Here is a 72,089-nt window from a genome sequence, read left to right as displayed (position 1 = left end):
ATATTGAATCATATTCACTCACAGTCAGTTACAGAAAGACACACAGTCACATCATCAAGGGTATTCAGCGATTCAGCAATACTCTGGAGATTCACTTACATACAACATTATTATCTTCTCCAAAAGATACTGATTCTCACGCCGGAGGGTTACCCCAAAGAGGACCCCTCTGTCCCTTTCTGAGGGGTAAGTAACGGCGCTGTTCATTTTGTAGGTGGAAGAACTCGGATCCAGAAGAACCATCGGTGAAATAGTTTAATCACACCCGAGGAAAGTAGATCTGCTACCAGTGTGTAGATCCACGTTTCTTTAAAGATGTGATGAATAATCTTGATGTTGAGATTGACACTGTGAAGCTAAAAGGCAAGAATCTTGAATTAGTTGTTTGTAAAGAGGATAATGCACCTTGGTGACAGGCTTGTTTAAAGATTTAGTTTTGTGTTTAGGAAGTCAGCATTTATGTGGGAATGGTCCCATTTCTGCATACGCAGTGCGTGGGTATTTTGGCCTGCTTGTTGGTGATGATATGGATCGTTCCATGTACATCATTAGGATGGGAGTATGAATGTTACAAATTGTATGGCTTTGTGCCTGTGTTATATATTTGCAGCTTGCTGTCTCAAAGTGGGATTGCTATTATATGAATTAACTGTCTTCTCGTCTCCCCTCTTAATTTTCCTGATGTATCAAAATAACTTTCTTAATATGACAAATGCTTGCACTAATGTAACATCCTAAAATTTTAATGATGAATAAAGGAAGTTATGTTTAGTGATTTCGCGTAATTAATTAATATCGGTAAGGAGCGGGTCTTGGACTTGGATTAATTGAGATGTGTTAAATGAGAATGGGATTTCAGGGATATAAATACCCCCAAAATCCCAAAATATCTTCATTTTTACCATACTCTCTAACACTTCCAAAACACACACACCACACACCACACTTCGCCGGCCGGACCAAGGGAAGAACCGGGCAGATCCAAGAGAGAGAGAGAGCGATTAGTGTGTTAACAAGTTAAACGAGATCCTAACAAGCTCAAAAAGGTATGATTCTTGATCTTTGAAGTTTAAAGATCCGAGCTTTTAGTGTATAAACGACCGAAAATGGTCGGGAAGCGTAGTGGGTGATGTTGAACCGTAAAAAGGGTGTTAAAATGGCTCGAAATGTTGGACAGAAACCGAAACTGCGGTTATCTGGGCAACTTCGCCTTCATCTGGGCAACTTCGCCTGCAAGCCAAGTTCGCCTGATGAACTTCGCCTGCAAGCTAAGTTCGCCTGATGGCAACTTCGCCTAAAGCTAAGTTCGCCTGATGACAACTTCGCCTAGAGCTAAGTTCGCCTGAGGCTTAACTTCGCCTAAAGCTAAGTTCGCCTGATGACAACTTCGCCTAAAGCTAAGTTCGCCTAAGGTTTAACTTCGCCTAAAGCTGAGTTCGCCTAAGGTTTAACTTCGCCTAAAGCCAAGTTCGATTAGAAAATAAATTAAAAACCTAATGAAAAATGTGTTAAGACAGTTAATGGAAATAAAATTTTTCCAAGCTGACCTGGCAGCTCGACCCCAGCCAGGGGCTCTGCCCCTTGGACCCTGCTAGGGGCTGCCGCCCCTAGACCCCGCTGCCAGGGGCGCTGCCCCCGGACCCCCGTTCGTTGTGGGTCATATAAAGATAGAAATACATTATGAGAAGTGATAGTTAATTGATACGTATACTTGTTATACAGTCAGCCGTGCACAACTGAAGAAAGGGATTACGATTAACGGTGAACGTAACCGTGTTCAGGTGAGTTTCTAGCCCCATTTATGTGTTATGTTTTCGGGGCTGTGTGCATACTCAATATGTTTGTTAATACGCTTATCCTAAGAGATAAGTGTATGCCTTATGTGGATAACGTGAAATGTATGAATGATTGCTTGATGGTACGTGAACGATCTTCGGATATTGCACGTACTGTCAGGTTGTAACGCTATGTATAAGATAAGTATGATATGTATGCTTATGTGTATGAAAATGTTAAAGTTAATAAAAGAAAGAAATGACGGTTTCATGGTTGTATGGTTACGAAAAGGGTACCGAGCCCTAATAATACTCGAGGTATGATGTATGGTTGTATGGTAACGAAGAGGGAATCGAACCCTACTAATATTCGAGAACTAGGGAACCGAACCCTACTAATATTCGAGGAAAGAGGGAAACCGAGCCCTAATAATACTCGTGGAAAGAGGGAAACCGAGCCCTAATAATACTCGTGGAAAGAGGGTACCGAGCCCTAATAATACTCGAGAAAGGAGGGTACCGAGCCCTAATAATACTCAAGGAAGGAGGGTACCGAGCCCTAATAATACTCGAGGAATGTAGGGCGTGATGCTCTTTATAACGTAAGATATGAAGATAAGTTAATACAAAAGAAAGAATGAAAGTATGAAACTATGAATGAAAGAATATAAGTTTATGTGTATTGTATAGTGTATGATTAACTAGAACTCACTCAGCGTAGCTGACTTTTAGTATGCACGCAGGTGAGTAGGATGAGGCAGCTCGCTTGAGGAGACACGTGGCATTGAACAAGAGTCTGGCATCTGAAGACTTATGATGTTTTAATTTTAATGTTTTAATGTGAAAGACAAAGGATGTTTTGAGACAAGTTATGAAATATTGTAATGTTTTATGAAAGTTTTATATTCCGCGTAAATGTTTTAAATTAACTCTGATATTTAGAACTGTGTTTATGAGTAAATCCAACACGAAAGTAGGGCTACTGGTAACGGGGCCTTACAACTAATTTGGTATCTATTATGTTCTAAACTGTGAAACCAAACCGGAACCATACCGTAATCAACAGTTTGGTTTCAATTTTCAATGACTGAGTTTTAGTTTTGGACGACAAAAGGCGATACTAACGTTAGGCTCACAAGTTTAACTTAAAACCAATCAGAATCGGCATTGAACGCCCCTACGTAGCATATTAATTTGTTTAAAATTTAAAAATTATAACAATATCATATTCAAATTAAAGAGAATAAAATGTTCGTTTTTATGGTATAATTTTTCTACAAAAATACTAGCGCATGAAAAGGTTAATGTCGTTTAAAAATCATGGGTGAGAAGTTAGTTTAAACTTGAAATTAAAAACATAATATGGTTAAAGATGATGGGATAAACTTGTAAGTTGGATAAATTATGGTTATGTTTAAAAGACAAGTTTACCCCCATTAACACATATACTTTATGCATTAGAATTTGTAAAACTCTTAAAATCAAGTGTCTTAATTTACCCTTGTCTCATGTATTATATATTGTATAGATGATTATTTGATTATTAAACAGTTGAACCTAATTTTTTTGGTCTATACCATTTATTATATTATCTTAAGTTCCTTAAAACGGTTTTCTTCATTATCGTTTGATAGCAAAACTAAAAACTAACTGAACAATTGGGTTTTGAGCGAATATATTTTTATTCGGTTCAATTATTTCGATATGGTTATTTCGGTTATGGTTCAGTTATTTTGGTTTCGTGCACACCTTAATACAAACTGTTTTAGCTGATACTTTTTGGCAAAATTTTTCGAAATTTTATTATTCGAACTTTTCAGATGATGTAGACGGCTTTATGAACTAAAAATGCACTATGGGTACATATGTCACACCCCGTTTAGCGATTTGCGGAAGCGTAAAACGTAAATATAACATATACAACTGGTATCAAATACATTGTTTATAAAGAAACATTACTAACTAATTTACAATATATTACATTGTTCTAACATCTTTTATAGACTAGGTGATACAATCCAAACTAGCTCTTCAACTACTTTACTTCTAACTCAAATACTCACAGCATCGTTCACAATCCGAACAAGAAACACATAAGCAATCTATTCCACTTTTCTGATTGCCTGAAAAGCATGTTTAAAAACGGTCAACTACGAATAGTTTGTGAGTTTCATAAATTTTAACGAAATCAGTTCTGCGTACCACACGGTCATAATTGCATGTACGCGCGTAGATATAAATGTATTTACATTTGTATATGTGTACAACTGTGTCTTTGTGTGTACATATGCAGGTATGTAAGTTTATAACATAAATTTGAAATTATAATAAAATCATGACTGTTTGTTCGTACTACGTGTTTCCAAATTTGGTGTTTAATCAACCACTGTGGCCCCCCTTCCGCCCACAACGGTTCCACATAAAATCAACCACAGTGGCCTCCCTTCTGCCCACAACGGTTACTCGTATCATTAACCACTATGGCCCCCCTTTCACCCACAATGATTCTACGTAAACTCAAACATTACACAGTGTACACACAATAATTAGTGTTTTCTACACATAGTATTTCCTACGCCTATTTACATAGCATGTATATACACACACATACATATATAGTATTTATCACGTATCACCAAACACTGTGGCTCCCCATCCGCCCACAATGCACATAATCACATTATTTTCTTAATATTCATTTCATAATCAAGTTAGTTTGTTTAATTGCAGCAAAACTTGGCTCATAGGCCATACTCAACTTTAGTTTATTAAGTTGCAGCAGAACTTGGCTCATAGGCCATACTCAACTTTAGTTTGTTACTATTGTGGCCCCCCTTCCGCCCACAATAGCCCCATGGTCATCATAGACCACGTTATTCACCCATGGCCATCTCAGACCACGTTATTCACCCATGGCCATCACATACCACGTTATTCACCCATGGCCGTTATAGACCACGTTATTCACCCATGGTCGTTACAGGCCACGTTATTCACCCATGGCCGTTACAGACCACGTTATTTTTAACAGTACACAACATATTTGTATAAACGTGTTGTCACATGTAATTTCATTATGTTTTGGTATTTGTACCATATTCACTTAATTTGTCATTCAAGAATACTATTCACCATTCATTCGCACCTAATCAATCATTATGTTCGTAGGGACTTTTTGTATGTAAACGTTCAGACAATTCATATCCTGAACCGTTTCCAGGTAGATAACATATATAAATATGCTTTTCACCCCAAAAAGTTCGTAAACAGTTTGAAAAGAAGGGTCATGAAACTCACGGTTTTGTAGGCACTCAGTGCTAGGTCAGCTCGGGGTTCGTTTCCCTTGCTATCACTTAGTCCGTATATTCAATATTATAATAGTAGTAATATTTTAATATTATTATAATCTTTATACTAAGCCGGGCTGTATATCTAGTCTGGGTGTGGCTGTAACACCCAGAAAGTGTCAATAGGCTTAGATTGTGATGTTGTTCAATGTCTAATGTTTAAAATCGAACTTGGCTCAGTTACCCCGTTTCACCAGCTGAGCCTAGTTGCTCGTTTACGCGTTTGGAAAACAGTTATGGGAATGTAAGCTTGGGTAAATGTGTTGGTTGATAAAATGATTAAGTTATAAAGAAAGATCACAATTTAGGGGTCCGGATTCGCTACGCGACTCGTTTACGTTTATTCAGTTTGATTTGGAGAAAAACGCGCAAAATCTATCCGAATTTTCCGGATTTCTCACAAAAAGTTCTTTTTTACATAATTAATCCGAAAATATTCTTATTGATCGTTTTTTATGTTGTGATATTCCAACAGGTTCGTTAATCACGAACTTGTCGGTTTTCGTCAGAATTGAATTTGTTTAATATTCAAATTAGCATAATTAATTATCCGTTAATCGTTAGATTATGAAAATTTATATACTTATCAAGAAAAATATGTAAATTTTAATAAAAATATTTCTGAAGTTGTTTACTGATTTATTAATTTATAAAAATTCATTTTATATGCTCTATTTAGCTCGAAAATTGTCCGTTTATACCAAACGATTTTTGAAAAATCCGCCAAAATTCCTGAGTGATCAAAATACTTCCCAATACCACCTGTAAAAATTTAAGAATCTAAAAATCATGCCAAATACCATTTTCGAGCCAAAAACGACCATGAAAATTCAAATAAGCGCGAGTGCACAAAACATATTTAGGCTTTTACAAATGACCCCAAATTTTGATATGTGATCATAATATGCGAAATCTGAGATCCCCAGAAAAGTTCATAATTTTTCAAGCATTTTAACTATTTTTCCCAAATAAACACCCCAAATCAGTAATAAATTCGTCAAATATTATCGGATGGTCGAAAAATTACCAAATTTGGACAGGGACTCAATGATATGGTTCCTGATGTGCCTGCAAAATTTCATGATCTAAAAATATGCACATAACAACCTTAACCTAAACAGACCGTAATCGAATGTTTCGGCATTACCTTTGAGGTTTTCGCCCGTTTTCGCTCTCTTAATCAAATTTCTGAGTTTTCGTGCTTCTATACAAGCTAAGTACAGGTCCTGTATCACAAACCAAGCATGTATTATCAAGATACCAGCCATGAAAGTTAAGGTTTCGGTTAGGGTTCTAAACCGAGCTTTTGAACCGTGAAAACATCGTTTCAACCCTTTAATCCGTGTTTATGGCCAAAAAAAACTATCAAACCAGGTTCCTAAGTATGTGTATGATCAAAACATGTTTTTGATTCACTTTTAAGGTTTTTGCATGGTTAGAAGTGATTTTTGGTAATCAAACTATGTTTATATGCAATTAAACATGTTTAAAGTTAAAATTTGATCAAAATAGCGAGTTTACCTTGGATTTTTGTTGAACCATATGAAGAAGCAAGAAACCAGCTACCTAAATCCAAATTTTTGTGTACAAACTTATGAACTAAGTTTGTTAAAATAAAAAATATATATATAAACGGTAGTTTTCAACTTTGGCGGGCCGGGAGCTATATTGGGCCTCCTTGGCCCAAATTTTTGGCCCACTTCCTCGTTTTATGTGGCCGAACGTTAAATCTCGAGTCCAAATTTATTTTGGTTTCGGGTTTTGGCATGAAAAATATATCGGGTACAAGAAACGGCGTGAAAACGAATGTTTTTCGACCATTTTTGTGTAAATTTAGAAAAACATATCATTTGTTTGTAAAAATCGAAAATATTTTCATGAATCCCTTAAAATATCCACAACAAATGTTTGGTAGATCTTTTTCGTTTTAACGGATGATACAATGCTTGTTTTGGAACTATCTCTCGCGTTTAAATCCAAATCGGGTAGTTAAACGAGTATGTTTTCATTTATCTAGTTTTCTATCGAACTAAGGCCTTAATATCAATATGTTGGCTTATAATAGACGTGTATCACTTATAGATGGCCTCTCAGGATATCTGGGTCATAACCAGACCCGTTCAGTTAATCGTTTGCTCGCTACGCAATAAGCTGTTAATCGCTTATTCGATAAACAAATACTAAGGCATGCTCGATTTTGTCACAAATGTCACAACATATGACCCGTTTGAACAGTTTTAGCATTTTTTTAGCTGCCTCCGGGTAGAACAATTTTTCTTTTTCTTTTTTTTTTTCTTTTTATTTATAATTCTTTATTCTAACGGTTTGACCCATCCAAAGTCAAACCATAACATGAGATGACCCGTTTAAGTTAAATAATTATATGATTTGTGCACAAGATATGAAATTAAACACGCTCCGGTTACGTCTTTGCTGATAATGCAGCGGCTGTTAGACCAGAACTTGATTTGGAACTCTAAACCTAATGATCACAGAGGCATTACTCAGGTTAATTTTATAAAGTTTTTGATGAGTTTGAATTAGGTTGAGTGTAAAGATTAGAGAAAATTTCCAAAATAGCCCATTTCTAGAGAGAGAAACTCAATTTAACCATTCTTTTTCAAAGGTTCCAAAATTAGCCATATCAAACCCGTCGGCGCCGACGGGTACAAAAGTTTTATGAATCGATCCAACAAGATTCAAAATGATTTGAATCTCGTCGGCTCCGTCCATATTTTAAGTAATTCCGCCTTCCTCATCCAAATTTTAAGCAGTCCCGTCTGCTTCTTTCAAAATTTTGGGTAAAATCTTTTGTCTTTTTCTATAACATTTTTTCTCTCTCTTCCAACCTGTTTCTTCCATTTTTCTTCTTCTTCTTCATCTTACTCTATTTCTCTCATCTTCATAATCATCATCTTCATAATAAAAAAAATTATTGAAGTTATTTAAAAATATAATTTTAATCCGCCCATATGATTTACAAGCCCGATTTAAAGTTTAAATTGTTAGCCGTTGAATGATGAATCGGTTCTAGATTTTAAGAGCCGATGATGATTATTATTTATTAAGATGAAGATGAAAGAAATAGAGGAAGAGGAAGAAGAAAAATGAAAAAAAGAGGTTGGAAGAGAGAGAAAAAATGTTATAGAAAAAGACAAAATATTTTACCCAAAAATTTGGATGGAGCATGCAGGATTATTTAAAATATAGCCGGAGAATACGTGATTACTTAAAATTTCGACGGAGCATACGAGATTTAAATCTTTTTGAATCTGGTTGGCTCAATTACCTAGGTGTTGCCCCACACAAGATTTAAAGGGTCATTTTTGGATTTTGAAAATTTTTTGGGTTATTTTAAGTTTCTCTCTCTTTAAATGGGTTATTATAAGAATTTTCCTTAAAGATTATACCTTTATATAAATGAGTTAAGCGAGTCATAAATGGGCTGGGGGCTTGACTATATGAAGTTTTTATTTCCATTAAAAACGGGTCTCTAGGTCGACTTGTTTAGTCATAAACGGGTTGGGGGCATGAACACGACTTTAGTTAGTTAGTTTGTTTGTTTTAGTTACAAATTAGTTCTCTAATTGACCCGTTCAACATCATTAGGTCTGTTGACCTGAATCTTGTAATTGCTATACTTGCTACGTCATTATGCAGTAGCTTTTAAACTCTAGGTTGTACTAGATTTGTGTATCATGATTTACTACGCATAAGTTTTTAGTTTGCAACGAGTGTTGTACTCTAATTTATTTATTCGCTGACAACTTAGTAGCAGAAATTTACCTGAGAGATGAGAAGTACTCGTTATTCCAATCATATATGAATTATACTCATGTCAGTTTATTGTGTTCTTTAATTGTGAAGGCAAAGTTTTGACTAATAGCACTTACGAATATCCTATTTTGCTCATTTCTTTTGGCTTCCAATTTAACGCGTCACATGCATTTTTTACTTACAAATTGATTGTAACGAACTTGGTAATTCATTTTCATTGTAAGTGTTATTGTGAATTGGGTATATTTATTTATTAGTAAACTAGTTTTAGAGCCCAGGTCACACACGTGATTATTCAAATTAAAAAATTACAAATAAAACAAATAATTACATGACGTATTTGAAAAAATATATCACATCTATGTCTGAATCTATAATATTTGTATATAAATTAATTTTATTTATATCACAAAATGATTTTTTTTAAATGAACTTAATAAAAAAAATGCACGTACAAATTCTAACTTTTATCCGTTTGACATTTTTAAGCCAACACTTTGAACCCATAACAAATTTGATGATAAATCTATTTACATTCTCAAATGTTTAATAATACTCATATTTATCATTTTTTACCTGTAACAAATTTTGATCCTAAATATAGTTAACTTGTACCAAACAATTTATTTACCAACTTTTGACCCATAAAAATCAAATTTAAGTTCCACAAAAAACCCGAAACAATCCTAAATAAAAATACTAAGAAATAAAATATGATAAACCTTGTTATGTCTGAAACTGATTGGTATATACTATCTTTACGTTTTAACATATATAGTTTACTAAATTAACCGAAAAATAAATGAATAGATTTAAAGCATAGATTTATAATTTAACAATTTATATAACAATTTATAATAATAATAATAATAATAATAAAAATACTAATAATAGATAAATTGATTGATTTAAAAAAAATGGATCGACTTTTAAGCATATATTTATAATTTAATGATTAAAATTAACTTTGTAAAATGAAGACATATTCGAGTTTTATTTTCTTTACAATCTCCCACAATATACATAGTACAATATATTAATGTTAACATTTAAAATTATATGATTTTTCAATCTTTGACAAACATGGTTTATTGTTGATTTTTGGATTCATCAAGTATTTTGGAATATATAGTAAAAGAATATTTTAATATTTATTTTTATAAAAATATAAATATAAATAGAGTATAAAAGGAAAGTGAATAATTATTGATCTATTAATTAAGTTAGTTTTGGAGAGAAAAGAATGGTGAGAATTAACCAAAAAATAAAAAGTGTTCACAATTATTTTATTTTATTAAAATATATAGGTAGATTAGTTTGAAAATTACATACCTGCGCGAAGCGCGGGTTCCCTCGCTTCATAATAAACTAGGCGCGAGCCCTATTTTATCATATTAACATATGATTTACTGTCTTTCCTGTTTAGACAAGGTTTATGTCAACTTTGATCAATTCACTTTTGTTCGGTATTTCCTACATTTGTCTCATCATATATTGTACAACATTAATACATGGTAAATTGGTTTCATATAATCCCAACTATGCCCGATTGGCAAATATAAATACCAACTATCGAAATCGTAAAAAGTAATCCCTACGCATGTGGGTGCAAAGTTAACGGAAACTTAACCAGCCATTAGTTTTTGGTGACGTGGCCGCTGAGTTGTCTCTTATCCAGCACGAGGACGATGACAGGGCAATATGTATGAAATGTCTATTTTACCCCTTTAAAGACAAAATATGAAAGGGCATTTTGATCATTTTACAAAACACATAAACTTAACATTAAAAAGATATTTTATAATAATAATAATAAGGCAAAATAGCAAAACTAGTACTTTATGTTTGCACGTTTTTTCAACAGTTGTCTTTTCGCAAACTTAATGACAAAAAACAACCTTTATTCATAAAAATCGTTGCATAGTTCGTCCATTCCGCTAACAAACGTTTAATTTGTCAGTTAAGTCACCTCATGTGCAGTGCACATGAGGATATTTTAGTTTTTTTACACATAAAGATTAATAAAATATTAAATAATATTATAGAATCTAATCTATATATATATATATATATATATATATATACCCACACGTTCTCACTCTCTCTTTCTAGACTCTCGGTCACTTTCTCTGCACCGCCACCACTAGATCGTCACACCACCGGAAACCACCACCACCAATCCACCATACCTTAAAAGCCACAAACCACCACCAATCCACTATACCCCTTTGTTTCACCTCGCCGGAACCCTATACATGGTGGGAATCACACACTTTAGACCCAAAACACCTAGAAATGAGGATGAAGGGTTTGCAAGAATTCGACCTGTTTATGCTTTAATTCCAAAAAAAAAATATACAATACTTAGGAAAAGCCCCTAATCCAACAAGAACCCTAATGTTGATTTCCCCAATTGCTCAAGAAGCCACCTCTGTCAATTTAAATTGAAAGAGGGTTTTTGTTTGTTAGATGATTGCGACCCTAAAACACACAATCATTAACCCGGTTGATGGCGAATTGAAGGTGATTGGCTTAACGGAGTTGTGCTGAGTTCCAAATTCCGCCGATTGAGTTCTGCCTTTATAAAACGAGGTCAATCCCACCCCTAACGGGTCGGAATTGAGTCCACCTAAGACTAAGGTGATTATGGTTGCGTTGTGGTGGGGGTTTGTTGAGGAGAAGACTGTGGTGAGTGAGGGAGTTTGGGGGCGCGGTTTTTTCGACGACAGTGTCCTGTGGTGGTGGATTTGAATGATGGTGTTGTGGTGGTGGTGGTGGCCTTGAACTGGAGATGATGATGCTGCAGATGAGATGTAGAAGAGAAAGAGTATAGAGAGAGAGAGAATGGATGGAATAAAGAGAGAGCAGAGAATGATTTATTTTTAATATCATTTAACTTTTTATTTTAAGTAAAAAGACTAAATTACCCTCATGTGTCTTGCACATGACCGGATTTAACGAGAAAAATTAACTGGGTTAAGACTAAAGGACATAACGTGATAGAGTTTTAAAGCATAAATGATGTTTTTGTCATTAAGTTTGCGAAAGGACATCCATTAAAAAAACGTGCAAACATAAAGGACTAGTTTTGCTATTTTGTCTAATGATGATGATATGACGACGAAGACGAAGACGAAGACGAAGATGATGACGAAGACGATGATGATGATGATGATGATTAGATTTAACCCCACCCAAACCCTTTCTTTCCAAAGAGCAAACCCTGCCTAAGATGTCCACAATCGACCACCAATGATGCATTCCGCCGCCGGCAACCTCCACCACTACGCGTCCATTAGGGCTCATGAATCCAATTAATTCCTTCAATCAATTCCGACTCTCCCATTCGTATTCCTTCCCTTCAATTACAATAGAAAATTAAACCTCATTAATCATTATTATATGCAATCAAAAGGTTGAATGGCGGTTTCTCTTCTATGTTATAAATATGATTGATGTTTGCCCTCACAATACCCCATCGCCTCTCACTCCCTGCAATGGAGGTAAGTGTTCCTCGTATTGCTATTAACGGTTTTTTGCTTTGATTGATTTGTTCTGCAATGTATGTTATTACGGATGTTGAACGGCTGCTGGAGATTGGAGCATGATCTGCTTATTATTTCTATTGGTTCTCCATTTATTTTATGTATTGAATATGGTATTTAGGAATCTATACACAATGTAATTACATTTTTTGAAATGATATCTCAATTCAATTCAATTAAACTGTTTTGGTCTATTTTCTTATATTACTATGATCAAGTATTGTACTGTGGTTGTTATGATCAATTTCACCAACGTTTTAAGTTATGACTATATATCAGCCTGCATCTTTGTTTTTACTTGATGTATTTCAAATTTCGGGTCCAAAAACAACGGTTTGAGTAGGCAAAAAATTGAACCCGTTACAATGTTATGTTTGTAAACCTTCATTCGCCTGCGTGAACCTTCAGCCTGCATCTGTATAAATGAGCGAATAGGTTCACGAACAGATGTTACAATGTCTGTTGCTTGATGATCGTGTTAGGGTGGTTTTCGATTTGATATGATAACAACTACAACTATGAGAGCTGTGAAGACAGTGTGTGGTTATTTTAGGTTGTGTTTATGAAGGCATTGGTACTATTTTTGGATTGAGCAGTGGTAATTTCACTTTGAACCTGGATAATGAGCTATGATTCTATGAAGAAGTTAGATATCAGGCTTTAGTTATGATGATCTGTTTTATGAATCCTTATCATTTGAAGTTAAATGTAGTCCAGTTGACCTTGTATTAGGACACTTAGTAACCTACCATCAAACAAAGTTTTTCCAGGTCAACAAAAAATTGGATTGAGGAAAAACATCCAAATCTTGGAGGTCATTGGACCCACTTCATTGCTGCTGCTCTAGGCAAGTTACTATCTAGATTCTTGTTCTACTTTCACATGCTAAGTATGATTATATATTTATATATGTTTCCTTTGGGCTTATAAGTTGAAAATGAATCTAACTTTCTGTGAACCATTTATTGGAAGTTCATTTATGTTCAACGAACGAATATGAACATATGTCCTATTCGCTCATGCAATTTCTTATTTTTATAATTTCTTATGTGTCGGGACCGTGAGTCGCATGAAACCTTAGAAAAAGGTTGACAAGAACACAACGACTCTGTAACCCAAAGGCCTATTTAATATCCCGACGGAATCAGGATATCCAACAAGTGGGAACGAAGGTGTGATATAGTGGACACGAAACGATAATAAATAATCAATAAAAACATAATCAAAGATAAAGATTCACTGCATTTAATATATCATTTAATACAACAGTGAAATGAATGTCTAGGGTTCGTGTATGACGGCGGCGGCGGCTGTACGAGGAAACAAATAGAATATTCTTTTGGAATGTTTCTCGTATTGTGTGCGTCGTTATCCGTGCCCTATATGGAAACCTAGGATCCTATTTATAGACCTTGACATTACTTCTAGAAGTTCCTAATCATTACATAATGAAAGACAAAATAAATACAAGTGTTGAGTCCTCGAGCAAGGTAACAATCCTGCTCGAGTAGACTCACTGTGCTAGATATGCTTGATGAATGTCCTCGAGCATACTTTACCTAGAATATCTTCAGTGAAGATATTCTCCTCGAGCAGGCTTCATTCCTCTTGACCAATCTTTGCTTTGCTCGAACTAGTCCATCGAGCAAGCTCATTCTTCTTGATGTCTTCAGTCTTGTCCTTAAACTTATTCAGCAATCTTTAGCATGCTCGGATGTAAATCTTACTCGTTGAACTGAACTGTGCTCGAAGTCCTTGCTTTGATCACATGACATCTTCTTATTGCATCCATGCTTGTCCCCATGTGCTCGATCATCCTGTGCTCGTAACACTTGGTTAAAACTTGTATGATCAAGTTGTTTGCTCGATTGGCAATCCATGCTTGATAGAAGAATACTCTAGCTCGTTGAAGTGTAGCTTGCTCGAAGCCTTAACACTTAGAAGAATCAACCATTTAAGGTTCTAAATACCTTGCTCAAAGTAGTAAAACCATGCTCAATCGTCTAGGCTTGCTCGAAGTCCATACTTAGCCATTTTCTGAAGAGGTTGAGAAGATTCCAATCTTCCTTATCAAAAATCCGACCCAACAATCTCCCCCTAGATTGGAACAAGCTTAGATGCACCAAAACATACCTGCATAGAGTTACACATGTATCAAACATCAAAGATATATCATTCAAGAACATGTCATTTCATTACATAAATAGGAATTCTACCACTTAGGCATTACACATCAAAATGTTACATCAAAAATACAACTTAAACAAAATTACAAAGATAAACAGAAAACAAATAATAATCATTGAGTGTCTTTTCTGATATCTCCTCATCCTGCTCCTTGTGTCAGCTTTTTCTTTCATTCATTTGACAAGGGCTGCTTTTTGTTTAATCATATCAAGCTCCACGCCTTCAGAGGAGTCAATTGGGAATTCTTCATCAATTATATCTTGGAGATCTTGAGGATGCATAAATTGAAGATCCCCATCATGCTTGATTACTGCAACGGGTATACCGACTCATTTCTCAAGGAGATTGAGTCGTTGTGCTAGTTGTAGGTGATGAAAGTGATTCTTCCATTTTGCTGCACCACCGAATTTGGTTCTCGCGTCTCCTCCCTCATAGCCAAACACTCCTTCAAAGTCTGCTTGCTTGGGATTTTCTTTTCCTATTCTCAAATAGAGAGAGTTCCAGAGTATGTACTTCATTGATTCTCTTGTTTCTTTTATCCCTCTTTTCTTGACTCCATATCTCTCTCCTCCTTTGATTCAGAAATCGGAAGCCCTTTCCTACTTGTTCTTTAATAAATTTGGAGAGATCGTTTCTTTGTTGCCCGGCCAATTATCTTCTGTCTTGATTATCATAAAGGTCCATTTCGACCATTTTCTTCAGCTGCTCTACTGAGAATTTTCTCAAATCATCTCTAAAAATGATTAGAGTTTCTTCGTTGTCTTCCGTAATAACCCTTAAGGTCTTGGATCTTTTATCCTAGAAGAGATGTGTGGGCAAATTTAAATTCCTTGGTTGCTCGGGCCTCACACTCTCAGACCTTAAGGGTGCTTTGCTAGTGCTTCCTTGTTGAGATTTCTTAGACTTATCAAGCCCCTCCTCTTCATACCATCTCTTAATTGTTTCGTCAGTTTGAGCAATCAATCTTCCCATACTAACACCTTTCTTGTGTACTGCACTCAGCATCTCAGCTCTTACTAACTCCTCAATTCTTCTCTTTTCTGCCTCCAATCTTCTTTGTGTTTCAATATATAATCTTTGCTCTCGATTGTATATTTCCAAAAGTTGTTCATGAGGCATGTTGTTGAACTGTTCTTTTGACATACCTTTACCCATCACTATTTCCTTCAAGGTTTGAACTCTCAGAGGATCTTGGAACCATTCTTTAGCCTCAGCTTTCTTCTTTTCAGTCTCCATCCTCTCTTTCTCCGTTTGCTCTTTCAGCTTTTTCTCTCTTTCAACATGAGCAGAGCTCTTTTTACTTTGATGAGAGTCTTTCACATCTTGCACCTTTCTTCTTAATTCATCCAGAGAAAGCTTTATCAGAGTGTTGTATTCAAAACCATGGACTTGCAGAAATTGAATTTCTTTATGTTTAGCCTTCATAGATTCATATTCAGCATCATCACTTGTTCTCTTTATCTTTTTTGCCTTTTCAACAAGATTAGCCATGTCATCTACAAGAGCTTTCTTGTAGAGTTTATCAATAGCATCAAATGATTGTAGGTTTAGAGACGCAGGCTTGTGACCAGCCTTTATCAAGAACTCTCTTCTGGTTTCCCTTTGTCTCCAACCTTCGGCTTCTTCGGCTATAGCTTTCCTTGATAGTCTTTGTAGATACTTCAGGCCATAGTCAAGACTTATCAAGTAATTCTGTCTTCATTTTCTTTCTCCACATATTTTGATCCACCTTCATCCACTTCATCATCTTCATCAGATTGTTTATCAAGGTTGTGAAGTGCTCCAATCATTTGCTCTTCATCATTCATGGATTGAGCCTTTTTCCTTTCTTCAAGTTTAACTTGTCTTCTTTTATACACCACTACTTTCACCGATTTTTGTCTTTTTGATTTTGGTGTTTCAGGCTCAGTTTTATCTTTTCTTTTCGGTGATTCTCTTACTTCATATTCTAGTTTAGATGGTTCAGAGGATTCAGAAGGTTCAGATGGTTCGGATGGGACAGGTGAGGTAGTTTGTGTTACTTGAATTTATACAGGTGAGGTAGGTTGTGTTACTTGAATTTTTGGTTCTTCATTAATGATTTCTTATGTTATTGGCTCATTTTCATGAGTATGTTCATCTTCTTCATTAACTTCATTGACAACAGGTTCAGTGGTCTCAACTGGTTCTTCAACCACTGGTTCTCTTTCTTTGCTCATTTCAATAAAGTGTCTTTGTGCCTTTCTGGCAGCCATTACTATCTCAGGATGATGCCCTCCTGGCTTGTTCAGAATGTCTATCAGATCCTTCATTATAACCAGTTTCACCATTGTGCTGGCAGATACTTTAATAGTCTCATCCTCTTCTTGATTAACTGAACCCAATCCAAGTTCTTGTTCTTTATCAGTCTCCACCCCTGGATTTGTAGGTTCAGTTTCAGTTTCAGTTTCAGTTTCGGTCATCACTGGTTCAGATATGATTGGCTGAGATTGTGTTGGTTCAGGTTCAGTTTGCATAGGCTCTCAGGCTCAGTTACCACTGGCTAATCAGTTTGTGTATGCTCTTGATCATCAACATTCTGTTTTGCTTTAAGAGCTTCCAGTGTAGCCTTTATGGCATCATCTGCCTCCTTCCTCATTCTTTCATTTTCCACTTCTTTTTCCTTCATTTTGATTAGTTCTTCAAGCACTTCTTGAGGAATTTCCTCCTCATTCTCTTGATTCAAAGACTCCAATTCTTCATTCATTAGTCTTATAGCAGTTTTCACTGATTCAACTTCAGCCACGTCAGGATCAATTACATTGTCTTTGAGAAGTATGTCATCACCAGATTGAACTTTGTGTAGGGACTTGGGATGTAAATCATCATCTGTATAAGCAATCCCTTTTCCTTTTTGCTTCCTTTTCAACTTGTGTTCTTCTGTTTCATCTTCACTATCATTCTCCCCCTCAACATCAGAGTCTCCATCCTCATATTCTTGATTTATCATATTTAATGCATTTGATGTTCCAACATCTACAACCTCTTCATCCGAGCTAGCATACAGCTCTTCAATCACTTTTAAACCTTCTGCTTCTTCATGTTTCTCCCCCTGTTTTAGTGCATCTGAGGTCTTCTCAACCTCAGAATGCCCCTCTAGGGTTCGAATTTTCAATAACGCTTCATTCAATGCAGCCTCCAAGGCTTTGTTCCTTGATTCCAAAACAACATTCTTTTCCTTCAGCATAATATTCTCGAATTCAAGCTTGGCATTTTCACAAACAATGTTATAAAGATTTGGGCTTGAAGGTGGGGTTTCTTGAGTTGGCTTTGGGGCAGGGTCAGAAAAGGGTTCAGACTCAGCTGTTTCTGGAGATGATACTCTATATTGCTCAGGTTCTGTGGGAATTGATTGTGTTGGTTGAGAAGTGGTAGTAGCATGTTTTTCTTGTAATGGAGAGGATGGTGGGGTTGGAACATGTATGTCTTGAACGGGTTGAGTTGGTTGGGAAACAGGTGGTGAAGTGATAATAGGTACAGTTAATGGTGATGTTGGTGGTGAAGGGACATGTGTGTCATAAATTGGTTCAGTATCAGATAAGGCTGGTACAGTTGTGGCAGGTGAGGAAGAAATGTTGTCATTTGCATCGTTGATTTCAGCAGAGTCTGTTTCATCATGATATTCTTTAGGAGGTGGTGAATCAGGTGGAGTAATCTTCTATACGGAGTCAGCAACGGTTGATATGGCATTAGCTATAAACACATTATCATCCATAGGCTCTGTAGCTCTGTTGCTCGGACCCTCAACTGGTTCATTTGTTTCTTCATTTATCTCTGATTCTGCATCATCTCCTTCATGAGTAAATTGTTCAATCATAGGCACATCACCAACAACATCTTGAGCTTCATCATTATTACCCATAACCATGGCATTATCACCATCTAGACCATTGTCCCTTCATCGTTCTGATCATTATCATCATCTGGACCATCATCATCTACATCATCGTCCTCTTCATTATCACTGTTACCAGGGGTTCTAGGCACATCAATAGCACCTAGAGCCGGCACAAGCAACCATGAGAGAACATCCCAATCATTATTATCTTCAAACTTGCTCTTAGTATCTTTCATTCGTTTGCAGATATTGGGATCTTGTAATCTCAAAATCTCTCATGTGCGTTGAAGATCTGGTAAAAATCGATTTATCAAAATCTGCAGGAACCTTGGGTACATCAGGACCCTTTGATTTACTTCCTTCTCTGCATTTGACACTAATTCTTGGAGGATGAATCTTGATATATTGAAGGGCTGTTGATATAAAATCGCTACAGTAAGAGTGCCTAATTCCCTGCTTAGGAGTGTCCAAGTCCCTCTCCTTGGGGATAAAGACTAGATGACATGGTGGATCAGGAAACGGTATATCAGTGTAAAACTTCCCTTTTGGAACTGTCCCTCCTTCACACCACCTTGATAACCCATAGTCTCTTGAAAGACTCTCAATAATCTTGGGACTGACTAAGATGGTTGAGCATCGAAATTATCATTCAAGTCCAATGCAGCCCTTATTGATGCCTCTGTAATCTCAATGTCATGATTTAGGATCGATGCCTCAATCCTTTTCCCGTTAACATCATTCACATATGTAGCTAACCCCCAAAAATCCGAGATATGGTTCCTATAAATTGTGGGGCTCTCGGTAAGAGCTACTCTTAAGTTGGAGTTTCTTAGAAAAGCGATCATGTGTTCCAACTCTCCGTTATCATCATCAATCTCTAACTGAGTGCACATATTGTGCCTCTTCTTGAATTTTAAGGCCATCAGTTCTGCAAAATAGGAAAAATATGTGAGTACACAAAGTTGCAAAACTAATATTCGAGGATAGGTAGATGATAATAGCTTCTTCAATAACCTGTTCCGTAGTAATATGCGTACCTGCAAAAACAAGTAAACAATTAGTCCGTAAATCAATTAGAAACCCTAATTTCGAAATCGGTGTGACGATTATCGAACAATGATGTCTTACCGAAGTCGAAACAGAGCTAATGTCTGTATTCGAAGTATAATCGAGCAATTAAAAGAGTATTTGAGCAAGCAGGGAAAAGCACGAGCAAGAGGGGTTTGCGTCTAGGTTTAAGAGAAAGAAGAAGAAATGTGTGAAAAAGTTTCTAAGTCCCCCTTTTATATCTAACGTTTGGGTGGTACAGTACCTCCTTTTGTCGTCTAGTGCACGACAGTTGTCATTTAATTCAAATTTAATGTACCTCCCTTGCTCGAGCATACAGCCAAATGAACAGCTGTCTCCCACTATACTCGAGTACATAGTACAACCCTTGCTCAACGTACTTGGAAAATAATGCTCTTGAGCACTAGTATACTCGAGACAGTGTGCTCGAATAGACTTGTGCTCGATGCCTTAGCCAAATGTTTAATGATCATAAGATTACTTGCTCGAGTATTGAGTCATACTCGAGGTGTAGTGTGCTCGAAAGTACTTGTCAAACTTTACTCAAAATATATATGCCTGAGACACAACTGTAATCTAACTCTACTCTACTAAGCATCATGCTCGAGGCACTTAGAAATCTATCATGACCAAATCTTATGCTCGAGACACATTCTTAGCAGTGTTGTAGCCCTTGCTCGACCCATTTAGATTACTACGGCTCAATGTGCTCAATGTACCCTTATGCTCAAAAGCCTTAGCAGATTGAATCCTTCCTATGCCTGTACTCGAACACACATCCTAAGTGTCTAGCAGACAAGTTTGCTCGAACTACTTAACAAATTGATCCATTAAGTTCTTAAGCTCGAATCCTCATACCTAATGTCTAGCACACTTCTATGCTCGAGACACTTAAAAGGTTTCCTAGCAGTCATTCTTTTGTGCTCGAAGACTTAGGTCTGATAACTTATCATGCAATCATGCTCGAAATACATAACATCAATTTTCATATCACAGCAGGTGCTCGAGAGTAAGATGCATGCTCGAAACTCTTCATAGCAAATGTTCATGTCATCAGAATGCTCGAAGGTAACATACATGCTCGAAATACATAGATGAGCCATACAAGTCACATAGTATACTCGACACAATGTTATCACACAAGCAAGTACAGTTTCTTTGCTCGAAACATATAATTGATTTTCAGTTCCGTTTTTGAAATCACAAATCTTATGCCACAAAGCCCGGACATGATCACTCATGTGTTCTGCTCAAATTGCAATTTTTCATAAAAATAATCATTTCAAAACAGTGAGCTGAACTAAGCAATTTGTTTAAGGTGAAATAAGAGATCAAATTCCAGTTGAGTATTCTATTGAAAACAATTTCATAGAAAGATCTCAACATGGGTTCAGACTATTTAAGGCAAGGTCACACCACTTCATGGTCAGTGTTATTATGACTTAAGTCAGGTTGATAGCAGGTAAACATAGCATAATGGTCATTGTTTTCTGTGATACATTTAAGGTTCAATTAAATCATAAGTTAGGAATGGTTATCACTATATTTTCAGGTTGCTTCTAATCTCTTCTCAAAGCTTATTTAGCTTTCTCCAAATCACCCCGAATTGACTTCAACCCCCTGATACCTTGGTCAAAATTGTTTTTAGTATAGTGAGTAGTTTATTTATTTATATATATATATATATAGTTGTTTAGATAACAGACTATAAGGTTGAACATTGGACTTGCATGCCATCCGGACTTACATGCCTTACATTCAGGGTGTTTAGAACTTATTTGGATGCGCCACCCCTGTAGTTCCCTTAGTGCCCCTTAAGTCATGATATCAGACAACTTATTTCTTTATGCTATTTTTGAGCTTCTTATATTTTTCAATAACTTTGTTTTTCTTTTCTTTTGATAAATTTGCTATATAGAAATAATTTATATCTGCTCAAATACTTCGTAAATATTTTGTTAGACCAGAGACACCAACAGGCTCGTGTATGATTGGATAATAACCTTTCTGCCTATCATTCGGTGAGATATATTAGAGAGCATACCTTATTTCCTAATGTTTCACCACATCAGGCTTAGCAGAATTAGATTTATATCACATATGACAACTACAGATTATGGAAAGCTACCATACAGTTCCAATTACTGTACTCAAAGCCTTTTAAACTTATAATCCATTGGTTAGTTATCTTAAACAGTTTTCTATCACTTCCCAATGGTTGGATACTATTTCTATCTAAAAACTTTTAAGCTTCTATAAAGCTTATAACTGGATGATCTTATCATATCTCATATGAGATCACCAAAAACAATGTTGTTTAGTTAAAAGTATTTCACAGTTTCAAAAATCATTTCTTTTGAAAGATTCATTTTAAGGATTGATTCTAAAAAACAGTGATGTCAATTAAGCATATTTTAACAAGCACACACTTAATCAATGTTAAACACATTCATTTAGACAGCATAGAACATTCAGATAAACACATAAGTCTGTCGAGCATGCTTAGAAATTCATCGAGCATACTCGAAAGTCTATCGAGCAACCTTAAAAACTATCATTTCAGTGCATTGTGCTCGAAAGACTTAACTGCGTGCTCAAGCAGTAGACTTGTGCTTGGAATACTTAGAAAGTTATCCAGAACACATGTCCATGCTCGACCAGTAGTAACACAACATTTGTGCTCGAATTACTTCATAAATCTCAAGTATGGTTTGTTTGTGCTCGAAGAACATCAAACACATCATGAAACACAGAGTCATGCTCGAAATAATAGGAAAGTTTTCAAGACAAGAATCTATGCTCGAGCAACTGAGCTATGACATCTGTGCTCGAAAGACTTAGAAAAGTCTTACAAGTACCACTGCTTGTGCTCGAGGAGCATCAAGCATAGTATCAAGCACAAAGTCATGCTCGAAGTACTTAAACCACAGAAATACATCATGTTGGCACAGATCAAAGTACCGAAAGCTGTAATTAACGGTTTTAACAAAATTTTCACACAAAGACAGTCACATACGTGATTCATGCACTCAAAATAATCAGTTAAGCATAGAAAATCATCATGCAAATATTCAAAGTGAGTAACAAAGATAATCATTAAGCACCTTACTTAAGCACACATCCTAAATCAAACTTCATCAGCATTTATCATTCCTAGGAATTTTAACAGAAAGTGAAACCTGGTTTTATCTAAAGGTTTAATGAATAAATCAGCCAGATTATCAGATGTATCTACCCTTTTCATTTCTATTAAGCCTTTTTCCTGACAGTCCCTGATGAAATGATGTCTAATTTCAATGTGCTTAATCTTAGAATGTTGGACTGGATTCTTAAAAATGAACATAGCAGCAGTATTATCAATTAAAATAGGGGTAAGTAAGAAATTCAGACCATAATCCAGCAGTTGATTCTAAATCCATAGAACCTGTGCACAGTAGGAAGAAGCAGCAATGTACTCAGCTTCAGTAGTAGAGATTGACATTGTAGTTTGCTTCTTGCATTGCCAAGACACTAGCATGTTCCCTAGAAACTGGCATCCTCCTGAGGTTGATTTTCTACTCATGTTGCAACCATCATAGTCACTATCTGTGTAGGCCATCAAGTCAAAGGAAGGGTTCTTTGGATACCAAATCCCCAAATCTGGTTTTCCTTTTGGATATCTGAAGATCCTCTTAACTGCTAGCATATGTGAGACCTTGGGGTTAGCTTGGAATCTAGAACTGACACACACAGCAAACATAATATCTGGCCTAGATTCCGTAAGATACATCAATGATCCTATCTTGGCCCTATATTCATGCTGGCCCACCGGCTCCACCTACTCATCAGATACCATTTTCTCATGTGTGTCATTGGTGTAGACACTGTCTTGAAGTCTTGGCACTTCAACTTGTTAAGAATCTCTTATACATAGTTAGATTGATTAATGAAAATTCCATCAGCTTTTTGTTGTACCTGAAGTGCAAGGAAGAAATTCATTTCCCCCGTTGAGCTCATCTTGTACTTGGATTTCATCACTTGCTCAAACTCCTTGCGCATTTGTTCATTTGTAGAGCCAAAGATAATGTCATCCACATACACTTGAAACCGCAGCAGATCCTTGTTCCATCTTTTATAGAACAGGGTTTTGTCAATAGCTCCTCTACAGAAGCCATTGTCCAATAGATGGTTTAACAACTCATCATACCATGCCCTTGGCGCTTGATGCAGTCCATACAATGTTTTGCTGAGTTTATAGACCTTGTTGGGATGCACTGGATCTTCAAATCCTGGAGGTTAAGTGACATAAACTTCTACATCTATCTTTCCATTTAAAAATGCAGACTTCACATCAAGTTGATAGACTTTAATATTCATTGATGTTGCATATGCCAGAAAGATCTTGATAGCCTCTAGTCTTGCAACTGGAGCAAAAATTTCTTCAAAGTTCACTCCTTCTTCTTGTAAGCATCCTAGAGCCACCAATCTTGATTTGTTCTTGATCACTATGCCCCCTTCATCTTTCTTGTTCCTGAACACCCATTTTGTTCCAATAGCATACTTGCCTCTAGGCTTGTCAGCTAAGTCCCATACATGTAAGTCTCTGAATTGGGCTAGCTCTTCCGGCATAGCTTCTACCCAGCTGTTGTCCTTTAAAGCTTGATTGATGTTCTTTGGTTCAACTTGGGATAGGAAGCAGGCATACAGGCAGATGTTTGCTTTTTCAGAAGAGCTTCTAGTCACTCTCTCATGCAAGTCTCCTATGATATTCTCTGCAGGGTGATTTCTTTCAACAGAGGTAGTCTGTACAAATTGTTGTGTAGACACTTCTGTCTCAAGATTGGTCATATTTAACTCAGCAGTTTCATTTTCAATTCTTTCTTAACTTTCACCAGCTTCTTGAAATTGATTAATTTCAGATGATGATCCCTCATTTGATCCAATTTGTAGAGAGTCAAACAAAGACTGAAACATCTATTCAAATTGATTTGTCCCTTTAGGCTGAGCAGGTTGTTGACTTTGAATTAGTTCACTCTCCACATCACTTGGACCTTCATTAGAGACTTCAACTGCAGCATCTTGTCCATTCATCTCAACTTCAGCAGCTTCATGGTTGCTTCTCTCAAAGTTAAATCCATTTGGACTAGGAGCAACAGATGACCACAGCTTGTCCAGATCAACTTGTTTTTGTTTTCCTTTGTCTTCAAATCTGGTTCTGTACATGCTATCATCCATATCTTCATTATAAATTTTGAAAGACTTGGTCATCTTCTCCAAGTCAAAAAGCCATTTGGGACCTTCAACATTGTTAAAATGGTTTTCATTGAAAATTATGTCTGATGACACAATGACCACCATGTGCTCCTTCACATAGACTCTATAAGCCTTTGAATGAGATGAGTATCCCACAAAGAAACATTCCATAGATTTTGACTGGAATTTGTTCAGATAGTCCTTTGTATTCAATAGTGAGCATCTGCATCTAAAAGGCTTTAAGAACTTCACATAAGGCTTTCTTTTAAAGATAACCTCATATGGAATCTTATTTTGAGTCTTGTTTAGTATAACCTTGTTCTGCACATAACATGCAATGTTGATTGCTTCTGTCCAGAAAGTGACTGGCAGATTTGTATCAGCAATCATGGTCCTTGCAACTTCAATTAATGTTCCGTTTCTTTTTTCTGCAACACCATTTTGCTCAGGAGTTCTAGGTGCACTTTATTGTTGAAATATCCCCTTAGAAGTGCAGAATTCTTCCATTATTCCATTCTTGAATTCTGTCCCATTGTCACTTCTAATGACTTTCACTTTTCTTTCAAGTTGATTTTCCATTTTCAACACATAGGTTCTGATCAATTACGGGGTCTCATCCATGCTGCCCATAAAGTATACCCAAGTAAATCTTGAGTAATCATCTGTGATCACTAGGCAGTATCTCGTCTTTCCAATACTTGGAACACTTACTGGACCAAATAGATCCATGTGTAATATTTCTAAGACCTCATCAATGGTGTTTATCATTTTGCTCTTATGTGAGGATTTATGTTGTTTCCCTTTAAGGCAAGATGTTCATTTTTCTTCAAACTTGAATTCTCTTGTGGGAAGGCCAACAACATGTTCACCTTTCACTAGCTTGTTCATGTTCTTCAAGTTGACATGACACATCTTCCTATGCCATAGTTTGGTCTCATTTTTAGTGGCTTTGGAAACAAAGCATGAACCACCTCTAGACGTAGCAGTATTCATTCTCAGTTCATAGAGATTGCCATTTCTTGGAGCCATCATCATGATCATCTCAGTTGGAATCATAAAGTCAGGCTTCAGAATTAGGCAGTGTTCATCATTGAAGGCCACCTTGTACCCTTTGTTACAAACTTGAGAAATGCTGAGTAGATTGTATTGTAGTCCTTCAACATGTAGCACATTCTCAAAGGATACCTTGCCATTGGTGAGTGTTCCTCTTCCAACAATCTTCCCTCCATTTTCATCACTCCCAAAAGCAACAGGACCTTCATACTTTCTTTCATAATTGATAAGAGCACACTTGTCACAGGTCATGTGCCTGGAACATCCACTGTCCATATACCATAAGTCATTACTGTTCAAGGACTGTTCCTGCACATACACACAAAAGGAATCAGTTAGATTCTGAGTTACAAACTGCATCAGTTTGTAATTAAGTTTCAGGTGAAGATTCATCAGGAGTTGGAAGTGGAAGTGGAAGTGGGTCTTCATAGACAACTTCACATTCTTCTTCTGAGTCTGATTTTGACCCAACTTTCACAACTTGTGACATGGTTATGTTTTCAGTTTGCTCAATCGCATAGTCTTTCTTTTCACTTAACTCCTGCTTAGTCTTCTATTGAAATCCTCTTGGTTCATAACCCTGCTTCATCAAGAATTTTTCATCCCCATTCAGAACACCAGGTCTCATATTTGCTTTTCCTTTATCAGTTGACCTATTATTCTTTGCAGGTTTGCTTGATACCTTTTCATCATCCTTGATCTTCAACCCTTGTTTCAGTCTCTTTTCCAAGACTGATCTATTCTCTTCATCACTTGAACTTTTCTTTTCTTCATTCAGGTATCTTTGATACATCTCCTTGTATCCTTTCATGTTAAATCCACAAACCATATCAAGAACCACAAACTCTTCTTCTTCAAACCAGCAAGAGTCAGTATGATGACCATAGGCATCACACTTCTTTCACCAGACCTTGGCATAGCTCAACATGTCTTCAAGCAATTGCTTTTCTTTAATTCTGTCACTTGGTTTGGGGAAATCAAAGCCTAAGGATGTTTTTGGACATAGAGAGTTGCTGAAGTCCATTTTGATTGGTTTGTTTAGATCAGGCTCCAAATGATATTTTTCTTTAACAAACATTATTGGCTTTAACTTGGATGGGGTTCTTGAACAGCTTCCTCCTTCTGCAACAAATCTTCTCATTGGAACATACTCCACATCTCCAATGTCAAATAATTCATGATTTGAGAACACTGGATAGATTAGAGGATGGGACTGATCATAAGAAGATTTCATTGCCTCTTCATTTCTTCTTTTGATTTCTGGCTATGGTCTTGCACAAATGTCAAAAACCACCTGTTCTTTTCTAATCTTTTCATAGTGCTTCTTCAACTTTGGAGTCATATTTGGCAGAAGAGGAATCTTTTCATTTTTCTTCTTGCTTGATCCCTTTTTCTTCTTGACCTTAGATGATTTTGTGTTGCCACAACTGCGGTTACTTTCCTCACTGGAGTATTCACGCCATTTCTTTTTCTCACTTTCCTTCTTTGCATTCTTCTTCATCTCTAGTTCCTCATTTTGTTTCACTGCAAATTCTCCATTCTCATCCACAATCACATCATCATACTGTTTTACAAAATCAGCTTTGTCATCAAACACATTCTTGAATTGTTTCAGATATTCATTCCTGTTTTCCTTGTCTACTTTCAGTAGATAGATGTCACAGAAAGGTGGTGGCACCTTTTTGTACTTCTCTTCCTCTGTCACTTTATCCATAAATCCCACTATATTTCCTGTAGACACAAGGTTCTTCAAGAATTCCATTTGAATCAACAAATCTGCATTTTTCAACTTCTTTTCAGCATACAATTTTTTCAAACCCTCAATTTCAATTGTCATTTTTGATTGCGTTCTGTATGCTTGCATACAATCTTCCTCAAGCCCCTTGATTTGATTCTCATAGGTTGCCTCACTTGCTTCATACACATTCAAGAATGCTTCCTTTCTTTCACACTCAGTTTTCCATTTTCCAACTTCCTGATTTAGTTCATTAATTGTAGTAAGAAGATCAGAAATTGAAATATCAGAATGTACCTGCGCATTAGAAGATTCTGGCTTGTCCTGCACTTTGGCCATAAAGGCAACATTCGCCTTCTCAATCTCAACTGCGTGGTTACTCCAATAAAACTCCCCATCCTGAGGCACCCTTGTCACTGCAACGTTTCCTTGATCCCTAACATGATTCACATTGTTCTGATTAGCGTGAATCTGCAGTTGGTTGTTTCTTTGGGGTTGAAAGGTTTGTTGCTGAGGTCTGTTTTGATTATGATAGGGGTTTTGGTTGGTGATCTGATTTCTTTGATGCTGGAAGTTCTGATTCTGATTTTGATAAAATTGATTCTGATTCACTTGGTTACCAGCTTGCTTGGGCATGTTGAACTCTCTTGCAAAGTGTCTTGGTTATTGACAGTTGTAGCAGATTGCTTTAGATTTGTCAAAACCTAGTCTCTCATTCGGTCCATTGAAGCTTGATCTTCCAGTTCTGTTGACAATTTCTTGCTTCTTACAGCCAACATGGCTGCCTGTCACTTTATGTCCATATCCTCCAAGTCATCAGCATCTATTTGTTCGAGATCTTCCTGCACAATGCTTGTGTTTATCAGATTCTTGGCTACAAAGGCATTATATGACTCAGTAAACATGGAGAACAAAGCTTGGTAGTCTGTTCCTTGATTTGTGTTGTTCTGCACAAATGTTGACTGACCACTTGCTGTTGAGGCCACATCATCTTCTATTAGCTGAACATTAAATCTTGGCTGACCACCACAAGTTGAATTTGTCTCAGATGGCTCTTCAACAATAGGCTGCTGATTCTTGATTGAGAGATTTCCCATAGGAGCTACTAGAGCATTGTTCACTTGAAAACTGGGTTTATCTTCTCTAATCACGTTGTTTTCGATCATCTCATGTTCTGCAGCCTTGAGAAATGCAATTACATCATCCAACTTAAATTTGGGGAAACTCACCTTTTCCTTGTTGAATTTGCTGGCTGTGTACCACTCACCAGACAAAGATGATAAAAGCTTCTTGTTTAGCTCGAAATCAGAGATCTGCAGATCAGTTGTTCTTATGTCATTAACAATCACCATGAACCTTTGCAGGACTGATTTTAGTCTTTCTCCATCTTTAAACTTGAACCTATCAAGCTGTTGCTTCAGTCTATCTTTCTTGATATCTCTCAGTTCATTATTTCTTTCAAACATATCAACAACTGCATCATACATTTCTTTAGCATTTTTGTGATGGTTGACGGTTGTCAGTATCTCCCAAGACAGACCTAACTTCAGCATAGACAGAGCCTTATCGTCCCGTTTCTTCATTTTTAGCTCAACGGTGGCATTGTTGTTCGGAGCTGTTGAAGGAACATAGTTTCCGTCAGTGATAGAAGTCCAAAGCTCTGGGTCGTTGTAGTTTACAGCGGCTTGAAGAGTACTTTCCATTTGATGAAATTTTCTTGTCCAAGCAATCTAGGAATCTTGTTCGTAGAGACTTCATGGTCTTCCATTTCAGCAGATCTAGGTTTTGCAGCAGAAAAAACAGAGTAAAACTTCCAGATTTTTCACGAACCTTCTGTCCCGTGGCCTTCAGCGAGCTTACAAAGCTTTGATACCACTTGTCAGGACCGTGAGTCGGGTGAAACCTTAGAAAAAGGTTGACAATAACACAACGACTCTGTAACCCAAATGCCTATTGAATATCCCGGCGGAATCAGGATATCCAACAAGTCGGATGAGGAGATACCGGACGGGTAACTGTCAGTCGGAGTTAAACCATATATGTTTCCAGAGTCGGACGAGGAGATGCCGGACGGCGCTAACGGTCAGTCGGAGTTAAACCAGGTTTCGTTTTATCTTTATTTTTTACATGTTTGTACATAGTTGTAGATGTTAGGACAGAGATTTGGTGAATGGTTTACTTTAGAAATTTGTCTAGGCACCGACCGTTTAACGGTAACCCTAGTTCGCCGGGCCTCCTAAACTTAAAATAGATTTCCCGTATTGTTACCGTTAGCGCTAAAATTTTTATTATATTATTACTATTAAAATATTAAAATTATTATTAAGATATTGTTGTTATGAAAATATTATTGTTAGAATACTATTATTGTATTTATTAAAATAGTATTATTATTATTAAAATAATAATATTTAAATTCTATTTAAATATAAATTATTATATTTTTATTATTATTAAAATATTATTAAAATAATTATAGTAAAATACTATTAATATATTAATTATTATATTATTATTATTTTTTATTCTAAACATATAATTATTAGTATTAAAGCATTTAGTTTTCTATTATTATTAGTACTAAAATATATTATTATTAGGTACCTGATGTACGCCATAGAGTCAGATGTCGGGGTTAGGCGGCGACGCAAGACTTTCGGAGGTACGTTTGTATAACGTATTGTATAATATAATATAATACAATATAATATAATAATATTATTATATTATTAATATTATATTATGTTATATTTATGTTAGTGAGTTTTTCTATTATTATATTATATTATATTATATTATATTGTATTATGTTATATTTATGTTAGTGAGTTTTTCTAGAAAAGCCCACCAGTATTGTCTTATTATGATTTTTTTTCCTTATTTTTATTTCTTTTCTTTTCTTTTGTTATTATTAATGTTATTTATGATTATTATTAATATTAATAATATTTAATTATCAAATAACATATTATTATTGGAAATTCGATAAAGGGTGTTTAGTAGCAGGACTTATTTGGGAAAATTGACAGTGCGAAACGAACTTTTAAATTATTGGCTGCTTTCGTTATGGGCATTTTCAATCAGTTACAGTGGCTTACTTGGGAAAACTGGCATTTCCAAACGAACTTTCAATTTCTTGGTTGCTTTCGTTATCGACATCTCAAATCTGGCTCTTCGATTTCTTCGAACTCCAACGGTCTTGACCGCCGGTCACCACTGACAACCGTAATTGTGTTCACTCAAACACATATCAGTCGTCACTAAACTTAAGCTTAGGCTTGTTATTAGTTTTATTTTTAGTTGGGGGTATTCTAAGTTGTTCATGTTGCGTATATTAAAGAATTATCGGCTTTTATATATAAGTGTATATATATATAGTAGATGTGCGGTATACGAATTCATTGCGTCGAGATAACCAGCACCAGATCGAGACGCTAGTTTGATGAGTTTGAATCTCTCGGATCCACGGTATCCGCTAACGGCAGTGAGAACGGGAGCCCGTACTTTGGACAGATAGGTGGAAATTCGGTCATTGCTCCAACATAACGAGCACCAGATTAGGATATTAGTTCGCACTTAGCTGAACCGGTTGACACGTATGCAGACGTGGGTTTAGGTTCGGTGCTGACCCGGATATTAACACGTATGTTTACAGCATTCGTTGACACGTTTGCATAATACACAATGAAAGCACAAACTCAAACAACAATCCATACAATAGCAATTGTCTTCGTTATTCTTCTCTTCTTCTTATTTGACTGGTCGTTGAAGAGAATTGCTATTGTATGGATTGTTGTTTGAGTTTGTGCTTTCATTGTGTATTATGCAAACGTGTTAATATCAGCGCCAGCACGGAGCCTAAATCCACGTCAGCATACGTGTCAACCGGTTCAGGTAGGTCCCGGCTAATATCTCAGTTTGGTGCTCGTTGAGCTGGAGCAATGACCGAATTTCCACTTATCTGTCCAAAATATGGGCTCACGTTCTCGCTGTCGTAACGTATACCGCGGATCCGAGAGATTGAAACTCATCAAACTAGTGTCTCGATCTGGTGCTGGTTATCTCGACGCAATGAATTCTTATAACGCACATCTACTATATATGTATACGTATATATAAAAGCCGATAATTCTTTAATATACTCAACATGACAAACTTAGAATACCCATAACTAAAAATAAAACTAATAACAAGCCTAAGCTTAAGCTTAGTGACGACTGATATGTGTTTGAGTGAACACAACTACGGTTGCCGGTGGTGGCCGAAGGTCAAGAACGTTGGAGTTTGAAGATATCGAAGAGGCGGATTTGAGGTGCCGATACCGAGAGCATCCAAGAAAGGGTTCGTTTGGCACTGTCAGTTTTTCCCAAGGTAATCACCGTAACTGATTCAAGATGTCCATAACGATAACAGCCAATAAATTGAAGGGTCGTTTTGCAATGTCAATTTTCCCATATAAGGCCTGCTACTGAACACGCTTTGCCGAATTGTGAATAATAATATATTATTCATAATTAAAATAATATTAATAATAATTATTATAAATAACAAAAACAAAGAAAAAAGAAAAGAAAAAAAAAGGAAAAAAAAACATAACAAGACAAGTGGGTGGGTTTTTCTAGAAAAGCTCCCCTATCGGCCACGTATAGACCTTTCCGTGCTGTCGTTTTATGACTAAGACGCCGCGTATAGGCCTATACGTGGCGTCTTAGTTGGATTACAACCTGCCCTTCAAAAGCTGGGCTAGGTTGTCAACTCGTACCTTAGCCGCCACGTATAGGTCTATACGTAGCGTCTTGATGTTGCTGAATTATTGGAGGTCGGCTCCCCTCCTTTCCCTCCTTTCCTTTCTTTATTATAAATGTTGTTGTTGGACACTATGTTTCATTGTTCAACGAAAAACAATACAACATTTGTACTATATACACCCAGAATGTCTTGGTTTAACCATTTATTTCCATAGGAGGACCCGGGTTACGTTGCTAACGATCAGCCTGGCACGTCGTGGTTACCCGACTTGAACCAGGTTTCGTTATATATTTATTTATGTAGGTTCCCTGGACGGATCGCACGAGATATCTCGGTCTACTCAGGTGCGGAATCCCTGCGTAGATCGTTACGAGTATAGAACTCGAATCACACGAACACACGAAACGAACACACGTTATATATTATAACTCAAACACGTGATGTAATATCACTGTTACAGACTCTCGTCCTCACGTTACAATGAACTCGAACTACTGACACGAACTTAAACGACGATTACAATCAACCCGTAACCTAGGACTATTTATACACGACAACTTCGCCTGGCATGTTCAGGCGAAGTTGTCCATAACTTCGCTTGACTAACAAGTTCGCCTGTTAAGCGAACTTGTCAGTAACTTCGCTTAAACATACAAAACATAATTAAACATTACAGACTCGATTACAGACACTAGACTATGAACTACTGACATTATGCACCAACAGACTCCCCCTCGGCAGTAGCTTCATATCTTGATCTTTAAGCACTTGTCTTGTAATCTTCAATCTTGTATCTTCACGCATGCACTCCTTCTCTAACACAAACTGACACAACTCTTTGATACTTCCTCGCTTCGTCCTTCCAAGCAGGAATATAAAAGATTTTCTTCTCATTAAGCACCTTCAGATCAGCCTGCGATAAGTTTACCAAATGCATCGGATCGTAAACTCTTAGGAGCTCCTGTTCATCCTCGTCTTCCATTACCGCCTCTGCTGTCTCACAATCCACATACCACCACTTTAGGTCTTTAAGCACATCCTTGGGCATTAGCTTCATCGGTACTTCTTTAAGGCACCGGATCGGTTTATACTTCATGACCATCCAAGGTTTTCCATCAGCTCTCAAACCTCTATCCTTGTCTTCAACAAGTTTTCCCTTCTGCGGTTTCAACAGCTCAAACTTCTTCTCTTTTATACTCTCTCTCCATACAATTTTCTCAATGACTCTAGCCATATTATCGTCATTTTGATTGATTAACCCCAATCTGGCTAAGTCTTTCACTTCACATTCCGGCAGTGTATTCAACGACCTTAACATTCTTTTAAAATACTGAACGCCGTCATACCGTTTAATCACAAAGAGCTTCAACTGCTCATCATAGATCCAACAAATAATCCCTTTCTTCGCTTCAGCATAGCCTTTAATATTGTAACTCTTCTTAAACATTGTAGGGACCGCTGGTTTCTTCGTTTTGATGAACCACTGAGCATAGCCTTCCTTCCACCTAGGCTGCTCTTCCCATTCAGTCTCATCATTTTCCATCTCATTACCCATATCGGCTTTCTCAATATCTGGGATCTCGTGTTCAACATTTTCTTCTACTATTTCACCTTCTTCAACATCTTCTTCAATCACAATCTGTGCGCCAATCTTCTCAATCTCCTCAATAGGCAGCACATCATCATCAAACATCACATCATCATCTAGCATATCATCATCTAATTCTTTCAAAGCATCAATCACATCATCTTCATCATCAACCATCACCACCTCATCACCACCAACTGCACCTGCAGACTCCCCCTGAGCTGTGGAAGTTCCAAGAGCTTGAGTAGTTCTTGGCAACTCACCACCTGCACCTTTCGATGCATTGGGATCATCGTCTCTATCATTTCTCTTCTTTGTCCTTAACTCGTCGCCTCTACAGCCTGTCTCCCCCTGAGATGCCAAGAACTCCTTCATAGCATCTATAATTCTCCCATGTTCAACCAGGAGGGACGACTGTAGTTGATTCTCTGCTACAAGGCGCTGAATAGCCTGGGTCTGGATAAAGTTTATCCTCGATTGCTCTGCCACGACCCGTTCAAGTGCAGCTATTCTCTCCGAGTCTGAGAGGGTTGCATCGAAATCAAACCTCATGTTAGATGTGTCTTGAGTATACTCAGCAGGGATCTCGAATGTAACCGGGACATCAGAAGCAGTTGTGGACGTAACCGCAGGTGGTATCGTGACCGACAACCCTGCAGTTGCAACGACTGTCGACTCTACAAATTGTGCCACCACCTCTGAAGGAGTAAGCGTTGGAGGTGGTAAAGACACAATCTCCGGAGTCGTCAGCTGGATAATAGTGATTGATGGGATGCCGACAGCTGATGTAGCCACTACGGGAACTTCCGCGGCGCTTAAACCAGTGACCTGTACAGATGTAGGAACAATCGACATACCTGACAGTGCGGATGGAGCGAAACGTACAACTCTTGAAGTCTCTCCAGCTCCCATACCTGCACCTGTCCTTTCCCGTCTTGAACGTCTAATCAACTTGTGAATATCCTCTTCTTCTTCTTCTGACTCAGTATCATCAACTGTCCTCTTTCTCTTCCCTAACGTCCTTTCTCGTGTCACCAACATCCTTCTCGCCTCATCCATAACATCATCAAGATCTGAGTCAGCCACCGTCGTAGCTGCTCTAGTAACATTCACTTCCCGAACCTGTGCAGCAGAGACCTGCACCTCTTCTTGCGGATCAAACCGGTCCATGTCGAAGAATCCTTGGCCGCCAAATGCAGCATCAAGGTCTACATCCTCCTCAGCCGACACAACAGGCACAGCAGGTACATCTCGAGGTGCTCCTACCTGTCGTGGTTGAGGGTCTCTGAACTCATCCCCACGAGCTGGCACATACCCCGGGTTTATTAAGTACCCAAAGAGTGGAGTATGCCTTGGACGCAGTTCAGGCTTGCTCCTCGCACTGGATGTGCGGCATTGAGCGAAGATGCGTTTGCTCACATTCTCCACGTATCGTATTGGGCGTCGTTGAGGCAACGTGGGAGCAACATGATTCAAGATCATCTGAATGAATCTTGGATACATGATGAACCTCTCACGAGCCATCGCTCTCCTCTGTCTATCGATCTCATAAAAGACCATCTGACTGAAGCTATAACGTTTGTTATAAGTCAGAGCAGTCATTGCGGACTGCATGGTCGCACCCATCCCGTCAGTGCCCGCCTTCCTCCCTGACATGCAGACAATTATTACGTGCATGAGGAAGCGCCACTGATCGAGTAGGAAACCCTTCCTCCTCTGAGTATCACCTAATGGACCAGAATAGCCCATTCGGAGAAACGCTCCATCACGGAACGGAGCCACAAACTCTGTAGGGTCATCCCTAGTCTCCTCACCGAACCGTAAAGCCAACCGTATTTGTTCAGATGAGAACTGAACCTCTTGATTGTTGACGGTTGCTCGCATAACCGGGGGCTCAACGCGGCAATCGTATTCCACAGTCTGCCAGAAATCCTCGATATTTGGTAAGGATATCGGCAGAGTCGTAGTGATAGCGTAGAATATCCTCGAGCGAATGAGGAATGTGATTATCTCGCGGTAATCCTCAACACCGCTCGCTTCCGGGTCTAAGGTGATGAACATGTTGTGACCTGGGAAGAATTGCCTCTGATTATCTCCATCGTCACCTCCAGCACCTCCAGCACCTGCTACTGCAGCCATATCTGCAACAAACGAACCAAGTTAGATAAACGTTAAGGCGTACCACAAGTTCGCTTGTTACCATGTGCGAAGTTGTGATAAAATCTGTAGAGGCGAAGTTAAAGTTGGGGCGAAGTTGGGAACAACTTCGCTTCATCTTTAAGTTCGTCTAATAATTAATTAAAAAATTAAAAGGTCCGGGCGAAGTTAATGATAACTTCGCCTCACCACAACATCGCCTCAGGCGAAGTTTAGACTCAGGCGAAGTTACGGATAACTTCGCCTAAACCTTAAGTTCGCCTGAATCTGAAACGGCGACAGTAAGCAGAATCTAAGTATGAAAATCTGATGTTTCGGTCAATTTTGACGATTGAGGAGCCTAAAACACATGATATTAAGAGTATCTGGACGATCGTTTTGTTCATGACCACGTAAAACCAGTTTTGACAATCCGGTAACAAAGGTCGATCGACCGAGGTCACGAAACAAGTCGAAACGACCTCAGATTAACATCAATGAACATTGATTATACGATATGATGACCCAACAAACCTATAAATCTGTTTGAAATCGAAGAAAGACAGTAAAGATGAATCGACAGATAACTTCGCGAAGTTATCTAGAAGTTCGCTTAGGGTTTTACTGATAAGTTCGCTGAATTTGAAAATATGAACAGTTTGACCTTTGAAAAACCTTATATAGGGACGATGTTATACAGGCGAAGTTACGGTTAACTTCACCTAGGCGAAGTTATTCACAAGTTCGCCTGTTTAACAACTTCGCCGATATTTACAAAATCAACCCTTATAATTTGAACATTTTTCAATTAACTTTTAAAACTTCTCTTTAAGAATTAAATGACACGATCAAGTCCAAGTAACCAGATACAAAATTATAAAACTACCTAAGTACAAGAAACTTTTAAAAAATAAAGTATAAGGGATCAAATTTCAGTCTCGATAGGGACTACTACGTTTTAGAAAAAGATCCGAACAGAAATCATACTAATTACGTGACTGTCACATAGATCCGTGTTTAGCTGTATTATGACAGAAGGAAACAGGTTGTAGGCAGTTAAATAACTTAAGATGGTTTTCATCGTTTCTGTGATACGAGTTAATTTCAATTAATCTCAAAAATTAAGTGGGCAACAACTCAGAGATTATGATGCCTCCTATCTATTCTCAAATCATATTTGGCTTTCCCCAAGTCACCCCGAATTGACTTCGACCCTTAGTGTCTGATTAAGTATGTAATTACTCTTCATCTGCTTCCCGTTCTCTTTCTTACTCCTTGATATTTTGAACTCTAGAATGTTTCAATAACTCATAAGTTTTTTTTTTTTTTTTTTCAAACATTCATATAGACTTCAGAGTAGTAAACAACTGCAAGTCCCGAATCTGGATCACTGCAGTTTCTTGAAACGCTATCTTCACGGGAATCAGAACACTTACGGGCTCGTGTATGACTGGGTAATCGCTTTTCTGCCTATCATTCGGAAAGATATATATGAAGACATGCAAAACTCGTAAGGAGTTTCCACGTAAAATCAAGTAGATTTAGTTTGTATCACATCTACTTTTACGCACCATAAAAAGCTACCATGACATACAATAACTGTCCTAAAGCCTTTTAAGCCTAATAACTTCACTAGTTAAGCACACAGAATCAGTATATCTATCATTTTCCAAGGTTGGATCAATTTTCTGTTAAACATAGCAAACGAACTTCTTACGAAGTAGCAGACTTGAAAAATAATTTCATTTCCCTTTAAAAATTTTAACATTAATCGCCCCGACCAAAACAAAGTCTTCAGGTAAACGGCTATCCCGAAGATCCAATGGATCAGCTGGACCGACCACATACTAGTATGTGTCCTTCTAACTAATTAATATGATCGACTAATTTTAAGCGAAAGAATGAAAACTCATCATAAACCGCCCCGGTCACTTTCAGTCCTTTGGTTAATGGCTATCCTCAAATTCTACAAGTAGAGAATGAGGACCAAAACATATCCGAAGACAAGCCCTTCAAACTGAGGCAACCGACATATTTTTAAGCGATAGTGACGTTTTTTTTTTTTTTTTTTTTAAATATAATATGAAAAGCATGGTTACTCGGGATTGATCATCCCATTCAGCTCGATAAGGTTTTGAAATCTTGTTTTGTCAAACGCTTTAGTATAAAGATCAGCGAAATTATCAAGCGTATCCACCTTTTCAAGCACAATCAGTTTCTTCTCAGCACAATCCTGTATAAAATGATGACGTATGTCAATATGTTTAGTTTTACTGTGCTTCACGGGATTGTTAGTTACTGAGATAGCAGCTGTGTTATCAATGCAAATAGGTGTAAGTAAGAAATTCAGACCATAGTCGCGCAACTGTTGTTGAATCCAAAGAACCTGGGAGCAGCAGTTGGATGCTGCCATGTATTCTGCTTCACAGGTTGAAATTGCGACTGAAGTCTGCTTCTTGCATTGCCACGACACCAATCTGCCACCAAGAAACTGACATCCTCCAGTTGTTGACTTCCGACTCTGATTGCACCCTCCATAATCAGAATCTGTGTAAGCGACTAGCTCCAAGTCTCCTCCTCTCGGGTACCACAACCCCAACTTCGGTTTGCCCTTGGATACCTCAGTATCCTCTTCACACCCTTCAGATGAGATTCTTTTGGGTTTGCCTGAAAGCGTGCACAAAGACAAACAGCAAACATTATATCAGGCCTAGAAGCAGTTAAGTACATTAAAGAACCTATAATAGCCCGATATTGAGTTGGGTCCACATCTGCATCACCGTCTGACTCAGCACCCAATTTGTGATTGACGCAGATTGGAGTGTCGAATGGAGTGCTGTCCTCCATCTTGAAGCGTTTGAGCACATCATGGACATACTTGGTCTGATGAATGAACATCCCATCCTTCTTCTGATCAACCTGCAATCCTAAAAAGAAAGTTAGTTCACCCATAGCACTCATTTCAAACCTCTTTTTCATGACGGCCTCAAAATCTTGACACATGGAGACTCTTGATGCAGCAAAGATAATGTCATCCACGTAGACTTGCACCAGCAGGAAGTCGCTTCCATCTCTCTTGAAGAACAACGTGCTATCTATCTTCCCTCTTTCAAACCCATTTTCAAGCAAGTAATCTGATAAAGTTGAATACCAGGCACGAGGTGCCTGATGTAGTCCATACAATGCCTTGCTTAACTTGTACACGTGATCAAGAAAGTCTGGGTCAGGAAAACCCGGAGGTTGCTCAACATACACTACCTCATCAACTTTCCCATTCAGAAACGCACTCTTCACATCCAACTGAAATACCTCCATCTTCTTATAAGCAGCGAACGCCAAAAACAATCTAATGGCTTCCAACCTTGCAACAGGAGCGAACACTTCATTATAATCAATCCCCTCTGGTTGATTAAAACCTTTAACGACTAGCCTCGCCTTGTTTCTTATGATAATCCCTTTCTCATCTCTCTTGCACTTAAACACCCATTTTGTGCCTATCGCATGCACATGCTTCGGTTTTTCAACCAAAGTCCAAACTTCCATTTTCTTGAATTGAGCCAACTCTTCTTACATAGCTTCGACCCACGAGCTGTCCTTGAGAGCCATTTGATAATTCTTCGGTTCAATCTGGCTGATAAAGCAGGTGTACAAGCATTCGTTGAATATCCCTGTCTCCTTGATGCTTGTGTAAACACAGGTGTGCTCATTCAAACTACGTCTTGTTTGTACACCGGAGGACACATCACCAATCACATTCTCCAAAGGGTGATCTTTATGAATTCTCGTGGTCGGAACAGAACCGACATGCAAATTGTCTTCCAAGTTAGAAGAGAGCTCGTCAATGGTTGTTTCATGCTGAGAGTGAAATGGATTGAAAAATTCTTCTTCAGTCGAGGCAGCAGGGGTATCGACAGCATTTGATGAGGAAGGTTGACATTTATCGATCAGCTGTCTTTGCAATAGGTTTTCTTCCTCATCAAGGATCATCTTCGTAGCAACTCTCTCTTCTTCTTCAGCAATATCCAAATACGGTATGTTAAAAGACTTAAAAAGTTTAACATAGTCGAAAAACTCAGCAGGTCCGTTGCTTGGTTTTGGCGGTTGGTAACTTGTGATATCGGTGTTACACACCACCTCAACCTTGCTGGTCGATGTATTAAAGACACATCTGTTGGGAGTCCCAACAACATAACCGACTAAGATTCCTTCATCGGCTACTTCACCAAATTTAGAATTTGTCTTCAAAATCGAACAAGGGGACCCGAATGGTTCAAGACCACTCAAGTTGGGCTTTCTCCCATGCATAAGCTCATAACACGTTTTACCAAGTCTTTTAACAGTTAAGACTCTATTCAGAACATAACAGGCTGTAGCAACAGCTTCAGCCTAAAACACCACAGGAAGCTTTGAATCAGCCAGCATTGTTCTGGCTCCTTCAATTAATGTTCTGTTCTTCCTTTCAGCCACTCCATTCTGTTGCGGTGTATACGGAGCGCTGTATTGGTGTTCAATCCCTCTCTGAAGGCAGAAGATCTCCATCTCAAAATTCTTGAACTCCGTTCCATTGTCACTCCTGATGAACTTAACCCTTTTATCCATAACGTTCTCAACTTTGGTAATCAAATTCTTCACCATCTGAGCCGTTTCGTCTTTTGATTTCAGGAAATATACCCACGAATATCGTGAGTAGTCATCAGTGATCACCAAGCAATAAGAAGTTCCTCCTAGACTTTTTGCATTCACGGGACCGAAGAGATCCATGTGAAGCAACTCCAGAGTACTGGCAATTGAATTGACTTTCTTGGTGAGATGGGATTTCTTGTGCTGTTTTCCCTTCTTGCACGCTATACATTTATCTTCAAAATTGAAATTCTTCAAGGGAACGCCCAGCACAAGTTTATTCCTGACAATGTGGTTCATCTTCCGAAGATGAATGTGTCCCATTCTCCTATGCCACAATTCGGACTCCGATTCGCTCGCTTTTGTCATAAGGCATGATTCTTCCGTGGCCATTTCAGTCGACCTCATATCCATAATATATGTATTCCTTTCACGTGGAGCCTTCATCACAATCCACTCCTCTGGTATCTGAAAACCAGGTTGCAACACAATCGCCTCATTCTTTGTAAAATGAACGGTGTACTCCTTATCACAGATCTGCGACACACTCAGCAGATTGTGCTTCAATTCTTCTACAAAGTTAACTTTCTCCAATGTCATCTTTCCGTTCGACACCATTCCCATTCCTGTAATCTTGCCACCACTTTCACCGGCAAAGCTCACTCTCCCTCCTTGAACAGGTTTCAAATCGTGTAACAAGTATTTGTTACCCGTCATGTGCCGGGAACAGCCGCTATCTACAACCCAAAGATTGTTGGCAGCCCTGTTCAACTGTTCCTGCACAATAAAGCAAAAGATTAGAATTTAGGGACCCAAGACCAATTGGTCTTGGATCTATATATCCCAAACTTTGGCTTTCCAAAGTTAGTATCTCGATAATTCCTGTAAGTCCTATTAGGATACCTCCTTGAAGATTGATTGTGAGGCCTACCAAACCTTTGTGAATTGAAAGAATTATAGCTTGTGGTTTGGTTATTAGCAGTGTAAAACTGAGATTTGTTTCTATGAAAACCTGAATTAGTCACATTTTTGAATTTTAAATGGTTTTCATTTTTAACAGTATGATAATTACTATTAGACTTATTCTCAGTTTTAGTAGGCCTTACACCTCTGAATCGCTGCTTCAGAGGGCAATCTGCAACTAGGTGCCCTAATTGATTACATCTAAAACAACACCTATGCTCAACTTTTTTATCAACCGGTGTTTTAGATGTCGAGGCTTTATTACCGCCCGTTCGTCTCACATATGGTGGGACGTACGGGTTTAGTGGAGTACTCTTTTTATTCGTCTTATCTTTTACTCCACCATTGGATAATACCACCTCCTCTTTTGCCTTACCAGACTCGGATGACTTATCCGAATCTGAAGAGACTGGACTTAGATCAGAAATTTTAACACTTGAAACAGGCGAACTTGTTTCGCCTCCACTAACATTTGGTTCTTTACAAGTTACTTTAACTGGTACTGTCTGAGCAACCTCAAAGTCAACAGATTTCTGAACACTAGGGTTAAAAGTGTAATTGTGATTATAAGGTGGTGGAACCTCATGATAACCGATTCCTCCTCTCTTAGCAGAGGAACCTTGATCACTAACAAGGTGATCAAGAATAGCAGAGGAATTTCTGAACTGCTCTAGTTTTCTATTCAGTTCCACCACTTTTACCTGGTGATCAGCAATCTGTTTTTCTCTATCAGCAATTAGTTTGGTTTTATCCTCCAAAACTTCATAGCTTAAATCAATCACTTCAATTTTTTCAGCAAGTTTTGTTTTTAGACTTTTAACATCTTTTTCACAAGCTTTTATTTTGACTTTATAGCTATTTTCTCTTGCTTTTGTAAAATGATGATCTTCTTTTAGGGTTTTAAATTCAGCATCCAACCTAATATACTGATCGGTTATTGTTGCTAATTGCTCAGACAAGTTTTCACATTTAGAGCATGTAGGTTTAGAACATACCTCGGAGAGCTGGTCATTAACGTCTGCCATAAGAGCTTTTTCTTCTCCGGTAACCTTCTCATTTTCTTCAGTTTCAACCTTCGCCAAATTTGCCTGCTCAAAAGTTTCTTTAGAATGCAGGTTCCAGTTGTATTCACCATCTTCTCTGGACATCATTGCACTATAATCTTTAGAACCCCCACTTTGCTGTGGAGACCTGCCCTGACTTCGTTCCACACGCTCATTCCTGCATTCCTTTGCAAAGTGACCGTTTTGCTGACAATTGTAGCATCTCACCTTTGTCTTGTCAAACCCTGGCTTTCCACCGACAAACTTTCTCCCGGTCTTCCTCATAAACCGCTTCACTCTCCTTACAATCATGGCCATCTGCCATTGCAGATCCATTTCCTCCAGATCATCGGCATCAATCTGGTCATAATCTTCATCCAACATAGCTGGATCAACAACCTTCCCTTGAATGTAGTTCTCATAGGAAGCAATAAAAGAAGCATAGAGACCAAACTGCTCTTCAGCAGACTTGACACTTATAGGCATCTTGGAGTAGTTGTTGCTGGGAATACTTTGAGAGCAACTACTCTTGCTTACCTGGGGTTGAGAACCACTCGATCCACCTGCTACATAGCAAACATCACCATTTGTGTTGACTGACACATGACCCTCATGTGATGAGTTTGCGCCCGACTCTCCCTTCGAGTAGTAGGCAGCAGATTCAGTCTTCGATCCTGAGCTAGTGTTGACTTTAGCTCCATACATACCTGGATCTTGAACCTGATCCATAGGTGTCTCTTTTCTGACCATGTTAAGCTCAAAGGTTCTGAGCTTGTTGACTGCCGTTTCTAGATCATATGTGGGAAAGTCTTTGTCTTCCCTCATCAGCACAGTGTACATCTCCCATTTTGGTGGGAGAGCATCTAGAAGCTTCTCAACTATTTCTTCTTCTCGGTAGGAAATTGAATAGTTACTCAATTCAGTCATCAGATGGTAATATCGAGTGATAATATCATCTAAAGATTCATTCTTCAAATACTTGAAGACTGAGAACTGGGTTTTGAGCAATTTTATCTTTGAAGCACGGATTCCAACATTCCCTTCAAATCTGTTCTCAAGAGCTTCCCAAAGCTCTCTTGCTGACGTGTACTTTCTAAACGTATGAAGGATCTCTTGTGGAAGAGCCATAGTAATAGCAGCATGAGCCTTGCTCTCGGCCTCATACATCTTTTTCTCTTCTTCTTCCATTTTGCTATACTTTTTGATTTGATCACGACCTTCATACTCCATAACTGGTGGAATATAACCATCCTGGATGCATACCCACATCTTCGCATCCTGGTACTTGACATATTGTATGAACCGATCCTTCCATGCAACGAAATCGGTTCCCTTCAGCAACCTTGGGGCCTTAGTAGCTGACCCCGCTTCAACTTCCATCTTCACTAACTCAGAGATGTTAATCGACGACATCTTTCCCGAAAAGTAAGAAACCCGAAAAAAAAATCAAAAATTTCTGAAAAGAACTGTAGGAGAAGTTACGGATAACTTCGCTTAAGCCTTAACTTCGCTGCTGATTAACTTTGCTGAAGAACTTCGCAGATGATTAACTTCGCTTAAGGTAAGCGAACTTAGGAGGTAGGCGGAGTTGTAGAGAACTTCGCTGAGTTAGGCGAACTTGAGAAGGTAGGCGAAGTTGTGGATAACTTCGCTTAACCTTATATCTTCGCCGAAACCCTACTTATCCTGACGGCAACTTCGCCTGATGAACACGGACGTTTTTGCAGATCTGAAATCTGGATTTTACGAGGTTTTTGACGGTGCAAAGGCTTGAACACGATGGTAGGAGGTAAGATTGACTCAAAAACACAGAAAACACGCCCCGCGAATAGTCAAAACGGGACGAATTCTACACCCGCGTGAATATCCCGAACCACACAATCGAGCAAAAGCTCTGATACCAATTGTAGGTTCCCTGGACGGATCGCACGAGATATCTCGGTCTACTCAGGTGCGGAATCCCTGCGTAGATCGTTACGAGTATAGAACTCGAATCACACGAACACACGAAACGAACACACGTTATATATTATAACTCAAACACGTGATGTAATATCACTGTTACAGACTCTCGTCCTCACGTTACAATGAACTCGAACTACTGACACGAACTTAAACGACGATTACAATCAACCCGTAACCTAGGACTATTTATACACGACAACTTCGCCTGGCATGTTCAGGCGAAGTTGTCCATAACTTCGCTTGACTAACAAGTTCGCCTGTTAAGCGAACTTGTCAGTAACTTCGCTTAAACATACAAAACATAATTAAACATTACAGACTCGATTACAGACACTAGACTATGAACTACTGACATTATGCACCGACAATTTAGTATGAATTTTGTAGTTTTTTTTACTAACACATGCTGCATTACGTTTTGTTAGGAGTATGTCGGGTATGATACCCAGCCCGAACATTTTTATGGTAACACTGGCTCGCCGGGCTTGCCAAACTTGAACCAGGTTTTGTTATACAGTCTTTTTGTAAATATACGGTTATCTTATTATTATTTTAATATTCTTATTTATTATTAAAATATTATATTTTATATTATTATAGGTATTATTATTATTAATTATTACCACTGGCACTGTTTTTTGAATTTCTAATTTATGTATGGTAAGAGTACCCCGTGTCGGATTACGGTAGACAGCTTTCGAACCGGTCATCTGTCGCCTGGTCGGATTATGGAGGTCAGGCTACGTCATCGTACCATCCACCAGTAGCAAATGATTCGTTTTATGGAACCGAGTCTTCATCGCACCACGGGCGAAATGATTATGCCGGGCCAAACCCAAATAACGAAGATGGGTACCATGACAACTACATACGCGAGGTGAAGGTTCGTATAAAACAGATGCTGTAAGACACCGTGTGTTTTGTTTAAGTTAATATTATTTGTTTGTATGTTATTTAATAAACGGCTTAAGAATGAGCGTAAAACTGTTTCAGATTTTTGAGAGCCGCGAGGAGCTGGAGAAATGGGTAAAAGTTAGAGGACGAGAGCATGGGTTTGTTGTTGTGGTCCAGCGGTCAAGGAAAAACGCCGTGGACCTTTCATGCAATCGTGGAGGCAAACCCAAAATAAAGGCGAAGGTGAGACGTACCGGCAGCATTAAAAAATGTTGTCCGTTTAAGATCCTGGGCAGGTACGACTCGAGGGGTGCATGTTGAAGGGTTCAAGTGGTAAACGAGACTCACAACCACGATCCCGTTGAATTCGAGGAGGGGTGTGCGTCTTTTAGAAAAATGAACACCGACCAGCGGGATATGGTTGAGAGTTTACACAGGGCCGGCGTGAAGCCGCAAGAAATCGAAGCAGCCCTCCGCGAAAAGTTTCCCGGTGTGCAACATGTATTAAAAGATATATACAACCACACCGCCAAGATTAGGAGGGATAGGCTACTCGGCGACACCCCTATGAAGGTAGTTCAAAACATTTGTAGTTTTAATGTGTGCTTGTCGTGCTTGTAATATTTAGCAAAGTTTTATTTCATCCAATACAGGCGCTGGAAAACTTTCTCGCAGGCAACGGTTTCACGTTCTATACCCGAGAGAATGATACCGACGACAGGACGGAGGAAATTTTCTTCTGTCATAGTAAGTCGCATAAGATGTGGCGTGCGTTCCCCGAGGCGCTGATGGTTGACACGACGTACAACACCAACATGTACAACTGGCCGTTGGTTCAGTTTATCGGAGTGACCTGGACATCACAGTCGTTTTGCATTGCCGCCGCGTTTGTGATCAGGGAACGGCAGAGGAACTTCGGCTGGGCTCTGGAGAAACTTAAACAGATGCTCTACGACTATATGGAGCCACGCGTGATCCTGACTGATGCGGACCAGGCCCTCATGAACGCATGCGACGCAGTCTTCCCTAATGCCACCAAAAATTTATGCAGGTGGCACATATCTGAGAATATAAGGAGAAAATTTAAGGGCCTATATAGCACGGAAATGGAGACGGACTTTGCGTACTGGTGGAAGGTCCTGTATCAGTCGCCGACGATTCAGGAGTACGACCACCGTCCCCTCAACATGGAGCGTCATTTGATACGGGACGATAGAGTCGGTGAGTCCTTCGTAGCACCTGACAGTTTTTAATAGCCTAAACATACGTGTTAATAACGTTTCCTTTTATTTTTCAGAGGTCTGGCAATACATTCGCAAGAGCTGGCTGGATCCATACAAACACAGGTTTGTAGCCTGCTGGATCGACGAACGCCGAAACTACGGCAAAACTACGACGAACCGAGTTGAGAGCCAGCACGCAAATCTAAAAAGGTACTTCAATGGAAGCAACAACTCGCTCGACACAATTGCCAGGCAAATCCTTAAAATGGTCAACTCACAGATGAAATAAATCGGTAAATCTTTTGAAGCCTCCCGCTCGAAGGTCATGGAAGGACATCGACAACACGTCTGGTTGAAGAAGCTAATAAACAGGGTGTCGATTCACGCTCTGGGTCTACTTGTGAACGAGTATGGGTTGATAGACATGATGCGCGACGGCGGCGCTTCATGCGACCACCATTTATATTCGTCTTCGGGGCTGCCATGTGCCTGTCGGATTGAGGGATACATAGTTAACGACACGTGTATCCCAATAGAGGATGTTGACCCGTTCTGGAGGAGGCTTAATTTTGATCCAGCCTGTCCGCCGAACGAAGAGCCAGACTACACAGCAGGTCTACGGGACATCACAGATACGCTATCGTCCATAGATGACCCTAATCAAAAGAAAAGTTTTTTCGCCAGGCTCTTGTCTGGCATTCCAAGGAGATCTAAAAAGAAGGAGCCAGAAAAAAGAGAGGATCCTTGGGGGCGTCCCAAAAAACCAGATCCCCCGAGGCACAGCGCATACACCCCCACTCCAGATCTCCCCAGACACAGCTCCTACAACCCATCCTCGTCACAGGGGCCCAGCCAAGAAAACCCCACCCCATCCTCGCTGAATCGTTCGTTGTCCCAGTGAGCGTCGCGGTTTAAAACTCCTCGTGGACGACCTACGGGAGCTCACCTTGGGTTTCCTTTGATGGTTTCGCCTGCGCAAGTACCGGCGATAGAAACGTTTAGGAGCGTCATTCCTAGCTGGGCCCAGCCGTTCGTCGCAGACATCAAAAACGTACGCCCAGACGGTAACTGCGGTTTTCGATCAATTGCAGTGGGTTTGGGGATACATGAGAAAGTTTGGCCGGATACTAGGCGGGCGATGCAGAACGAGCTGGAAATGAACGAAGGGTGGTGGAGAGCGATGTTCAACAAAGAGGATGACAGATTGTACGGCTGGGTTCATTCCAGCATTCCGTACTACAACACGGTCAAACCGGCACCGCCGAGTCGTTGGTTCAGCTTACCCGGTCACGGGCACGTGGCTGCTCAGACATACGCGTGTGTGTTAGTCAACCTAGTTGGCAATCAGACCAAATATTACTTCCCGTTGAGAATCAGTCCTGACTTGGTTCCGGATCCACAGGTTATAGGCATCGCTAACTAGGGAGGTGATCACTGTATATATAAACCTGGTAAGGGATTTCCCAATGCCTAGGCCAAACCCTAATTGGAAAGAAGCACCGTACCGGCGGCGCTCGAATGAAAAACACGGTTCGGACAGCGTTTGAAGGAGTACGAAGACATACGCCAGGGTTGGCGAAGGGAATCTTCTAACGTAGATCTAGACGGCTTATAGAAGACATAGTATCAATGGACAAAAAAGTCTATAATAATAATAAATATTAAATATTAAATAATAAATAATAAATAACAATAATTTTAATAATAATAAATAACAATAATTAAATAACAAACTAATATTAACATTAATAACTAAATAATATAAAAAAAAATAATAATAATAATAATAATAATAACTAAATAACAAATTAATATTAATATTAATAACTAATAAACAATAAATACTAATAAATAATGATAATTAAATAAAAATAATAGGCCTAAGACGCCACGTATAGGACTATACGTGGCGTCTAGGACCCCTTATATCAGCAGACGTCTGCTCAGCTACCAGACTTAGGCCTAAGACGCCACGTATAGGCCTATACGTGGCGTCTAGGACCCCATATTATCAGCAGACGCCTGCTCAGACGTCCACTTTCAAATTTCAAAACTCCCGCGCGAACGACCGAGCATCCACACACGAGCCTATATCGGACGGCGACCGGAATACCAAACGAGCCGACGAGATTTCACCCGACACCGACACGATATGGAGGTAATTTTTTAATATTATATTAGTGATGATGATTAGGTTAACATGATGATTAATATGTGTTGTTGATGATGTGATGATGTTGATTATGTTGTTTGGATAGATAAAACTGTCGGCCGGAGTCCGGCCGTCGGTTTACCTGGACAGTCAGACATGGCGTATAGCTCTATACGTCGCGTCTGATATAATTTTTTTTCTGTTTATTTTTAATAATAATAATAATATTATTATTATTATTATTATTATTATTATTATTATTATTATTATTATTATTATTATTATTATTATTATTATTATTATAAATATTATTATTAATATTATTATAAATTATATTATCAATATTTATTACTAGTATTTATTATTATTAATATTTTTATTATAATTATTATTATTATTTGTTATAAATATTATTAATAATATTTATTATTAGTATTTATTATTATTATTAATATTTTTATTATAATTATTATTATTATTTGTTATGAATATTATTAATAATATTTATTATTAGTATTCATTGTTATTATTAATATTTTTATTATAATTATTATTATTATAATTATTATTATTATTTGTTGTAAATATTATTATAAATATTATTATTAATATTTATTATTACTATTTATTGTTATTATTGTAATTGTTATTATAAATGTATGCCACTATCAGCTCACCGGGAGCAGACACTGGAGGTTTACTCAACGATACGCGTTACGTATGTTTACTCCACATTGTTATGTTTTTAATATATTATATTATATTATTGGAGGCCCCGCGCGCCTGGTACGCCAGAGATTGAGATGAGGGTGCCAGGCGCCGATACGACACAGTCGGAGGTTTACTTCCGCATGTTCGGGCATGACGTCCATCTCTCGATGGAGGAGTTCGCGGTTGCTCTGGGCTTATACACTGCGCAGGAGGTACGCAGCCCGATATACACAGAGAGCATCCACCAGATGCCGGAGGACGAGCTGCGGGTATGGTGGCGGGCCATCAGCGATCACAACTTCAGGGATAGGACCTTGGGCACCAGTTCCAAGGTCTCGTCTATTAGGGACCCGCTGCACAGGTACGTTCTTAAAATATATTCTATTGTTTAGTATAATATAATATAATATAATATAATATAATATAATATAATATAATATAATATAATATAATATAATATAATATAATTATTATTGTTAATAAATTATATTATCTTATATTACACAGGTACCTTCACAGGCTGATTGCGATGTCCATTGCGGGTCGCAATCAGTGCGCGGATCACTGCAGCCTACGCAACCTGTGTTTTTTGAGGTGTCTGCTGACTCACATGCACTGCAACCTCGCTAGGGGGTTTGCAGACTATTTTGTCGCCTACCAGTTCAGGCAGGGACGAGGGTCCTTGATGGGTGGCGGGTACGTCACCCAGCTTTCGATATCTCTAGGCCATGGAGACCTGGTGGACGGCCTGCGTATCACTCCAACCCCTCCCTGCCCACTGGACCGCCAGCGTTGCGGCAGCATGCACATTGTGCGTTCGTTCCACGGGCCCCACGGCCCGCGGGACCGACTGGTGTCCGGGGCGAGGGCACGTGCGCCTTACGTCCCGGTGCCTTTAGTTGAGCCTCCCCCAATCGCGGCACCGGAGGTGGAGCTTGTACATGAGCCTGTCGACGCGGGGGAGGGGGCCGGCGGGGATCCTGACGACGGTGGTGCCGGACGTAAGGATCCGGGCGCATCTCAGGTACGTTTTAATATATTATCGTTTTATCGTTTCTTTTAATTCGACTTCGTATTAAACGTATTTATGTGGTTTTGTTGTTAGGGGCCGACGCAGCACGTTCCACGCACATATCATGCGGTGCGTCTGGGTCCCGCCACCGACGCTAGGTTGGAGGCCCTAGAGTTGGAGATGAGGTGGATGTCGCGCCAGACGAACTGGCGGATGAGCCAGATGTCGCGCCAGATCAACTGGCTTGTTGCCAGTCGGGTAGCGGAGCTGTCTGGACAGCAGTACACCGTGCCACCGCCACCGCCACCACCCCCTAGTTTTGACCACGAGGCGAGCACGTCTGGCGTGAGACGCAGACGGGGCAACGACGTGGATGCCCCGGACGGTTCAGGGCCGAGGCGCAGGGGAGAGGACGACGCCGACGTTGGCGACGCGTTCGGGGGGCTCGTGGGCCACGACGACGACATGGGCATGGACATGGGGGACTTCACGTAGATTTTATGTTTTAGTTGTCGTATTTTCTTTTATTTGTACAGATTTAACAATGATTTTTGGTATATATATGTGTTAACTGTTTTTTACCGAAAGGATATTAAATAATAAATAATTAATTAATTAATATATAATGATAATAATAATAATAATAATAACAAAATAACAAAGAAAAAAAATAAAAATAAAATAATAAGACAAAATTGGTTGGATTTTCTAGGAACACCGACCTATACGCCGCGTATAGACCGGTGTTTTAGCAATTGGACGGTGTCCCTAGAAAATCCGTATAAGATATGCTTTTAACTCTGCATTCCAATCCTTACTACATTGAATTTTAAGAGAAGTACCCTAAATAGTACAAAAGTACTACATTAATAAAAATTTTGGAATCCAAATTATTTATGTATATAAAAGTAGTCTATGTAACTCTACTAAAAACAAGTGATAGGTATATGGTGTAAGTATTTGTAAGATGATAGAAGGGTTATCATTTACTTAATTTGAGGAGGATTCATACTTCATATAGGCGGTATAGTTAGTCAATTTAGTCAATCCGTTTTATTTCTGGGCTAACTGTCTCGAGACCGTGCACGATTTATCCCAACGGGGTTTTTTTTAAATACATGATTATATTTAATTAGTTTAGTTAAATATGAAAATGATATTTTTGTAAACTGGATTGAATTGATGTTTTTACCTTGTTGGTATTTACAATATTTTGCGTCAATTTCTTTGTTTGGAGGATATTTTGGTGAACTTGATGGATTGCGTACGTACGACTTTGACTTAAAATACTGTTGCATAACTTATATTTGATTCTTGTAGTCTTTACTTGCTTATCAAACATTTTTTAAAATGCTAAGGACAATTGTTTTTGTTTCAAGTAATATAATTAGCTTTCTAAATCAAAGTGACAAAGTTATTTGTTTATGCTATGGTCAAAACTGGAGAAAGCTAAACTGGTCTGAGTTCTAAACCGAATCGGTTTTGTCAAATTTGATAAAAAAAAAAAACCGGTTTGAGGAGAAACATTACCCATATAGTGGATGTTATTTCTGAATTTGGAAATATTTGAACACATACAAATAAGTTTGGGTTAGAAACGCTTCATGTATACAAACTGGTGGTTTGACCGGTTAGAAATTGGTTTTTGTGTTATTGGGTCACAATATAAATCGGTTTGGACCATGTGAGGGGGAACCGGTTTCCAAACTGCCGGGTATGGTTGAGTTGGATTAGACAGCTTCTCAACGACGACTTCGCGTGAATCAACTTAGTAGTTTCATGGTGTATGATATTTCTGAATTCTGATTACTCGAATAAAGAAAACTTAATAAATTGAAAAGATAGATTAGAATAAATTAATAAATTAAAATGAAGATCGATCATTTAAATAACGTAAATCTCACGTATTAAAAATAGGTGTGGTAAAATTTCAATTATTACTTGAAAAAGTTATATGGTTTGGTATATATGCTAATGCTAATTTTTATTTACTTACATTTTTTATTTTTTTAGAACGGCTACTTTTTTGTATTTAAGGTACCGCACTCTTCAAATTTGGAGAGCTCCGTTACCCACTTTGGCCAGACTACATTGTCTTAACTTGGCCCACACTGGCTTCAGAGTTTGGCTTGGGTGTTTCCCCGGAAAACCATACCGTTGGCTGCCACTTAACAGGTGTTATGCTGTCACAACAGCAGAATTCTTTGACGTAACAAACAGTGGGATAAAAACCTATCGAGCACTTCTAAGTAGAGAAGATGTTAATACCTACAATGATATTCTTTTCTCTTAATTTCTCTTTAATTTGGTGAATTTCTTGATTATAATATCTCATCAAAGCCCTTTTTATAGGTCAATTTGAAATCCATATTTTTTTATGCACCGTTATATTTTTTTTAATCCTTTTCAGATATACCCCCACATGGGTAGGTTTGTAAGTAAATGAATCTTTTAATACACTCATTAATAACATCCACTATATGGGTAATGTTACACATATACAGACATACACACACACCGAGATAAACATATAGAGACACACACATAAAACAAACAAACAAACAAACAAAGACACACATATACACACATACAGACATACACAGACATGCACACGCGCACACACATGAACATAAAGATCATGCCAGCATTGCAATTATAAAGATCATACCACCATTAAAGTAGGTTATCATTAATATAAGTAAATATATATTACACAATAGTAGAAGTTGATTAGTACTTAAGATCATACAAAACACCCAATAACTATCTAACTTTAATCAAGAATGAACTATCTACTTTTAATCAAGAGTGAAGTGGGACTTTTATACCAAGTATTGCTTGTTTGAGGAAAATAAATGGTACTATAATCAATAGCAATCATTCAAAAAGGCACCATGATACATTAAGCCTTTAAATTCAAGTTCAGTCTGCAAACATATTTGGTTAGCTAAACAGGTCGTGTTCTTATCAAGCGGATGGAATGGTGGGTAGTTGTGTGGAACTTAGAAAGACAAAAAATGAAGCAAACTCAAAACATAGAATAGAACCATCAAACATAAAAACTCTTCTTAGGTGTTAACTGTGAAATTATCAAATTGATCGGTTTTGAAATATATGGCTAGGGTTAATCTCTTAGTGGGTAAACATATTACATATTTAATTATTTCAAAATTTTATAAAAACTTACATAGTTAATGAGTTAAAAGAATGAACATAAGTTTTATTCTAAAACACTCAAATAAAAAGGAAAATAAACTTTGATTTTTTTAAAAAAAAAAACATTGAAAGAAATGAGGATTTTCTAATATATTCTACTTATTGATTTAAGTGAAGATTGATAAGTATGGTAACTTAAAGCTACTGTGACGGCTATGGTTTATAATTTCAGTTCAATGAGCGTGCACATTACATCCGACAAATTTCTTATTCTTTTTATCATAAACTATATTGAGTATAAATTTTGTTATACCAAATCTAGGTACCGTAACGAACCAAACCTCTTACCTACCGAACCCTCGTTGCGTTCCCATCGCAACATGCGGGCTTTTGTGAAACATAAAGGTTTTAATGGTGGTTTAGAATTTATAGCAGGTCCATTTGAATATTTAAAAAAACAAAAGAAAATTTGGATATTAAACATTATACTTTTAATCTTTACAATCATTTTTTTAAAATTGCTTTTATAGCCCGAAAATGCAAGTCTTTATCTGCTTGTGAGGTAAAGTTTTACATTTTTTGTATGGTATGCATGTGTACTCAAAATTACACCACAAATGCCAACTTATTGGCAAAGAGGTCCTTATAACTGATTAGCTACGTTTAATATCATAGTTGCTAATTTCTAACAAGAATAATTAACTGATAATATTCAAGTTTTCGTATTGACGTGGAGAAACGTTTGTTCAAGTTGTTAAAAAAAGGACCCCAGACCTTGTAAAAATCATGTGAATTATCCTTTGAGTCCACTATCATCTTCATGAAGATTTGCATATTATATTGTTTGTGGTGTTTTTGCTACTTTGCTCACCAACCCTATGAAAGTTATAAAGTTGAAAACATGCGAAAAATTACCAAATCTTCTAGGACTGCTATACTTTACCACTTTGGGTTCTTGTAATGTCTTATATCATTTATTCTTTTTATTTTTAAATCGAATTTCTTAATTTAAGCAGGTAAAATCATTGATAAAAAGTCAGCATAAAGGGTTGAATCTGTGTTAATTGGTGAATAGTTAGAGTTGAAATTTTTCCAAGAGATGAAAAAATACTCAAATTAAAGCGAGTAAGTTGTCGGTTAACGAATGGTAAAAAGGGTAAGGGGTGAGCATACTTGAGTTAATTGTGCACATGCATATTGACGTATGTGTATATATTGGATCGATAATGTTATAAAGTAACTGGTACTTAAACTTGCAGAAACAAAAAGTTTTATTTGGTGCCTTACAAACTAAAAGGCAAGAATATTAACAAACATTTCATAAAACACGATGTATCCAATATATATGCAAAACGCGCTCGCACTAATAACCCTTTACACACCACGCCAAACACAACAAACCAATACGAAAAGATAACTTGTGGAAACCCGCAGCAACGCACGAGCATTTCTGCTAGTTATATGTTATATTGTTCCCCATGAAATTAACTGCTCTATGAGTGTATTTAAACCGTTGGATCATCTTGAGGTGAAATCCTGACCGTAATAAGTCAGAAAAAGGATTCTAGAAAGAGAAGTTACGAGCATTTGTTTGTTTCCCCTCACACGTCGCTCCTTCTTCTTGGCTAACAACCGCTTTTGCTATACACATATTTGTGAGTTCAAGGTTCGGAAAAAGGGGATTTATCACTTTGATTCAATAAGTTGATTGCTAATTTGGAATAAAGACCACCAGCTTGAACTATGTATGCCAACAACCTTCAAGTTATCGGAACCTCTAGTCGATTCACCGGCGTGGCGTAGGTTCTTTCGTCCAACATGACGTTGCCGGTGAGAAGAATTTGTTTTCAGTTGTTAATTTGCATATCAAATTTTGAGTTAAAATATGGAGTTCCTGATGGATGCTTTAGCCATGGACAGCTGGCTCTCATATAGAAATTGCAAAGGTAAGAATCATTAACCCAACTTATGTAGTAATATATATTCTATTATTCTTTCTCTTATCAGATTGGAATCCCATTGAAAGTTTTGTTTATTGTTATCATCTTATCTTTTTATCAGGTTGTGCCTTTAATTATGTGATCTTTTATTGCTGCTAAGGCTTTTAATTGAACTTTATTACATCCTAAATGGACAGTGACAAGAACATATGCCCCTCTTTCACCAATCTAGGTTACTATCTTACATCCATGTTTCAATTTCATCTAATTTGAAGTTAAGATATATAAGTTTGAGGTTTTATGTTGAGTCTGTATCGTTTACTAATTTATTATTTGGATTTTGGATCTTGACGGATTACTTTAATACCGAAGATGAGGCCAGCAAACAATCGTTGATTGATGAGAAGAACAATTCCCCTGGTGATCTGATCGTTACAAATGTGAGTTTATTTCCAATCTAAATCCATTTTCAATTTCATTTTTGAAGCTATATCGTGATGTTCACTTTGTTAATTCGAAGAGCGATCGATGTAGATAAGGAAAAGAATATAACTTAAATGGAATCCAATAACGTTGACCAATACAATGAAGATTTGATCTTGATCATGACATCATGTGTTAAATTTTTTTCTCTGGTTTGTTTTGACTTTGGTGTTACAATAGGAAAACAATGCATGATGGAGGCCAGAGCCAATCACGACAAAACAAAATTTGCAGGAGAGCTATAAAAAAACATGAGGTTTGAGAGCAAAGAAGTTCAAGAAGCCGATAAAAGTGAAGATGCAACAATGTCTTTTATGATATCGATAAAAATATGTTCTTACCAAGTAGACGCTCCATGTCAAAGATAACAGTAACATTATGCTTAAAACTTTTGATTTTCTTAATACTTTTTATGGCTTAACTGAACCATCGGTTAATTGTTTTGTTCAATTATGGCCATGTTGAGTAACTTTATCATTATTTGATTTTGTGAATTTTGTGTACATGACATTGTAAGTCATAATGATCACAAACTGATATGAGAACTATGTATCTGCAGGTAATTTAATATAATGATTCTGGTTTCGTTATATTTCAGAAAACAAGATGACACTTGTAAATTCGTAACTTCAAGGTATTTAAATATCAAATTTGATGGGTATAAAACTAGAATTGCCTACAGTTGATGACATTATGATTGCAGTAAGTTTTATTATTGACACAGGTATGAGTATTTTTGACGTGCAATTTTTGTGAACTTTGTCTACAGTTGGATTACAAAATTTATGGGCAGGGCAGTGTGTTGCCCTGTAATGCACCTTTGTTATGGAGTAGGAACAATACAGTGATGCTTGCTGGGGTACATTTGATTATGGCTCCAATGAAGCAACTTCAAAATTGTTAAAAGATTTGTTGTTTTTTTCTTAAGATATGTCTCAAAAATGTGATATTTTACTTTTGTATACTTTTCTAAGATATGTTATATTATCATGTATTCACTCATTTTAGATATTTTTTTAACAAATAATGTTTTTATAGAATGCAAAGAAAAAATTAATCATGTTGTTATGGCATTAAAGCACCCGTTCACCGGGTATAAAACTAGTTTTATTTGATTTTAATAAATAGTGTCCGGAAAATTTTTTGGTCCATTTCATTAGTTAACCAAAAAATAAGGCTTTAACTTTCAAGCCCATAGTTAATTTTGGGCTAAATAAACTAGTGTAAAAATTGAGCCCATCGCTAGACGTCTGTAAGCCCATGAATATTTAGCTTAGAGGTGCACAAAAAAACCCGAACCCGGAACCGGACCCGAAAAAAAACCCGAACCCGGTTTTTTTTAAACCCGGGTTTTTTATACCAGAACCCGACCCTACCCGTAGGGTACGGATAGGGTATGACTTTCAATGCTGAAACCCGAACCGGAACCCGTACCCGATAATACCCGAAACCCGGTTCTAGTTATACCCGAAACCCGGGTTTTTTGCATACCCGAACCTGGTTTTTTGCATACTCGAACCCGGTTTTTTTTAATACCCGATTTGTGCACCTCTAATTTAGTTAGCGGTCTGACAGTCTCATTAATTGTTAAAGCATTCCCAACTAGAGGTGTACAAAACCGGTTTTAAATCCAAACCGAACCGGTTTAGTCAACGGCTAGTCAAAACCGGTTTGACTCAAACCGGTTCGGTTTATAAACCGATTTAGACACAAAATAGCCGACCTGGTCACGTCGGTTCGGTTCGGTTTATAAACCGGTTTTAGCCGGTTTTAAACCGGTTTTTCTCAAATCGGTTCGGTTTTAAAACCGGTTTGATAGATCTTAAGGGGAACCGGTCTTGAAACTGGCGGTTTGGGTCGGTTTGGGAACCGGTTTGAGTGAAACCGGTTTTTTTGTACACCTCTATTCCCAACCCATTCCCTATCATATATTCATATATATCATATAATTACACTAAAAATAACTATATTTTCTTTCAAATGTTCAATTAAATTATATTTATATCTTTATCATTATCTTTTTTCATTTTTTCACTCACAACCACTTTTAAAAAAATTAAAAAATTATACGGTGTAAACAGTGAAACCCCAAATTTAACTTTTCTATATAACAATTTTTTCTCTCTCTACTCACAACTACTCATAACTATATCATATAATTTACAAAACTCCTTCACAAAAATATAAAAAATAGGCTGGGAATGCTCTAAGTTAAATTAAATCGGCTCAAATTCTACTTTTTTTAAATTATTTTTTAGTTTCTTTATAACTTTTTCTTAAAATTTTTTAGTGAGTCATATTAATTTTTTTAGCCCCCTAACCTCAATTATTGATTTTCTCATTGATTTGTTATATATAAGTTTAATTTTTTGATTATAGATATTAATAGCACTCATTGTTTCACTATCTAATGTTGGCGTCCCAATAACGTGATAATAGCAGGATCTCAGATATATATTTTTTTTTAATATTCAAAAATTTTAAAATAAATTTTTAGGCATTTTTAGCGATGAATCCAGTCTCCACTAATCTCACGGTAAACACTCAATTTCATGAATGAACCCCCTAATTTAAATAATAATTAAAAAAAAACCATTCTAATACCTTATCGCTAATCACTATATATGAAGTTTAATATGGATTTTTTGTAATTTTTCAAAAATTCCATATAAAAATTCAAGTCTGGTTAATCAATTGTTAGTGGCTCACTGCTCGACTAGTGCGTAACAAGTTCTACGGTCATAGCTAAGTTTGTTTTTTCTTACCCAAATACTTGAAGCTATAATGGTGAGGGGAAATAAAAGCAACATCATTTGAAGATGGAGTGGGAGAGTTAGTGGAGCTTCAAAAGACTAAATGACTAGCACTCTAAGGCTATTCGCTATGGTGGGGGGCATCAAAATCCTTTCATCGTGCCACATTAACGTTATGTTATCGTCTCGTAGAAAATGAGGCATCGAAGCTCGCCTCGCTATGGTTTTTAATGCCCTTTGGGCGCCCCCAGTATATATATATATATATATATATATGTGTGTGTGTGTGTATGTAAGAGAGGAGAGAGAGAGAACCCTCCACCGCGCCGGTCGTCACAACCACCATTCTCCCTTCCGCGCCCGCTTCAACCGCGCCCCTCCACGATGTTCCATGCCCACCGCGCCCTCCGCGCTCCATCCACCGCGTCCATAGCGGATAGCCCAATAGGATTCTGGTTATGTTTGTACTCTATTCTTATTTTTGTATGTTGGGAAGTTAGTTACTTGGGTATTCTTGTTTTTGTAATATATTCCTTTATCAAATATATATATATATATATATAGGGTTAAGTTAGAATAAAAACCCACTTGAGTTGTGAAAACTCTAAAAACTCATTCTCAACTACTTATTTTTAATTAAAGATTAAATCTTGTGATCCATAATTAAAGTTAATAAAAACTATAAAAGTTTATTTACATTTTCTCTCTCTTGAAAACATATATAAAAATTACTAAAAAATGTAAAAAAAATAGCAAAATATTTTTTTTTATGTTTTCGATGTTTTGTATTAAATGTAACAACATATATTACATGTAAAAAAAACGATGTTACATAGGGTTTTCACGGGTTTTCTCAACTCAAGAGTGTTTTCAAACTATACTTCTCCTATATATATATATATACACACACACACTTCAAGTTATAAACTGAATTTTTGATTTTTTTTTTCAATTTGAGCCCAAAAAAAACTAACAATGCGACCTCTAATTCCATTTGGTTCAATTTTTTTTCCAATATTGATACAAGCAAAACTGAAATCAAACAGAAAGAGGTACGAAACACAATTCTCTTTTTTAGTAGTTCGTTTAAGTTTTAGCTATTTTGATTTCAGTATCACTTGCGACATTAGAGGGGAGGATGATGAGAGGTTTGTCCAAATTGACATGCGATTAGTGTATTAGACTTGTTTTGCTAGTTCTGCATTTCTCTTAGTCCATTAGATCATTCTGATCTCGTTTCCTAAAAATATGTGAGGAAGATTTATAAAGTATATGGTTTGGTTTTTAGTGGTTGTGAGTAAAGGAGAGGGAAAAATGTTATATGGGAAAATTAAATTTGAGGTTTCATTGTTCATACCATATTATTTTTTACTATTTTCCGAAAGTGTTTGTGAGTGGAGGAAAGAGAAAAAATAATGATAAATGTATAAAAAATATTATTTAATTAAACATGAGAGAGAAAAAACAGTGATTTTTAGTCTAATTATATAATATATATGGAAATGACTGTTTAAAGGGTAAGACCCTACCCTTTTACCTAATACACTACCCGGACCCTTTACCCTTTTAGGAAGAAATGTGGACCGAGACCCTACCCTCTAAACAATAAAAGGGTCGGGTATAAATAAGGGTTTCATGGGTCTAACCCTTTACCATTTAAGACAGTAATTGCAGCTCCTTTTCTGTATTTACTAGTTGCATATCTCATATATGACCTTAATATATGAATTCTAGAACAATTATACTTTCATTTAATAGCACAATAAACTCTAACTTCGAAAGTATATCAACCATTTGAAGCGATGCAAATAATATTCGCATTTATAAATTACATGTACAGAACGATTCAGTGATTTTCATATATATGTTTCTAATCAGTAGTCATAGCCTTTTATTTTTGTTTTTTCAGTAGCTGGGAAATTTATGATGAATCATATATAAAATACAAAACTCTCCTAAATTTCAGATTAATCGCGAATGATGTATATCTATCTAGAAACTAGTAAACGGGTTAGTGGTTTGAAAATAGGTCGAACCCTTGAAACCCTTTTACCCTTTAAGGTGAAATTTTAATACCTTTACCCGACCTATATTATATATTCGGGTCTAATCAAGAGTTTTACGAGTCGGGTAATCGGGTTTCAAGGGTCTGACTTTTATCTTGCTCACCCTATATATGGATATATACACACACACACACTAGATTTTATCCCCCCCCCCCCCCCCCCCGGTATTACGGGGGTTGTTTTACATTATTCGTTTTTAATATTTATATATAAATATATATATTTGGATTTTAATTTTATTTATTGTAATAAAGCTAGTAATTAATATACTTGAGGTTTGATGATAAAATTGTTTCACAAAAAAATGATATGTTATAATCCGGTTTAAAAGATATCTGGGTTTTGTGATACTCATTACCCGTTTATTTTCTTTATTTTAAAATTGTTTCTTAATTATAGATAATATCTTTTTTTAAAATAAAATAAAAAAAAATAGGATATTAATTTTTTGTATATCCCTGTTTTATAAGATTTTCATATCAGATATTTTATGAGATTATTTTTTAATATAATGAGATGTTATAACCCGTTAAAGAGTTATCCAGGGTTTAGTGAGACCTTTACCCGTGAATTCGGGTCAAATGCGTGAGAAACCTTCATTTACAAATAAAGCATTCTGATGGTTTGAGAAAATGGTTGTTTTACATTTTTTGTTTTTTAAAATTTATTTTTTGGATTTTAATTTTCTTATGTTTTTTACTATAAAATTGTTTATTAATTATAAATAATATCTTTTTCTTTTTAATTTGGATATTAAATTTTAGTATATCCCTATTTTATAGGATTTTTACATCAAATAATTGGTAAGATTAATTTTTAATTTAATGAGATGTTATAACCCGTTTAAGAGCTATCTAGTTTTGGTAAGACCTATACCCATAAATTTGGGTTAAATCAATGAGAGGCCTCCATTTAAAAATTAAACAATCTGGTGGTTTCCAAAAAAGGAGGGAGCGACCGCATCGCCACACGTAGGATTTTAGGGTTTTGGTTTATATATATCTACCTATTCTAATAAAGTAAAATAAATATGGACACTTGTTATGTTTTGGTTAATTCTCACAATTTTTTCCCTCCAAAACTAATATACCCCAATATATATGTAATAAATCAATAATTATTCACTTTCCTTTTACACTATATTTATATAAATTCTATATATTTTTATAAATATAAATATTAACATATTATTTTACTACATATTTCAAAGTACTTGGTGAATTTCAAAAATCAACAAAAAATCATGTTGCTCAAATGAAAATTGTTTCGGGTTTTTTATAGAATTTAAATTTGATATTATGGGTCAAAAGTTGGTAAATAGATTATTTGGTACAAGTTAACTACATTTAGGTCAAAATTTGTTACGGGTCAAAAATGAAAATTTTAAGTATTTTTAAAAGTTTGAGAATGCAAAATAGATTTATCGTCAAATTTGTTATGGGTTCAAAGTGTTGACTTTAAAATGTCAAAAGTATGAAAGTTAGAATTTTAAACATGATTCGGGTTTCAAATTTATTCTTAAGGGCGCTTTTTAAAATAATCAAAAGGTTCGGGATTTGATAAATTGACTAATTTTCCCTCAACTATTAAAATGTAAGAAAAGATTGCGAGCACTTTCGACATACCACCCCCCATGCCTATTAATGCTTCTAACTTTTATCAATTTTAAAATATTTACCTCAACATTAATTTTTCCTTCAATGGTGATCAGAATGTTGTATGGGAAGCATGTCATGAAAAATTATGATCAAATGAAACGCAATATTTACAAAATTAGAAGGGTTAACATGTTATTTTTTATGTTGTCATTATGACAAAGTCGAGAAGCCCTCTGAAACTTATCAAAATCTTTTTCATGGTTTAACTCAGAAAAACATAGCTCTTGAAGAACATCCGTTGTTACAATTTAATGTTCTACTTTCCTTTAATGAGTGGTAAATTGATAAATAAATCAATAAAGATAATGCTCATTTTGTATTTAGACTGAGTGGTTAAAACTACTATCGTATGAGAAACTTTATTTCCGAAATTGGTTCATAACCAAAAGTCTTTCAATTATACATATATGGCACCGAGAATGAATTTTTCAATTGAAAGAAATATTCTTGGATACGTTTTTACACGATCATTTTTTTATTAAATTTATTTAAAAAACTAATTTTGTGATATAAATAAAATCAATTTATGTACACATTGTATAGATACAAGTATAGACATAATGCATTTTTTTCATATACGCTATGTAATTATTTGTTTTACTCATAATTTTATAATTTGAATTATCCCGTTTGTGACACAAGCTCTAAAACTAGTTATAGATATATGATAAAGAATTGGTTGGGAATGATAAAGTAACTAGTCTTCTTTCATCGATACTTATTGGTTTTTAATTTACTAAATATTAACAATGCAATTAACATCCTTTTTTTTCCGACTGGAAGTTGCAATTGTTTAACGATCATAAATATATTAATCTGAAGTTGCAATATTTATAAGGAAAGTGAAGCGGCAGTAAAACTAAAGTGTCTGAAAAGTCAAAGAGCATAATTGAACCTTGTTTGACATTTTCGTCTTAGTGGGACCCAGACCAGGAAGTGCCTGTTACCGCCTGCAATACTCAATGAACAGAGCGTGCATCACACTCCCCGTCGCATTAGAACAGTGAATTATAATAATTGTTTTTTTTTTAATTTTTTTAAACATCAACTTTCACGAAAACGGCCTCACAATAATATCTAAGAGGCCAAAAGCTATACAGAGACAGGTTTTTTAGAGACATCCCCACAATGTGTTAAAAAATCGACTAATACGCCGAATGTATAGAGCTATTGGTTGGTGTTTCTAGAAAAACCCACTAATTTTGTCTTATTATGTTTTTTTTCTTTGTTTTCTTTTCTTTTGTTATTATTATTGTTATTTATCATTATTATTATTAATATTATTTATTTATTTATTATTATTCAAAATTTGGCAAATGACGTTCAATTGCAGAGCTTATTTGGGAAAATTGACATTTCCAAACTAACTTTCAATTTCTTGGCAGCTTACGTTATCGGCATCTTGAATCAGTTGCAAGGCTTATTTGGGAAAATTGACATTGCCAAACGAACTTTCAATTTCTTAGCTGCTTTCATTATCGGCATCTCGAAACTCCTCTCGATTTCTTCAAACTTCAACTGTCTTAACCGTCGGCCACCACCACCAACCATAGCTGTCTTCGCTTCAACACATATCTGTTGTCACTAAGCTTAAGCTTATTATTATTATTATTAGATGGGGGTTTTGTAAGTTGATCATCTTTGTGTATATTGAAGAATTATCGGCTTATATATATATATATATATATATATATATATACATGTATATATATATATATATGTATATATATATATATATATATATAACTCTTAAATTAACAATTGTGTTATAGTATTCTTGTGTAGTAGATGTGTAGTAGAAGAATTCATTGCTTCAACATAACTAAAACCAGATTGAGATATTAGTTTGATGAGTTTGAATCTCTCGGATCCGTGGTATCTGCTAACGGTAGCGATAATGGAGTTCATGATTTGAACAGTGAAATGGAAATTCGATCATTGCTCCAACATAACTAGCACCAGATTGAGATATTAGTTTGATAAGTTTGAATCTCTCGGATCCGTGGTATCCGCTAATGGTAGCGATAACGGAGTCCATCATTTGAACAGTGAAATGGAAATTCGAGGTTAGGGTTTGGAAACTGTTATTATTTTGAAAGGCTAAATAGAATCATGAGTTGAGTGGTTTATATGGTTTTAGAACTTTAAAAATTTGGCAAAGGGCGTTCAGTTGCAAGGCTTATTTGGAAAAATTGACATTCTAAATTAGTGACTTAATGCTCTTAAGCTTTCTATGAGGTCATCTTTTTATGTTAGTGTAACACAACAGTTTAATGAGATTAAACTTACTAAAGAAGACGAAATTGCATGTAAAGTTGTGTGCCATTTTGTTTTTTATGTTTTTAATGTTAAATTGATGAAATAAATAAATCGTTTGGTAAAAGTTCGGTCAAAACAATTAACACATATATACACTAAAACCAATGTTATATACATAAAGTATACAATAAAAGTAATACAAGAAATAAAACATAAAAATCTACATGAAGGCCCCGAAGTCAAAGTCTTTGTCGGTGGCCCTGAACGTCGCGTCGCCAAGGTCGTCGTCGACCTCTGCTCTGCGCCTAGCCCTCGAACCCTCACTAGCGGCATCCACGTCGCCGCCCCGTCCGCGTCTCACGCCAGACGTGCTCGCCTCGTGGTCAAAACTTGGAGGGGGTGGCGGGGGCACAGGGTAGCCCTGTCCCGACTGTTGCGCCGCCAGATAGCAAACAATCCAGCTAATCTGGCGCTCCATCTGCTCCATCCCTCGCCCCTGTCGCAACACCTCCTGCTCCGTGCGCAGCGACCGGCTCTCAAAGGCTCATAACCTGGCGTCGGTGGGGGGATCTAGACGCACCGCGCAATAAGTACGTGGAACGTGCTGTGGCGGCTCCTAACAACAAAACAATAAAAATAAGTTTAATAAGTAGACTAATTAAAAGAAACAATAAAACGATAATATATTAAAACGTACCTCATGTACGCCCGGATCCTCATGTGCGTCACCACCGTCGTTAGAATCCCCGTCGGCCCCCTCCCTCGTGTCGACAAGCTGATCGACAATATGCACCTCCGGTGCCGCGAGTGGGGGAGGCTGGACTAAAGGCACCGGGACGTAAGGGGCACGTGCCCCCACCTCGGCCACCAATCGATCGTACGGGCCGTTGGGCCTGTCGAACGAAAGCACAGTGTGCATGCTGGTGCAACGGTTGCGGTCCAGCGGGCGCGGTGGGGTCGATTGGATAACTAAGCCGTCCACCAGGGCTCCATAGCCTAGAGAGATCGCAAGCTGGGTGACGTACGTGCCACCCATTAAGGACCCTCGTGACTGTCTGTGGTAATAGCTGGCTAAGTAGTCTGCAAACCCCCTAGCGAGGTTGCAAGCTGTGTCGGTTAGCAGACACCTAAAAAAACAGGTCCCAAAGGCTGCAGTGCTCCGTGCGCTGATTACGACCCGAGATGGACGTCGCAATCAGCCTGTGTAGATACCTTTATAGTATAACATAATATTATATTATATTATATTATATTATATTATATTATATTATATTATATTATATTATATTATATTATATTATATTATATTATATTATATTATATTATATTATATTATATTATACAGCACACATTAAGAACGTACATGTGGAACGGGTTCCCAATGGCCAAGACCTTGGCCTTGGTGTCCAAGGCAATATCCCCGAATGGATGATCGCTGATGGCCTTCCACCATACCCGCAGGTCGTCGGCCGACATATGGTGGATGATCTGCGCGTAGATTGGGAGGCGTACCTTCTGCTCTGTGTATAAGACCAGAGCCACCGCGAACTCGTCCATGGAGAGGTGGACGTCCTGCCCGAACATGCGGAAGGAAACCTCCGAGCGTGTCGTGTCGATGCCTGGCACCCTCATCCGAATCTCTGCCGTCAGGCATGAAGCGCCGCCGTCACGCATCTTGTGTGTCAACTCAGACTCGTTCACAAGTAGATTCAGAGCCTTAATCGACACCCTGTTTAGTAACCTTTTTAACAAGGCGTGCTATCGATGTTCTTCCACGACCTTGGAATGGGAGTCTTGAAAAGATGCACGATTTCTTTCATATGCGCGTTAACCACTTTAAGGACATGCCTCGCAATGGTGTCGAGCGAGTTATTGCTTCCGTTGTTGTACCTTTTCAGATTGGCGTGCTGGCTCTCAACTCGGTTTATCATGTGCTCGCCGTAGTTTCGCCGTTCATCGATCCAGCAGGCTACAAACTTGTGTTTGTATGGATCGAGCCAGTTGTTGCGAATGTATTGCCAGACCTCTGAAAAAATAAAAGAAATGTTAATAAGACGTCTGTCTAGACTATTAAAACTGCCAACTGATATGAAAGAATCACCTGCTCTGTCGTACTGTAGTAAATGGTGTTCCATATCCATGCAACGGTTGTCGAACAATTGTATCGTCGGAGACTGATACAGGACCTTCCACCAGTACGCGAAGTCTGTCCCATATCCGTCCTATAAAGACTCTTAAATTTTTTCTTTATATTCTCGGATATGTGCCACCTATATAAAGTTTTGGTGGAATTAGGGAAGACTGCGTCACAGGAGTTCATGAGGGCCTTGTCCGCATCAGTCAGAATCACGTGTGGCTCCATACAATCATCGAGCATTTCTTTAAGTTTCTTGAGAGCCTAGGTGAAGTTCCTCTGCCGTTCCCTGATCAAAAACGCGTGGGTAATGCAAAACGACTGTGATATAGACGTCACACCGATAAATTGAACCAACGGCTAGTCGTACATGTTGGTGTTGTACTTCGTGTCAATCAACAACACCTCGGGGAACGCACGTCACATCTTATGCGACTTATTATGACAGAAGAAAATATCCTTCGTCCTGTCGTTGGTTGCATTCTCCCGGGTGTAGACAAGTGAAACCGTTTCCATGGAGGAAGTTTTTTAGCACATGCATTGGATGAAATAAAACTTTAATAAATATTAAAAGCACACCAATTACACAGTAAAACTAGGAAGGTTTTCAGCTACCTTCATAGGGGTAGCGCCAATTAACTCCTGCCTTCTAATCTTACTCGTGTAGTTCTATATGTCATTTAGTGTGGGTTGGACACTGGGAAAATTTGTGGCCACGGCTGCTTGGATTTGAAGGGGCTTCACGTCGTTCCAGTGTAAATTCGCAACCAGATCCAAATGTTCGCTGGTCATTTTTCTCAGTTCTGCGCACCCTTCCTTGAATTCAACGGGATTGTGGTTGTGAGTCTCGTTTACCACTTCAACCCTCCAACATGCACCCATCGAGTCGTACCTGCCTAGGATCTTAAACGGGCAGCATTTTTTAATGCTACCGGTACGTCTCATCGTAGCCTTTATTTTCAGTTCTCCTCCACGATTGCATGCAAGGTCCACACCATTTTTCTTTGACCGCTGGACCACAACAACAAACCCATGCTCCCGTCCTCTATTTGACCCATTTCTCCAGCTCTTCGCGGCTCTCAAAAATCTGAAACAGTTCTACACTATTTATTAAATAACATACAGATAAATAATATTAAGTTAAACAAAACACACGATGTCTTACAGAATCTCTTTTATACAAAACCATCGCCTCGCGAATGTAGTCATCGTCGTACTCATCTTCGTCATTTGGGTTTACCCCGGCATCCTCATCATCGTCATTTAGGTTTACCCCAGCATGCTCGTTTCGCTCGTGGCACGATGAAGATCGGGTTCCGTAAAATGTATCATTCACTACTGGTATCTGGCATGATGTGGAAGGCTGACCTCCATAATCCGACCTGGTGACATGTGACTAGTACGACGGCTGACTATCGTAAACACCAGGTAGCTGATCTACAAAATCCGACACGAAATACTCCTAACATGTATAAGTTATAAATCAAACAACAGTATTAGTGATAATAATAATAATATTTTAATACTAACAATATTTATTATAAAAATTAATATTTTAATAATAATCATAATATTAAAATAATAATACATGAATTATATATTTAGAATAATATTATTTAAATAATAATAATATTTTAATAACAAAAAAAATTGTAATAATAATCAAAATATTCATAATAATAATAATATTAATATAATAATAATACGATAATAATATTTTAATAACAATAAAATTTTGATAATAATATTAATATTTTAATAATAATACTAGTAATACTGTAATAAAAAAATTAACAATAACGGTAATAGTACGGGAAACCTGGTTCATATTTGGGAAGCCCGAAAACTGTTCAGGTTGACTATAATAACCAATTTGCACCTAACAAAACATAATGTAGCATGCTTTAGTTAAAAAAGCAACTAACAACTTCATACTAAATAAAATACATAACGAAACCTGGTTCAAATTTGGTAACCCCGACAAGCTAGCCTGACCGTAAGGTTGTTGGGGCTGAATATCATAGCCGACATACTCCTAACAAAACGTTACTTAATTAAAAAAACAACTAACGACGTCATACTAAATAAATATATAACGAAACCTGGTTCAAGTCGGGTAACCATGACGTGCTAGGCTGATCGTTAGCAGAATAACCCAGGTCCTCCTCGTTCGACTCCAGAAATAAATTGTTGAACCACGACATTGTGAGTATATATATATTACGAAAATTGTGTTGTTGGTTGAATGGCGAGAACGAGCCCCTGAGGGTATGTATATATAATATAAAAAGGAAAGGAGGGAGGGAGTGGAGCCGGGCTACAATAATTCAAAAGCACTAATACGGAGCGTATAGGTCTATACACAGCGTATTAGGGTACGATTTGTGACAATTGAGACAAAACAAGTTACACCTTAGTACGTATTTACTGAATAAGCAATTAAACGTTTATTATGTAACGAACGAACGATTAACCGAATGGGTCTGGTTACGACCCAGTTATCCCGGGGGGGGGGGCATCTATAAGTGATATACGTTTAATATAAGTCAACATATTAAGATTATAGCCTTAGTTCGATAGAAAAACAGTTAAACAAAAACATGCTCGTTTAACTACCCGCTATGCATTTAAACGCGAAAGAGGGTTACAAAACAAGCATTGTATCACCCGTTAAGCCGAAAAAGATTTACTAAACACTTATTTGAACGGGTTTTAAATGATCCGTGAAAATATTTATGATTTTTACAAATGTATAATATGTTTTTATAAATTTATACAAAAATAGCCGAAAAACACTCATTTTTGCACTGTTTGTCATACCCGATAGATTTTTCGCGCCAAAAACCGAACCGGAAATAAATATAGACTCGGAATTTCGCGTACGGATATACACATTTAGAGAATTGGTCCAAAATAAGGCCCAAATGGGCGTTAGGCCATTCCGTACGTGAAAGGGGTTTACCCCCCCCCCCCCCAACATTAAGTTTTCATTTCTTTTTATATTGTAATATGAGATACTAGATTTTATCCCACATATTATGGGAATTATTTTATATTATTCGTTTTAAATATTTATATATGTATATTTGGATTTTAATTTTATTTATTGCAATAAAGTTAATAATTAATATACTTGAGATTTGATGATAAAATGGTTTCACAAATAAATGATATGTTATAATCCGGTTTAAAAGCTATCTGGGTTTGTGATACTCATTACCCGTTTATTTTCTTTATTATAAAATTGTTTCTTAATTATAATTTATAAATAATATCTTTTTTTAAATAAAATAGGATATTAATTTTTAGTATATCCTATTTATAGGATTTTCATGTCAAATATTTTATGAGATTAATTTTTAATATAATGAGATGTTATAACCCGTTTAAGAGCTATCTGGGTTTGGTGAGATCTTTACTCGTGAATTCGGGTCAAATGCGTGAGAAACCTTCATTTACAAATAAAATAATCCGATGGCTTGAGAGAATGGTTGTTTTACATTTTTTGTTTTTTAATATTTATTTTTTGGATTTTAATTTTCTTTATTGTAAGAAAGTTAATAATATACTTAGGGTTTGATGATGAAAGAGTTTCATAAATAAATGATAAAGCTAACTGTTTGGTTACCTATGACCCGCTTATGTTTTTTACTATAAAATTGTTTATTAATTATAAATAATATCTTTTTCTTTTTAAATTGGATATTAAATTTTAGTATATCCCTATTTTATATGATTTTCATATCAAATAATTGGTAAGATTAATTTTTAATTTAATGAGATGTTATAACCCGTTTAAGAGTTATCTAGTTTTGGTAAGACCCATACCCATGAATTTGGGTTAAATCAATGAGAGACCTCCATTTAAAAATCAAGTAATCTGGTGGCTTTCATAAAAGGGGGGAGCGATCACATCGCGACACGTAGGATTTTAGGGTTTTCGTTTATATATATTATAGATTTTGTAGCATATTCTATCAACTTTTGGATCAAACACACCTGCTCTTGCAATATTCAGCCAAAACCGAAGTAAGTTTGATCATTTTTATGAATTTTTAGCTTAATTAATCATGTTTAATATCATATAAATATAGTTTAATTGCTAGAAATCATTCCTAACCATGCAAAAATCCTAAAAATGATTATACATATGGTTATGAATCAGAATCATGCTCTTTTTTTGGCCATAAACACGGATCAGGGGGTTTAAACGATGTTTTTACGGTTCAAAAGTTTGGTTTAATACCCTAGCCGAATCCCTAAGTTAAGAGGCTGCCATGTTAATGAAACTTTCTTGTTTTGTGGTATAGGATATGTATCTGTATTGCATAGAAGCACGAGAATCCGAAAACTTGATTAGAAAGGCGAAAACGAACCAAAACCGCTAAGGTAATACCGAATCACTCAATTACGGGCTGTTTAGGTTAAGGTTTTGATGTGCATATTGTTAGATCATGAAATATTTCAAGGACATCAGGGACCATATCATTGAGTCCCTGTTAAATTTAGTAATTTTTTAACCATCCGAGAATATTTGGTGAATTTATTACCGAATTGGGCATTTATTTGTAAAAAATAGTTAAAATGCTTGAAAAGTTATGAAATTTTGTGGGGAACTCAGATTTATTATATTACGATCACATAATAATTTGCGGTCATCTGGAAAAGCCTAAATATGTTTTGTGTATTCGCGTTTAATTGAGTTTTCGTAGTGGTTTTTGGCTCGAAAAGAATATTTGACAAAGTTGTTAGAGTTTGGAATTTTTCCAGGTTGTTTTGAGATATATTCTGGTCACTAAGAAATTTTGGCGAATTTTTTAGAAATCGTTTGGTATAAATAGATGATTTTCGGGCTAAATATAACAGATAAAATGATTTTTTATAAATTAATAAATCAGTAAATAATTCCAGAAATATTTTTATAAAAATATACATATTTTAATTGATAAGTGGTTAAATTTATCTAACGATTAATGGATAATTAATTGTGCTAATACGAAAATTAAACA

The 72,089-nt window shown here is 37.1% G+C and overlaps 1 protein-coding gene across 1 annotated transcript; it reads left to right on the top strand.

The window, feature by feature from the left end:
- The first annotated feature begins 45,929 nt into the window (after positions 1-45,929).
- Positions 45,930-47,045, top strand: LOC143630990 (protein FAR1-RELATED SEQUENCE 5-like). The gene is made up of 3 exons (XM_077099860.1): positions 45,930-46,106; positions 46,187-46,754; positions 46,831-47,045. Exons 1-3 carry the CDS (start codon positions 45,930-45,932, stop codon positions 47,043-47,045), a joined length of 960 nt encoding a protein of 319 aa, XP_076955975.1.
- Positions 47,046-72,089: the final 25,044 nt, after the last annotated feature.

Source organism: Bidens hawaiensis, unplaced genomic scaffold (genome assembly GCF_021521415.1).
Source record: "Bidens hawaiensis isolate Kalapana, Puna unplaced genomic scaffold, B.hawaiensis_p1.1 tig00005873_1, whole genome shotgun sequence".
In the NCBI taxonomy this organism is placed as follows: Eukaryota; Viridiplantae; Streptophyta; class Magnoliopsida; order Asterales; family Asteraceae; genus Bidens; species Bidens hawaiensis.
The sequence above is the reverse complement of the archived record's forward strand: the minus strand, read 5'-3'. Positions and strand labels throughout refer to the sequence as shown.

What these genes read in the sequence shown, in the direction of transcription:
- LOC143630990 (XM_077099860.1), top strand. Translation starts at nt 45,930, where the DNA reads ATGAACACCGACCAGCGGGATATGGTTGAGAGTTTACACAGGGCCGGC. An exon ending in TCGGCGACACCCCTATGAAG is followed by an intron (nt 46,107 to 46,186) that starts GTAGTTCAAAAC and finishes CATCCAATACAG; the next exon opens with GCGCTGGAAAACTTTCTCGC. An exon ending in GATACGGGACGATAGAGTCG is followed by an intron (nt 46,755 to 46,830) that starts GTGAGTCCTTCG and finishes TTTATTTTTCAG; the next exon opens with AGGTCTGGCAATACATTCGC.